Here is a 70,478-nt window from a genome sequence, read left to right as displayed (position 1 = left end):
TGATGGGTCGGAGCTGGTCCAGGATGAGTCTTTCCGGGGTGCTGGTGCATGACATGAGAAGTCAGTGCCACAGGCCATCTGTAGCTCTTTTTCAGCATGAAGTCACACTGCTGCTCACTGATCATCACTTCACTCCTTACCCTAGTTCCAAAAACTCTTTCCCATATCTGCATGGTGTGGCTCATCAGCTTTATTCCTACTGAATCAACAGAAACATTAATAATTTTTTTCAAAAAACATTTCCTTTTTGTGTTTTCTGCAGATTTCACGCTGTGGGACAGAGAAACGATTAAAAAATACAGCACTAGGCAGAATCAGGCCAGCACCACCTATGAAATTACTACATCAGACTCCATTGAGACCAAGTCTTCTCTGCTGGATGTAGATACATATTCTAAAACTAGTTGGTTGTGTGGACTGACTGAAAAGAGTGGGTCTTGCAGCTATCTGAATGATAACAAGAAGTTCAAGAACCAGAGCAGAGTGACACTTCAGTTCAAAGCTACGACTGCATTTGAACGGCTGGCAATGACTCACCTTGAAGCAAAAACCACACAAATACAAGACGTCATTAAGAAAAGCAACGCAACACACGTAGTCACTGGCATCCAATATGGGGCACATGCTTTCTTTGTGTTTGACAGCGAGAAGCTGGAGAGCAGCAGTGTTCAGCAGACAAAGGGCCGCATGCAGGCAGCAGTGAAGATGATCATTGTATATAGTTCTGAGGCAAAAGCTGACGTCAAGCTGAGTGACGAAGAAAAAGCTGTGACTGATAAATTCTCCTGCAAATTCTATGGAGACTTCATTCTCGACAGCAACCCTTCAACATTTGAAGATGCAGTGAAGACCTACTCACAGCTTCCAAAGCTCCTTGGAGGAAATGGAGAGAAAGCAGTTCCTGTCAAAGTGTGGCTGACACCGCTGAAGAAACTGGACCCAACTGCTGAAGAGATGAAGGGAGAGATTTGTGTCGGGTTACTGAGGAAAGCTGAGAATGCTCTAGAAATCATCAAAGAAATGGAAATGAGATGCAATGACTCTCTGGATGAAGACGTGGTTCAGAGTTTTCCACAGATTCGCAACAAGTTGAAGCGTTTCCAAAACCTCTGTCAAGATAGTGGAAAAAAGCTGAGACAGGCTATGATGGAGACATTCCCTTCCATTCTTGAGGGTAAAGAAGACGAGACTTCACTGGAGAAACTCTTAGACAACCAGGAGAAGTCACCATTCAGTCTGGAGAACTTAGACAAGTGGTTAGATAATACAGAGAGAGAAATCAACGTCATCAGGTCCTGTGTGGAAGTAATGAAGGGGATAAAAATCACTAAAGATGAGTCCGAGTTCGACAGAGCGGTTCTTGCTCAGGATGTAGACGATGTCCTGAGCTTTGTTTTCACCTCTGTGGAAACTGACGACCCCTACCTGGACCAGATGTACAAATACTTGCGTTGTCATGACCGTTTCACTCCACCAACTAAAGACCACTGGTTCTTCTCAGGTGAAGTGGTAGCCAACCTGAGACAGAAAGCTGAAGAGTTCTGCAGCATGGCCAAAGGCCTGAAGAGCAGCAGCAGGTTTAGTTTCATTGTGGCATCAGAAACAAATAAGAAATACAAAGGAGCAACCATCTACCACTACAGGAAGGGCCGTCGGGTCACTGAAGACTTTTCAAAGCCTGCTGTTCCTTGTGTCGCTTCTGTGAAAGACAGACAAGAACTCCTCTGGTGTAAGTCCATATTTACCCATTTGTTTTCATGTTCAGCAAAAATATATGCAATGCTACTAACCCGGAGATGAGTGGCAAATGATAAGGTGATTGGCTGGACTTTTTCTAGGAGTTAATTCAATAGATTGTCAATGTTACGAACTTTCATCGGTATATATAAGTTTACAAAAGTGGGAAAATATCAGATACACTCAGTACTTTTCAAAGGTTTAAGCACCAGTGGTGAAGTACTGACACTGTGCTGGAATGCAGTTATCAGTAATATCTTCATCAGTAACAGGATACTACTAAGAGGAGACAAACGTATTCACTGTGAGTGTGCTTTACCTTTAAAACAAAACCTGCTGAGTAGACATCAGAGGAAATGCAGGACTTAACTTTGACACCATGTTTGAAACCTGGTGGCTTCTTGGTTCTCCTGCATGCCTGATACAAAAGGCCAGGGTAAATTTGCAATCCCAAATCTCACCACAAGAGGCCTCTAGACCCCACTCCTTTAAACAATGTGCTGTATGTGAGTGTGCTGTTGTAAAGTGACTGTGTGGTAACGACTGCCAAACGATTGTTTTTTTCCCTCTTGTTCAGACGCCTGTGATCTCACCTTGGACCCAAACACTGCAAACAACTACCTGATTCTGTCTGAGGACAACAAGAAGGCAACGTGTGGAGCATGGCAGACATATTCTGACTGTCCTGAGAGGTTTGATACAAAGACTCAGGTTCTGTGCAGGGAGGGGCTGACTGGGCGCCATTACTGGGAAGTGGAGTGGAGCACTGGTTCTAGTAATAACGTTGGTGTAGCTGTTACGTACCAAAGCATTGTAAGGAAGGGGAAGAGCAGCGAGGCAGGGCTCGGTTCTAATACCAAATCCTGGTATTTTGGTGTGTATGAGCAAGAGCTCAGTGGTTGGCATAAAGATAAAGTGTGGAGCGAAAGTCTTCCCAGTACCGGCTGCAGCAGAGTCGGAGTGTTTCTTGATTGGCCTGCTGGCACTCTGTCTTTCTACAAAGTCTCCCATAACACACTGAGTCACTTCTACACCTTCCGCACCACCTTCACAGAGGCTGTGTACCCAGGCCTCTATGTCTATAACACATCCAACTATGCTGCCCTACGCCCAGTTTAATTAGAGCAGCAGAGTCGGTCACACAGAGTTAAAAACATTTAGTACCATGCTTTCGAAAAGTACCTTTAGCTTCATTCTATCAAGCAAACATTTAAATCTTTGGTGCTGGGATATTATTTCACACACCAGCGAGATAAAACCTGCCTAACATGCTGCCGGTCTGTCCTGTAAGAGCAGCTTCCTCCCATCCCTGGACTCTACCAGACCTCAGAAGGTCCTCTGTGGTACCCGACGGTCTAACCTCAGCAGCTCCTTTCAGCCTGCTGATTGTCTTGTTCTCACAGGGCGTCACTTACAGAAGAAAACCCCAAACATGTACCCTGCTGGTCACGTGATGAAGAAGAAATGTGGATGGTCATTAGTCTGAGTTTTGTCTCACTGCTGCATGTTATTTTATAACTGTTATATTGTTCTTTGTCTTTATCACAGCTTTATGACTCATATAGCATGAAATCATTATTAAGGGCTTTTATGGATAATTCAGTATAATCGCATTATAACAGGTGTTACTGAGGGAATCTTATATTTACTCTAATATGTCATAATACTTGTTTTCTCTTATTAAAACTGCTGTTATCGTTAAGGGGACACTGGGTATGAGTAACCCACTGAGCACGAGCAGTCTTCTTTTTAAAATATTGCTGGGGGTGGATTCCTGATGTGATGGTTTTATTTCAGTTTCTCTTACTTGGTTCAGTGTTTGCTGGGTTCTTATTAACAGTAACATGTATAATGTACATTTAGATGCTAACACTGGCAGATCGAAGTCGATGATGAGGCAACAGGAGTCCGAGTTCTTTCTGTGAGCCATGAAAATATCTCGAATCAAGATGTTGCCTGAGTGCAGACGGCTTATTCAACCGTTGAATCAAATCACTGTCATAATCATTTAAATTAATTATATTTTTCTGATTTCTTTGTCCTAAAATAATCATAATGTGCCGCTCGGGAAAGCTCTGGGTAGTGTGTCAGCACATCTTCCCACCCTGACCCAGAATCCATCCCAGAGTCCCAACATGCTGTTAACATGCTGATGTTTGTGGAGCTGAAGCTCTCCTCTTTGTGCTGGATGTCATCAATAAAGCTGGTCCTGAGCTGAACACTGTGTGCTGCTTCCTGTTTGTCTCAGTCAGGAATTAAACTTTATTTAAAAGCCACAAAGAAGAACAGTTCAAAGCTTTAAAGAGTCTTTTCAAACAGTGGTGACATTACAGAGGTACAAACAGGTACATACTTAATCATAGTTATAAGATTTATTAAACACTACGTGAGGAAATGTTTGTTTTCATTATCAAATTATTTTAGCGACTCAGACTAGCACGGTGGCTAATTTGTACCTGTAGAGAGATGAAGCACAGTGCATCTTTTATGGTGTCTTTGCTCATGTGGTCATTCATTATGTCAGCTTTGAACAATCATTCGTTTTGTTGTGCTTCACTTTACTAATGTTCAGAGACTTCATTGGGCAATAAAGCTGGAACAGGAAGCTGTCCATTAGCAGAGACAGGAAACTATAGTCCAAAAGGAAGAAATGATTACACAAGTTAAAGATTTTCTAATGAGAATCTTTTTGTGTTTCATGTCATTACTTTCTATTCTACTAATGTAAAAATAAAATAAAATGAATAAAAATGAATTGGGGCTGTCATGCAATAAGCAGCGGCTACTGACAGGCATGATGGAATAATTGATAGCTGCATGTCACGCAGGAGGAGAAGGACGGCAGCCCAGTGATGCTGAAGCATACTAACATGTGGACTGTCTAATGGGTGCAGCAGCCCAGCCCAATAGGACTCCTGCCTGCGTCATTGCTCCCTTCACCGCCGGTGTCCTCCATCTGGTTTGCGGGTTACCACCATGACAGGTACCAAGTACCTCACAGCTGCAGCTCAGTGCAGCCGCTTCAACAATGGAGGTGCTGAACATGGTCCATTCAGACTAGTGTCCCCAGTCTTCTTCGGAACGCTGTCCAACCTCTGCCGAGCTGAGACTTGAAGACCTCACAGACCGTCCCCCTGCCAGGCATTCCCACCGCACCCTCTGTCATGGTCCGGGTGAGTGCTGGGTTTTCCTGCACTCACCAGTACACCTGTGTGTAATCAGCTGGCAGGCTTTTAAGACCAGCGTTCTCAAACATTCCTCACCGGAATGTCAGCTAACCCACGTTAGTGAGAGTCATAGTCTAGTAAATCCTGTTTCTTCTCACCCACAGCAGCTTCACAGAGGTTTGGATCTCGCTGTCATTAACCTCTCTACTTCCTGTCGCTGTTTTTTGTTCTCGGCGCTCCACGCCTGCCTGCCTCCCTGCCCAGCACTTCACAGCGAGTGTGCGCGAACTGGTTTAGCCTCACCTGGACCACTATTCCCCCCAAGCCTCGCCTTCCACCCAGACAAGTAAGGCTATGCATTTTATTGCTTTCACTCCCCAGACTGCTGCTCACATTGACTCTGCTCTCCTTTGTTACAGTGACTCTGACAGCGTAACCCTGTAAACCTCTACCTTGTGTGCCTGCTAGAGCCGTGCCCAGGCTGTTTTCTCCAGCCAACTAAAAAGACTTTTTCCTTTGGACTCTGCTGCCGCACGCGCGGTGTGACTCTTGTTTTCATGCTTGACGATTATTGTAGAGATTGTTCTAGTCAAGTCTAATGCTTCATAGCTTTGTTTACATTCACGGCATCCCTAGTAATTGTTTTGTCTTGTAGTACTTGTCAGTCACAGTGTGTATTTAGTTACAGGTTCTTAGTGCCCTAATGTGAAGCTTTGCATTAGTTTAGTAGGTTGAACAAATTCAGAGGTTGAGTGTTTCCCCTCTCGCCCTTAGTTCATGTGTAGTGTGTTGTTTACATTCACCTCTTTCCTGTGTAACACTTTTGAGTGCCAAAATAAATCTTTTTTTTTTTTTCACTATACCTCAGAGCCTCCGTGTGGTGTCTGCATTTGAGTCCACTTCCCTGTGTTTGACCGCCCGGTCGTGACACCCTCACTATATATTTAGGTACGCCAGGTCTGTCAAACATCCTCATCCACGTCCCCAGGTTTCTCTTCAGCACTGTAGCCAGGCTGACGAAAAGTCAGAGCTCTGTTGAGCCAACAATCCCTTTAACGTTAACTAGTAATGACTTCATGAACTTCTTCACAAATAAAATTTTAATCATTAGAGAAAAAATTACTAATAATCATGTCATAGAATCAGAATCAGAATGTCTGTATTGTCGTTGTCACAGGTACAACGAAATTAAAAGTGGTCCCCGATCAGTGCATCATCCCTAAAAATATGAAACTATAAATAAAACAACAAAATTCAATAAAATCAATAAAAAAAATACATAAAATACGTAAAGTGCTGACAAGAATACCAGTGTTGGGACTAACGCGTTATTAAGTAACGCGTTACAGTAACTACGTTATTATTGTGGTAACGAGCACGGTAACTAGTTATTATGCCAAAACCAGGAACGCGTTACTCGTTACTGGGATTTAGATAGGCTCGTTACTCGTTACTTCGTGTGGTGGCTATCGCGGAGCTTCCACAGATTCAATAACATTAGCAAGTGGTGGAGGCCAGCAGGTGGATGAAGGAAAAGGGAGGCAAGAGGAGAGACCCGAAGCGGCCGCCGGTCCGCGTGTCAGGTGAACTGAACTTCAGGTAAGAAGTTATGACCTGCAGTCTATCTGGGTCAGATATAAACCAAGTTTAGGTGGAGTTTATTTTCGGTATGCTGACATTTTCGTACTGCGTGCTAGCTAGCATGACGGAGTTTCTATACAGCTGTGTGGGTGCTATGTTACTGATGTTGAACTTTATTTTGTTCATACGGTTAATTATTAGAGTTTCCAACCGTCCCCTAAAAAACAGAATCGTCTCGTATTCAGAGAAAATATTACGCGTTTCGTATTGAGGTGAAAAGGAACACAGTTTGTCCCGGACTTCAGCTACAATGAAAAAGACACAAAGCTGAAGCTGCACAGCTGCCTCTTCTTCTCTCATTCTCTCCTGTTTCTACTTCAATCACGAAACTGATCAATGATCAGCTGATCGGCTTTTCTCTCTTGTTTATTTATCGCCCACTTTGCGCCAGAAAGAGGAAACCAGCGGATGTCGCGTTAAACAGCAGCAGCACGTTTAAGCTTGATCAGCTGTTGTTAGAATTTATTTAATATTAATTTCTAGTATCAGCTGATGTTTGCTGGAGCCACAGCTGTAAAGCTGCTGGTCATGATATCGGTTTGGTTATCTGGTGAGAGGGAAACATGCAGATGAAACCAGGAGATGTCCTTACTGAATCATCAGAGCTGAACAGGTGATGGAGAAGCAGGTTTACCTTTTAGGTGACATGAATGAGTTGAAGGGAAGTTATGAACTGTTTCTGAGAGACAAATAACACCAGGATCCTTTTCTATGTAGCTGACAGCTCGTAACTGTGCAGGGGCGGGTCTAGCAAAGTGTTGCCAGGGGTCCATGTAGGGCATTAACAGGGAGAGGGGGGCACAAGGAAATACTTTTCTTTATTATTCTCATTTAAAATGTCTCGCTTTTAAAAAAATAATTATCTGAGTCTTACAACAAACGATTGATAGATTGATACATATATACCATCAGAACAGTGTACATCACTGTCACAACAGTGTTTATTTTCATTCAAAGGCTTTATGATTTTTCCTATAATGGTGGGCCGGTCTCTAGTCAAAATGCCCGGGACGATTTTTTTGTCCCAGTCCAGCTCTGTACCCAGATAGCAAGACGACATTGAATCTATGTTGATTTTTCATCCGAACCGTCGTATATGGTCGGGGTTGAAATGCCAATGTTGTAACAACATTGAAATACTGTGGTAAACCGACGGTCTTACTATAGAGACGTTATAACGATGTTGATTCACCGTTGTTTTTTTGTCATTGATATTTGATCTATTTATAGTCGACCAGGTGACAACAACAACGTCGAGAAAACGTCTATTTATAGTTGACGATCATTCGGCTCCGTCACCATCAAAACCATCGATTTGTAGTTGAGCATTAAATTGCATTGCAACTGATCGGGTATAAAGTACCAGAGAAAGTAGATTTATTGTTCACTTGTTATCAATGACTTGGTCTAGTTCACCAGCTTTAAAAATCGTGTCTACGTGCAATTTATGTATAGTTGACCGGGAAATTAAAGCAGCGATCACTTGGACTATTCCGCAGCACCCTCTCACATTGGTACATCCCCCCAGGTATTCATTGTCTTCTACAGTAGAGCGGGACATTTGATTTACTCTCAGCGGAATTGACCGGAGAAGGCATCAGTTCATGCACTGCGCTGGCCTGCACCACGATTAGTATAAGGTAAGAATGAATGATTTTTTTTTCCTACTCGTTATTTCCATGTTTGTATTTGAATAACAGTAAAAAAACTCGGCCTTTTTTTACTGTTATTTACGTTGCGCCCACAAAATGTGGGAGCCCGAAATTGTGTCTTCTTCTTACAATCCGGCAACAAATAAATTGCACTGCGAACAAAGTCTATCAACAAAGAAAACATTTTTGTTTCATAATTTCTTCGTTATATTCCCTTACAAAGCTAGCTTTGACGCTTTGAGGTTTCCTTTGTTCTTGCCGTCGCCTCGGCGCTTGACCCAGACTTTCGCTCTGTAGTTGCTTAGTACTACAAAAAATTCTAAATCTGTGATATATGATTGATAAACGTAAAGTTAACTGTATAAACGTGTTCAATGACATTGTTACTTTTGATGATTGGAGAGCACTCGCTTCAATTCGCACACGAAAACTTTAGACTCAGTTTGAATGCTCACGCAGCATGCCCACGTGACTGTACGTTGCACGCGAACATGACTTTCCGTTTGTGCCTTGAATAATGAATAAGGCTACGTCCACACGTACCAGCGTATTTTTGAAACCGCTGATTTTTCTATGCGTTTGCACCTTTTGTCCACACGTAATGTATGTCTGGCCGTACATTGTGTTTGTATTTCAGGCACATTTCACGAAGCAGAAAGCAGTCTTCAGAGATATCCACGTGAACGCTGTGATACATCTGACCTTCAGTCCGAAGAAGAAACCCAGACCAGTCTTAAAAGAAAGCACAAGTAAAACCTTTTTATTCACAAACATATCTTTGATTGTTAAGAATTTATGATCTTGTCTTTTATACATATCTGTGGTGCATGCATAATGCAATATCACCACATAATATAGTCCAAAAGTGGAAGTTTGTAAACTTTTTAAAATGCAAAGCCGTGTACACTTGTGCACTTCAAAAATTCATTGTATACTGTACCTTCTTGCACGTCTCTGTTTCCTGTGTGTGTTGTTAGAAATCAAACTAACTTTAGGAAACAATATGCCAAAAGCATATTTACAATTACTTAAGACCGTTTTTAATTTCTTTTCTTTAGACCAAATCCCTGTACACATATACGGACTCAGAGGATGAGCAGCCTACAAAAACTGTTTCCCCAGGCCCCTCGAGTGAAAATACCAGGTAATAAAATACTGTCTAGTGTCTGTGTACATATCTGTGTCTGACACGAGGAAACTTTTTGACAAGTTGTCTGTATTCTTAAATACTTAAAAATTATCTTTTTCTAAACAGCCCTCATCACTCCGCAGTCTGCCCCCCAGCCCACTGATAGCAACCATCATAATGCCCCACCCAGCTTCCGGCACAAACCGACACAGCTTTGCGATCTCGCCAGCATGCAGAGTCTGATGTCTTCCCTATAGATGGTATGCTTTTAAAAAAGCTTTAAAGCTGCATCACAATGTCATTGTACTCTTATCTAAAAAAAAAAAACCCAATTTATACTCCTGAATGTCATCTTGTTGTGATTTTTTTTTTTTTTCTGTAGATTCCAGAGACTCTGTGAGGCCACTATTACAAAGGCAAGTTTGAAAATCTTGGAATTTCACAGTTTACATGGTATAACAAATATATGTGACAGGCAAAAACTAGTAAACACTTTTAGCAGTTACAAGAACTAACAAATGAATATCCAACAAAAGGGAATAGAAATACATTGTACTGCCAATACTTTGGTTTATTCTTTGTATGACTTGAAAATCAGGCTTCAGGGAAAACTAAATGACATGTTTCTATCATCAATTACATGAAGTAAACACACAAGCACTTGCATACACATTTAAGACATGAGACACGCTAATTCCATCTCATAAAATGTGTCTATAGGTGAGACGCTTTGCGTTGATTGGTGCTGCTGGACCACACTGGAGGTGCGAGTCCGCGTGTAATGGCTTATGCCATTACAAAGGAGCTGGCCTCTGTACTCAACTGGGCAGGGGAAAAAAAAACCAAGGACCAGACAAAGCAAAAAGGGCATTTAAAGAGACAGCACTGTGCAGATGCATATTTGGTAAGTTTTAACATTTATTGTAGTTTTATGAGCCTAAAGTGAACAATAAAGGGATCGATTGATGTGCTGGGTGCGTTTCACATTTCCTATGTCTGGTTTTTGCTATATTACTTTGTCTTTCTTAATAACAAGACTTTCATGTCCGGTTAATCTGGAGATGGAGTCTTTGGTCTTCGGCTTGTTTTGTCCTCGGGTTGTACACTTTGTACAGCCCGAGGACCCCATGTTTTCTTTTTCTTTTTTTTTAAAGGATACACGGCACACCATGCTAAGACATATCACATTTTCAGCTTATATCTCTTTGGGAATCAAATGCGGCAGTTTGCTGATTTCCGCCTGGTGACTTTCATGTTTATTAGCCTAGGAGTTTACATACTTTCTCCCTGCTGAAGACAATTAACAAGAGCTTATTCATGTGCTCTAATTCCCTTTTTTTTTGTCTTTGTTTTTTTGTGTGTGTGTGTCTATTTTTGTCCTAGATGGCCTTGCGCAGCAGGTAGGGGCGAACTCTGTCTGAGTTGGTCTTTGCTCAAGCAGTCCAGAAATGGCTCAGATATGCTCCAGATCGTGCGGGTGGCGCTTGGGGACGCACATCATCCATCCCCATCCTGGAGTAAATAATAAAAAGTGACGTGAAACATAGAAATGTAAATAGGAAACTTTGTCTTTTAATAAAGTATTTTGCAAATGATACATGTCTATTGACCTTTTTGTTTTTTGTTTTTTTTTTTCAATAAAAAGCAACTGTGCGAAAGAGGTGGAAAATCAATACCATAGCTCAACAGTGTTTCAATATCAGAATCTGACATTGTTTCAATGTCAACAGTGTTAGAAAATATAACGTCGAATCAATGTCAGGTTTCAACATTGATTCAACATCAAAACCTGACGTTGTTTCAACGTTAAAAATGGGTGCAAGAGTGACGTTGGGTCAACGTCACACTTCAACGTTGCTTCAATGACGTCGCCTGATATTGACTCAACATTGTTTCAATGTTTCCTTGCTATCTTATTTATTATTGTGCTATCTACTGTACAATATAAAGCGCCTTGAGGCGACTTTTGTTGTGATTTGGCGCTATATAAATAAAATTGAATTGAATTGAATTGAATTGAATTGAATTGAATCTGGGTATGCAGCTCATCTGCAGTCTGGTGTTACCTACATCTTCCTATTCAGAAGGCAGAATTTCCAAGTTCTGAGTACAATCAAAAGCACCATGACTGCAGTTTTTGTGTTGGATGTTAAAAGCAGGCTAGAATCATGGCGGCGGTCAACGACGGTCCAGGCGTGGGATTTCTCTCGTGGAAATGTGCACATTATTTTTTCCTTTCTGTTGGTAGGTGGCACAGTGCACTTGTGGCAAGTAAGCAAGCTAGAAGACTGGCAGTCTGGCTGGGTATCCAGTTACGGAAGCAACACATTAACAAGAGAATTCTGAGTAAAACCAAAGTTACTTTCCCTAGTAACTAGTTACTTTGAAAGTAACGAGTAACTTGAAGTAACTGAGTTACTTTTTTAGAGAAGTAACTAGTAATGTAACTAAGTTACTAATTTAAAGTAACTTACCCAACACTGAAGAATACTATGAGCACACATTCACATAGATTCCCACACACATGCTTCAGTCAGTGCATAGATCAATTCAAGAGTGGCGTGATGGACATTTTTTAGTAGCAGCATTCAGACGTGTTACTGCAGTTGGGTAAAAGCTGTTTTTGAGTCTATTTGTTCTTACACTGAGTGGTCTGTACTGTCTGCCCGAGGGCAACAGTTCAAGCAGGGAGTGGCCAGGATGTGAGGAATCTTTTATGATGTTTTGAGGTTTTTTAAAACAGCAGCTGTTGTGTAGATCTTCCAGCGTGGGGAGAGGGCAGCCAGTGATCCTTTGGGCGGTGTTAATGATCCCTTGGAGTGCTTTCCTCTGAGCCACTGTGCAGCTAGTGTACCAGATGCATATGCAGTACGTTAGTACACTCTCAATGGAGGCTCTGCAGAAGGACACCAGCAGTCTGTGTGATGTTATTCCTCCTGAGAATTCTCAGGAAGTACAGTCTCTGTTGAGCCCATTTCAGCAGCTCGGAGGTGTTCACACTCCAGGAAAGGTTCTCCTCTATGTTGACTCCCAGAAAGCGGAAGCTTGCCATCCTTCCTACACAGTCCCCGTTAATGAATAGTGGTTGGATCTCTGCCTTTTTCCTCCTGAAGTCTATTATGAGTTCTTTGGTTTTTGAAGTGTTGAGGAGGAGGTTCTTGGCCTTACACCATGACGACAGCTGCTCCACCTCATCTCTGTAAGCAGACTCGTCACCCCTGGAAATGAGCCCCACCACAGTGGTGTCGTCTGCAGACTTCACAAAGATGTTGCTCTGGTGGACAGGAGTGCAGTCGTGTGTGTAGAGAGAGTAGAGCAGTGGACTAAGCACACAGCCCTGGGGTGAGCCCGTGCTGAGGCTCAGGGCTGAGGATGTGTGATGGCCAACTCTCACTCTCTGTCTACAGTCAGAGAGGAAACTGTTGAATCACAAGCATGTGCTGTGTGGAAGCCCCAAGTCCTGTAGCTTGACCAGCAGTTTGTGTGGAAGGATGGTGTTAAATGCTGAGCAGTAATCCACGAAAAGCATCCGCACATAGCTCCCATGCTCTGCCAGGTGTGTTACGGCAGCATGGAGTGCTGTGGCTACAGCATCTTCCATGGACCAGTTTGCTCTGTAGGAAAACTAGTGTGGATCCAGGCTGCGGGGCAGGGCTGCTGTGGTGTGACTACGGATCAACTTCTCAAAGCATTTCATCACCAGTGGGGTAAGTGTCACTGGTCTGTAGTCATTCAGGCTGGTGATGTGGGACTTCTTAGGCAAGGGGACTATGGTGGAGGACTTCATGCAGAGTGGGACAGTCGCCTGTGTGATGGATTTGTTGAAGATCCTGGTGAAGTTCCCAGCCAGGAACTTAGGGATTGCTGTTTTTAAGTACGCGTGATTAAAGTCCCCTGCTACGATATGTGCAGCATCAGGGTAAATGCTCTGTTTATTATTGATGTTTGTATGCAGAGGTGAGATCGCCTTTGCTGTTCATGGTGCCAGCATTTGTTATGGAATATGTTGAGCAAACCTGGAGAAGCGTCAGCTCAAGATATTATTGTTGTCATTGCTGTGGATCTTTACCTGATACACTGACTTGGTGAGTAAATGTTTACTCGTATTCAAACTGATTTTGTGGCTTCTCTTAGTTTAGCACCAGGTTTATAATCTTGCTAGCTAGTTAGTGTTAGCCTAGCGTTGCTGCTGCCGCTGGGCTCATGTTACTTAAAAATTAACACCACAGCCTTAAAAACCTTACATAAAACTATGTGGTGAAATTTTCTGTTGATTGTTTGAAATAAAAAAGTGAGATAAGAGCCCAGACAAAATTCTTCGGGAGGTGCAGCCGTTAGGGGTGGGGTGTGGGGGGTATTTTCAATCCATAGCCATAACTAACTAACTAACTATATATATCATGTTTAACCTGAGTAGCAAAAGACCGCAGGGGGGTTGAAAACGATAAGCCAGGAGTTAGCTGTGCTCGCTGGCTCTATCGAGCCTTGACCTCCCGGTCAGCTATTGTGCTGGTGGATAACAGAGGTGTAACAGGTATTACAATTAAATAATATGAGATAGGTATTAAATTATTGTCTCGACAACTTTGGACCAGTATCAGAAAGTTCTAGGTAAGACTATGGAGCCTTGAAAGGATCAGCAGAGAAGGAACCACACAATGATAGATAAGATATGATTTAAATAGAAACTGTATTGAAAAGTTGTAAAGTGTACAAACCCTGCCTGTCTAAAGTCAAGCTTCCAACAGTGCACAAACGCACATTAAAGGACCCAAAATAAAATCAAAACCAAATATCCTCTTTAAGGAAATTCTCCAAAGAGTTTCAATTAAAGAGCTTCCGCTCCTGTTGCTCAGTCCACTTCTCTTTGGAAAGAGAAATTAGAGTTCCTTGTGTGTGTGTGTTTCTGTCCACTGGTTCTAACACTACCCGGGTAGATTTTTAAAGTGTCAGTCTTATCTGTGTCAAGGGATGTAGTGATAGTCCTGAGGTTCGCTGAAGATGGATCCCACGGCTGGCCACACCGTACTCTGGTCCGTCTACAGTCACTCTCTTGGGATTGGCTCGCCACTGAACCCACAGGGTTCAGATCTCAAATGATCCAGTCCTGGTCAAAAACCAATCTATGCACACAGTGCAGAGTGCATACATTACTATTTTATCTATGCTCCTTCCATCACTCATCTTTCAGTCAAGTATTGCTCAAGTATAACAAATTATTTTAGTTATACAATGTCTCAAGCATCATGAAATAACTTGAGTTACATCACACAAGGTTTTAATGCAACAGAAAATATAACTTGTAGTTACCCTTTCAAGAATAAATAAACTTATAAGATTCACTCTCCCATATTTATCTTTTTTAACAGCTTGCTTTTAACTGTTCTTCTTTTTCAGATATTTCAACCTGAATTATTTCTCAGAAAAATATATCAACTTCTTTAAACATTAATACATTCAACAGAGTAATGAGATCCCTCACATTTTAAGAACCTTTTGCATCTTTATCAAATGAATTAACTTCTAAGTCAACAAAACTAAAAGAGTGCATTTCAGCACTACATGACGACATTACTGCTTCTCCATCGTTTTGGAAAGCTAACTAAATCAACTGAATCACAGTAATGTTAGAACACACAGAAATACACAGAAATCGCTAAGCAGTAGCTTAATACTAGTGGTTAGCTGGGCGCTATAGGCCTTAGCACATTTGAATATATTCTTTAGCACTTAAAATTAAATGTCTGCACCACAGTGATGTTACAGTACTTTGAACATAAATATCACAACTCCGACTGGTTGTTTTAAACAGGAAATATGTTAACAGCAGTCAACTACATGTCTTTATGGCGCTAACATTCATGTAGCATCCTTACCGAGCTCGTGGTGAGATAGCTCGCCTGGCTGACGCAGCTTCCCACGGCCGTATTTCACAGATTTCAGATCCTAATAAATAGCCATCTGTTAACAGCTAGTATGTGAAGATAAATTGCGAGTTTAACTTTTATTTTAGCTTTTCTTACCAGGATCTTTCAGCTAATTTGGCGGTTGCCTCGTGAGTAATGGCTTTCACAACAGGAAATGTTGACTAACAGAAAGTCATCTCAAGGCATACTCGCCTCCTAGTGGCAGGGAGGGAAAATTACACCTCTAACATTATGCAGCAGCACAACCCACAAATCTGATGTGGGTTACAGAGGTCTCCGAAAACGTCGAAGCACTTTTGCAAATATGTGATATTTTGATAAATTAAGTAGATATTTGAGCATTACACAGCTACATTCTCGCCTGAAAATATCTTAAAAGTTTATTTTGTGACCCAGAAAGGGTAGTCTGGGGAAAAGAAGGATCGCATTTGTCAGCTGTGGTTGTCGGAGCCTGTGTATGCGTACTTGTGTGTACTTGTGGTCTCGTGGACTTGTGATACGTCGGAAACCAAGTACTGTTCCAATTCAAAGTACACATGAAGCCGAGAACGCAAAAAATTACAGGATGTGTTTTCGCTCCTCCCGTTTTATCGAGCATGTATCGGTGGTGACTTGAGAGGACTTCGAGGGACTTGGTACAGCTAAATATCCCAGAATGCAATTCGTCCAAAACTCAAGCGCGGCAATGGCGGAGGAGCACAGCTAAAAAACGTTTAAATATTACTTTTTCTGGGTCACAAAATAAACTTTTAAGATATTTTCAGGCGAGAATGTAGCTGTGTAAAGTTCAAATATCTGCTCGATTTATCAAGACATCACATATTTGCAAAAATGCTCCGACGTTTTCGGAGACGTCCATTTTTTTTCATGCTTTGTGGCATCTTTAGAACATCTGTGGCATCTATTAACGTCAAATCTAGCCTTTCGTTAACAACATAAGCAAACTGCTTTTATATTTAACCGACTTTTCTGTTTAATTACATTTTAAGTAATAATAATAAAAATAGTATTTGTTTTCTTAAAAAATGTGTTTAAAAACAAGTTTTGTTGTGAAAGCTATAATCCAGATTAGTGGCCTGTTAAACGGTTAAAGTCTAGGTTGGCCTTATACTTGAGAATAAAGTAATATAGCTTGTCCTTCTAAAGCAGTGATTCCCAACTTTTTTTGTTAGGCCCCCCTTTGTTTTACAAGAGAAATCTTCGCCCCCGCACAAACACATCCTCCAACCACACACACCCATATTTTGTTTTCAAACTCCATTGCGGTTTATTTCACATCTCAAAAATTTAATAAACAATTAAACAAATAAAAGTAAGCTGCGATAAATTACAGGTAGCAATAAAATACACTACTAACTCTTTATGCTACAGAGCCGACAGGGCTCTCGTAGACGGAGGCAAGACCCGAGGTGGCGGGGTCTGTGTTTACATCCGTGACGAATGGTGTCGTGATGCCACTGTAGTACACAAACACTGCTCATCATTGGCGGAGTTCATGATCGTGAAGTGTCGCCCTTTCTACTTGCCCAGGGAGATAAGTTCGATCCTGTTGGTCGCTACTTATATACCTCCATCTAGCAACAACAGCGATAGAAATGCGGCGCTGAACGAACTGTATCAGGCCATCAGTGAGCAACAAACAACACACCCAGACGGTTTCATCATCCTCGCAGGAGACTTTAATCATGCTGATCTTAAAACTGTTCTCCCAAAGTTTCATCAGCATGTACATTTTCCAACAAGGGGAGACAACACATTGGACCTGGTCTACACACAGGAAAAAGGAGCATACAAAGCCACCCCCCTCCCCCACATCGGCACCTCTGATCACCTTACTGCACAGGTGTCGAACTCCAGGCCTCGAGGGCCGGTGTCCTGCAGGTTTTGGACGTATCCTCGATCCAACACAGCTGATTTAAATAGCTAAATTACCTCCAGAGGGCTGGTAATGAACTAATCATTTGTTTCAGGCGTGTTGGCCCAGGGTGATATCTAAAACCTGCAGGACACCGGCCCTCGAGGCCTGGAGTTCGACAACCCTGCCTTACTGTTATGCTAATGCCAGCATACAGACAGAGAGTGAAAGTCACCAAACCTGTTATGAAAGAGGTAAGAGTGTGGCCACAGGAGGCCACCTCTGTTCTTCAAGACTGCTTTGGGTCAACTGATTGGAACATATTCAAGGAAGCAGCCACCTACAATAACATCATAGACATTGAGGAGTACACAGACACGGTGAGCTCATACATCACCAAATGCATTGATGATGTTACACAAATGAAAAGTATCACAACCCGAGCCAACCGGAAGCCATGGCTAACAGGAGATGTCCACAGGCTGCTGAAGGCCAGAGACAAGGCCTTCAGAGCTGGGGATGAAATAGGCCTGAGAACAGCGAGAGCCAACCTGTCCCGTGGCATCAGGAAAGCGAAACAGGACTACACACACAAGATAACCTCCCACTTCAATGATAGCAAGGACGCACGAAGCCTATGGCAAGGCATCCAGGCTATTACAGACTACAAGCCTGCAGCGTGTAGCTGTGAGAGCGACACCACTCTGCTCAACAACCTGAACAGCTTCTTTGCACGATTTGAAGCACAGAACAACACACGCCCACAGAAAACACCACCACCTCCACACGACCAGCCTCTGTGCCTGTCTGCTGCCAGCGTGAAGAGGACACTCATCACCATCAACGCCCGGAAAGCAGCGGGTCCAGATAACATCCCTGGTAGTGTGCTGAAAGACTGCGCAGAGGAGCTGAAGGATGTCTTCACAGACATCTTTAACATCTCCCTGAGGCAAGCCACTGTCCCATCACGCTTCAAGACTGCCACCATCATACCTGTGCCAAAGAAACCATCCCCAGCCTGTTTCAACGACTACCGCCCCGTGGCACTGACACCCATTATTATGAAGTGCTTTGAACGACTAGTCATGTCACACATCAAATCCACCCTGCCTCCCACCCTGGACCCATACCAGTTCGCATACAGAGCGAAACGATCCACAGAAGATGCAATCTGCTCTGCCCTCCACCCAGCCCTAACTCATCTGGACAAGAAAGACTCATATGTGAGAATGCTATTCATAGACTTCAGCTCAGCATTCAACACCATAATACCACAACAACTCATCTGTAAACTGGACAGACTGGGCCTCAGCACCTCCCTCTGCAACTGGCTGCTGGATTTCCTCAGCCAGAGGCCTCAAGCGGTGCGTGTGGGCAACAAGGTCTCAAACAGCATCACCCTGAGCACGGGGGCTCCACAAGGCTGTGTACTCAGTCCTCTGCTCTTCACCCTGCTGACACATGACTGCACAACAACCTACAGCTCTAACCACCTTGTGAAGTTTGCGGACGACACAACGCTGGTGGGGCTCATCACCAAGGGTGATGAGACCCACTACAGGAAAGAGGTTGAGCTCCTGACCACGTGGTGCAGAGACAACAACCTCCTGCTAAATGTTAGCAAGACCAAGGAGGTTATTGTCAACTTCCAGAGAGGCCACACCTGTCACCCCCCATTGACCATCGACGGCGCTGCGGTGGAGAGGGTGAGCAGCACCAAGTTCCTGGGGGTGCACATCAGTGAGGACCTCTCCTGGACCACCAACACAGCATCACTGGCCAAGAAAGCACAACAGCGCCTCTACTTCCTGCGCAAACTCAAGCGGGCAAGTGCTCCACCACCCATCCTGACCACATTCTACAGAGGAACCATTGAAAGCATCCTTTCCAGCTGCATCACTGTGTGGGGCGGTAGCTGCACTGACTATAACAGAAAAGCTCTACAGCGCATTGTGAGAACAGCTGAGAGGATAGTTGGTGTACCACTCCCCTCCCTGCAAGACATCTACACCACCCGCCTTACCCGCAAAGCCATCACAATTGTCAACGATGCAACCCACCCCGCGCACTGTCTGTTCAGCCTCCTGCCCTCCGGAAAAAGATACAGAAGCCTCCGCTCCCGCACTACCAGGCTCACCAACAGCTTCATCCACCAGGCTGTGAGACTGCTGAACTCTCTCCCCTCCCAGCTCCCAGCCAGCAGAACCACCAGACTGGCAGGAGTATAGGAAGACAGACTGGACCCTACGGTGTCACGGTGTGATTATTTTACGTGTAGTTGTTTTTTTTCCTGTGTAATAATATTCAACATTGCTGTCAATACATTTTTCAAAAAATGCCTCTCTGTGCAAAATGGGTTCAAACACATAAACAGCTGTGGGATGCTGTTTGTCCGTGATTTGAACAGGGGCAACAAATCGTGGCAGGATCAGCCTGATATTATTTGTATCCCGCTGTAACTTTACTGCATAAAGAGCTAACATGTCCAAAATGTCAGGAGTAGTTAGTTATTACAAGAAGTGTTTGTCAACTAAAAATCAAGAATGTGGGATCCTGTTTGTCCGTGATTTGGAGAGCCCAGCGCTGCTCCCGACGCAGGGAAACTAATTCTGCAGGGGAGACCTACCTCGGCACTTGTGCAGGTGAAGCCAAAGGGAAGATATGCTTCACCATATTTTCCTGTCTTTGGCTTGGAAGGAAGTTGGTTTGGAAACATATTTGGCGATGCTTCATCTCCTGCTTTGCGTTTGTGTGGGAGCCCCGTCAAAAACCTGTCCATGATGCTAGCAGTGTCCAAGCCTTGTTTTTTTTCTTTTTTTTTCCTTTTCATACCATGCCCCCCTGCAGTGGCTCTGCCCGGGGGGGAGGGAAAGAGAGAGAGGGAGGGAGTGTAGTGGGGGGGGTTCTTGGTTACAACAGTAACCAAGAACGGTAACCAGCCAGAAGGGCTGGCTCCAGACAGCCCAACTCAAAACCAAAAACAGCGTTAAAACAGAAAACAACCTGATCAGGACGGAAGGACAGAGTCCAGAAACAAACCAAAAAAGGTGGGGGCCAACCACGCGTAAGGCAGCGGCAGCGACGCAGGTGAAACCAGTCCGGAGGCCGCACAGAAGGCAGCAGCGGCGACGCAGTTCAGTAGGTCATCCACGACGGCGATCACATCGAGCCAGTGGCCTGGAAGGTGGCCAGCGATGCTGAGGTGGCAAAAGTGGAAAGTTTTTTTTTTGTTTTTTTTTTTGAAATTGTATTTATTTGCATTGTTTGCTATCTTAAATTATTTAATTATTCACTTATTTTGAATTTTTTAGGATTAACATTTCAATTATTATTATTATTATTATTATCATTATTATTATTATTATTATTATTATTATTATTATTATTTTAATACCTGCCATATGTTCATTATATTTTTGTGTTGGATACTGTTGAAAAAAAAACAAAAAAAACCAAAAAAACATGTTTAAAGAAAAAAGAAAAAAAAAAGTGGAAGAGCCAACCATGCTAGGCATGGATGTGCCATCCGAACAAGTCGTGGATCAGATGAAGCAGGCGCTGCAGGCGACGGCGTGGAAGCCGCAGGTGGTGATGCTGCAGGCTGGATGGGCCCCTCGTGCCCCCTAGCAGAGGCAGAAGGCCGGAGCGGTCCCTCGGACCTTCCAGCGGAGACAGGAGACGAAAGCTGGACAGGCCCCTCGGACCCTCCCGCGGTGCAGTCCTGTATGGGCTTTTTAGCCTCCAGGGATCCAGAATCAGCTATGGGCTGAAACCCAGCCTCTGGGGAGGCCCTGGAGAGAGTTACTGTCCCAAAAGCAGCCAGTTCATGAGAAGCACCTATGGTTGGCATGAGATTTTCTCCCTGCATGGAGTGAACGTGTGAGACAGATGGCAGAATGGGTGGCTGAATAGCAGACTGTACTGAGGGCAGCTGAGTAGCTGATAAACAGTTCTTAGAATTCCCAGCCTTTAAATTAGCAGTCATGGTTATTATAACTTTGGACTCGGAAGGAGCAGAGAAAATACAGTCACTTGAATTCTCAGAGCGAGAGTTAACAATCACAGTAACAGGCACAGAGTTAACCGATCTTGAATTTTTGTGTATGGAGTCAATATGTCCTGGCTCAAAAGGAGCAGAATAAACACTGTCCTTTAACTTCACTGTAGCCACAGAAAAGGCAGTATTAGTGCCTTCAGTTATAGGTGGAGCAGAAAACCCACAGGTATTAATATCATCAGCCCCCAGAACAAATAGTTCCGAGTCCGAAACAGGAAAATCGTCCTTTTCACTCACCACAGCCGGGTGCTCTGAAATCCTGGGGTCCAACTGTGGCGAGGGGCGGCGGCGGCATGAGCGCTGCTTTCTTTTTGAAGGCAAAACATCCTCCGGTGGGTCAGGCAGCAAAACAGTAGTGGCTGGGTGAAGGTGTGGTGTTTTACGAATAAAGTCCTGAGCGATCGGGGGAAGCGATCCTAGTAGCCACGGAAGGCTGGAAAAGAGCCGCTGTAGCCGGCTTTCGACTGCATGGCGAAGCTCTTCCGGAGGGTGGTCCAGCCACAGGTTGAGCAGAATCTCCATGGTGTATATAACATTTCCCTGGAACTCGGACGGGTCGAATGCTGCTGGGTCTATGGTGGCGGGTTGAGAGAGGACCCAAGATACAAGCAGCTTCAGATGTGAGTGAGCTTTATTTACCAGTAAAGAAACAAACAGAACTGTAGCGGGCAAGAACAGAAGGAAAGAAACCTATACTGGGAAAAAGTAACCAAACACGGACCTGAAACGGCGACGCAGGGAGACACAGGGAGATAACACGGAGTTATGCAGGGAAAGAACACAGACGAACCGGCGACGAGCACGAGATGACACACTGGGACTGACTGGGAGACAAGACAAGGAAACAAAAGAGAACACACTCACATGAGACACGGATCTTCACAATAAAACAGGAAATGCACAGAGAGCAGACTGGAGGGGGAGAGAGAGCACTGAGGAAAACAAAGGCGTGCGCAGGCATGACACGCTGGGTAAACGTGGAAAACATAACAGGATGAAACACGAAGGAAACCATGGCACAAGAACTCAAACCACCATCTGCTCGCTCAGATTTGAAGTTTAATTTTTCGCTGTAGAAAGAAGTTTTCTTCCCACACAGAGTGAACAGCAGACGCTGTTTTTGTCACTTTTTACCAAATCAAACTCAAAGTAATGTGATTACTTCCACACTATAAATGCTGCATGGTCGTACTCTCTCCAACACGCCATATTATCCATTGTTGATCTGCACACGTCTGTTGCTGCCACGGACGTCGCACGCTCGTACGTCACTGTCATGTGACACTTTCACAAACAACATCACGGTTTAGTAATGCAGTATCGCAGCGTGGTTACGGGGAAGCAACAGTAATCTGATTACTTTTTGCAATAGTAATCCCTTACTTTACTCGTTACTTGAAAAAAGTAATCAGATTACACGTTACTGCCCATGAACATAATACAAGGCAGAAGCAAAATCATCCAACAAAAGAAACCTAACGTGACTTAGAGACAGACAACGAAGTAACACACAGCATGAAGGACAACACAACGAGAGACAGACAGGACACTGACAGGGGGACACATCTGAGGTGAATCATAGGTAATGAGACAAAGAAACAAAAGATTAACAGACAAATCAATCAACTGGTTCTCAGGAGGATACAAAATAAAATACTTTTCACTGAATTATGTTAAAATAACATCTTTGTATTCTGAAGGCTTCATCCAGCAACCCTCTGGTATGCAGCCCGCCAGAAGTCAGATAGCTTATGTCGGAGGGACTCTTTCGCAGAGATGATGAAGATGATGACTCCTAAAGCGATGCACAGAAGTCCTAAAGAAAGACACACCCATGCCGCTGCAGATCTAGCAGGCTTCATGGGCAGTGCTGGTGGAGAAGAAAGAGATCCAGAGATCAAACCTGAGGCACTTTAGTACTCAGTGTTTCATAACCTGAATACTTTGGATGAATATCACTCATCATGTCTTCAATAGGTCCCTGTGGTCGCTGTAATACATGTAATAATACTATAATAATACTGCTATACTTTGAAGAGATGAAACATGAGGTCTGAGAACCCCTGTAAAGCAACTTCTTTTCTACATTCTTTAGTTGTTGAGCAGAAACTCATTTATGATATAAGCTCAACAGTTTGTCCATGAATTTCTCAGTAATGTGAGCTGCATGGACTCCAGCAGTGAATTCTCTCATGGTACAACATGCTATCCCAGGATAATGCTAAACAATCCTTTCTGAAAAACAGCACTAGAAAGGAGTTTTAGGGCTGTTTTAGAGCAACAAGGTCAAAGGATTGGACATTAGAATTCATCTAATGCTAAGAAAGCCTCGCTGTGCTTAGAATAAAGATTTTAGTGTTTGCAAACGTGAGTCTCTAACAGTGTGTTCGACCAACACCAACCAAAGTTTGCATTTAACAAGCTTTATTGGTAACTTCCCCCAGGTGACACAAATGGAGGCAAACAGACGTCTGTGAGAGTAAAAATGTTTTAACTTCTGCTCCCATGAGCTGAAATATTCTACGGAGTCTCCTGGTGCCACCATTTGAGGACAGGCCGAGCTATGTGTTTAAACTTCAGTTTATATAAAGAGATAATACACATGGTCAAGTTTGTGTCCAGAAAACCTCGCGACTGTCTTACTCCATGCAGTGATGAGCGGGCGGCTCAGGGCTTGATGCTGCACACTGCACTCCACCACATCATCAGACTGTGGTTGGAAAGAGAAACTGGCCAGCTGATTGAAGGTCCCATCCGTCTGAGGATACGGGTTGCTCAGATTCACACCCTCGGTCACCCGAATGCCATTTCTGGTCCATGTGACATTGTTGGAGGGGGGGTAGAAGTTCCTGATGTGACAGTAAATTGTGTTGTTCTTTCCCGTCTCTGCCTCGTCCATGGGATAGATGACCACTGCTGGGGCTTTGACAAAATCACACGGTCAGTTAGTGATAATCAGTTAACCTGTTAATACTGTAAAACATCAGCACGCAGAGTTTTCTGGTTCTGTTCTGACTCTTGGTTCAGGTCTGCACTACTACCACACATCTCCACACAATGCCCTGGTGAAATAATCTGGCTTTACCTTTTAATGTCATTGAACTGTTGTCCAGACGCACAGCTCTGTCAAGATAGAATTCACATCTAGTCCTGCTGTCTAAAGCTAGATGGAAAAACCAAGAAAGTATGGCTGTCTCCAGATCTTTTAGCAAGGGGGCTGTCCAAACTGCATGCTGTTTCTTAAAGTCAGCATACGTGATCTGGTCTCCGTCCCAGTGCAGCTGTACCTGACCGTCACCAGACTCAGAGCAGCTGTAGAACAGCGTTTCTTCGTGAACAGCTGGAGGAGTGAAACAAAGCAGCAGTTAAACTGTGTCTGTACAGAAAGCGCCTCGCTGGGATTTCATGGTAACAGTTTCTCTTTTATCTGCAGTCTGACTCTATTTTTATGCTTCTAATGTATTTCAGGTTATCCTGCACAGCTACAGGGACAGTGTGAGCTGAACAGAGGATACCTACAGCTGAACGCCTCCTGTGGAGGCTCAGTGTGTCATACTGCTGCTCTGACACTGTTTACTGTGTTTGCATCTCATGAATCTTCTTTACACACGTAACTTAGAGCTGCTAAGCCTGATCCAGTGTAACTCAAGCTTCAAGTATGTGTAACAGTACTGCACTGTCTGTGGCACATGTTGCAGAACAACATCACAGCTGAGTAGGTGATGGATGGATGCCCAAGGTAAGGATCCAAACGCAGCATATTTGGTGCTGACTGACAACAAATTACAAAGAAGTCATGAAGTAAAATTAATGTTATTTTCACTTTCAGTGTATTAAAGTTTTGTTTTTAAAAATCCTGGCTGTAGAGAGTTCAGAAGACTATTTTACAACAATCTTGTCCATGAACACAAAGAGACATAATGCTGGAGACTCACATCATGACATCATGGGTATAAGACAAACACAATGGAAATACTGGTTTAAGACTCCTCAGAAGAGCAACATGAGTCAAAGGAAGAAGGTTTACCTGCATGAGCTGTGAACACACAGGAAGCCAAAGCCAGTAACATCAGAGAGGAGTCCATACCTTCACTTTGTACTCAGGAACAACACGAAGTGCAAGCTGAAGCTCAGACCTCGTGATGACCGATGACAGTCAACCTGGCAGCAGTCGTCACACTTACAGTGACTTTCAAAGTAAAAGCTTTACCACTAAGGAGAAAATCACAACAATAAACTAGAACTAAATAACCAGAACAGAAGGTTGTGTGGTATTTAAACTTTTACTAAGGGAATATTTTCCCCACCATTTGCCACTATCAGTTAATGGCAAATATCATTATACAAATGAGTTTGTGTGTAGCTTGTACAACTCTGTTCTCTCACACTCACACATTCGTGGGTGTGTTCTTATTAAAACCAAAGTTTGGATCGAAATGCAGACACAATGGACTGCTTTCTTCCATTTGCGCAATATCTCTAAAATTAGAAATATCCTGTCTCAGAGTGATGCTGAAAAACTAGTTCATGCATTCATTACTTCCAGGCTGGACTACTGTAATTCATTATTATCAGGAAGTCCTAAAAACTCACTGAAAAGTCTTCAGCTGATCCAAAATGCTGCAGCAAGAGTCCTGACAGGGACTAGAAAGAGAGAGCAGATTTCTCCTGTTTTGGCTTCCCTTCATTGGCTTCCTGTTAAATCCAGAATTGAATTCAAAATCCTGCTCCTCACATACAAGGTCTTAAATAATCAGGCCCCATCTTATCTTAACGACCTTGTAGTACCATATCACCCTATTAGAGCACTTCGCTCTCGCTCTGCAGGCCTACTTGTTGTTCCTAGAGTATTTAAAAGTAGAATGGGAGGCAGAGCCTTCAGTTTTCAGGCCCCTCTTCTGTGGAACCAGCTTCCAGTTTGGATTCAGGAGACAGACACTATCTCTACTTTCAAGATTAGGCTTCAAACTTTCCTTTTGCTAAAGCAGATATAGTTAGGGCTGGACCAGGTGACCCTGAATCCTCCCTTAGTTATGCTGCAATAGACGTAGGCTGCCGGGGATTCCCATGATGCACTGGGTGTTTCTTCTTCACTCACTATGTGTTAACAGACCTCTCTGCATTGAATCATATCTGTTATTAATCTCTGTCTCTCTTCCACAGCATGTCTTTATCCTCTTCTCAATTTCCATTTTGACTTTTAACGACCCAAACTCTGGCAGAAACACACAAAGGTCTTTTAAGTAGACTGCCTAATAACATAATTTACACTTTGTGTAGCTTCTGTGGGCTCTGAACACATCTGGTTGAATTTCTTCCTTCTTCATTCGAGTGTCCATGTTATGCTACAAATCTCTCACCACAGCAAAGACAAACAGGGTCCATCATTACTTTAACACATGAAGGTCGGTGAGTCCCAGCTGCAGACACAAAGAGCAAAAAGAACCCAGCAGGTCCAAATATCCGTGCATGTGGGAATTCCTTCATAATAAAAGCTTCCAACAAATATTATACAACTGTAATCAGAGTAGAATGAGAGTCTTAAGATCCAAAGAGTTTTGGTTTATTTCATAGCTGAATGAGTTTTGAATGTACAAAATCATTGACTACACAGTGACTGCATGCACCGATTTCCTCTGACATCAGTGTCAGGATGCACATGTTGTTTTCTGCTCACTGAGTCTTTCTGCAATGAAATACTACAGAGGCGAGCAGGACAAACAGCCCCGTTGCGAGGATGGCTCCTTCCCACGCCAGCATCACGCTGTTTGACTGCACTTCAGACCGCTCTGCAGAACAACACACACTTTGTCACATTTTATTGAAAATGTTTATGTAGAGTTTGTTCAGTCACTGTAGCGTCGGGTGAAAAACAGTTCAAAGAAACTGAGCTGATGTCAGCGATGTGGCCTCACCGCCTGCAGGACAGCTGTGTCACTTCTTTTCAGACAGTCAGTTATATATGAGATGTGACGGCACTGATTTAACATGAAAGTGTGCATTCTAATATAACATTTATTTCTAAATGTAACAACAGTGCTTTGGAGATTTGATTTGTCTGCGTCATGAAAAAGCCCCGAGGACGAGGTGGGCATTTAAAGGAATCACACAAATGTGTTTTATGTCTGTAGCAGGAAACTTGCTTTCCTACCTAATTTCAGCAGCTGAGGCTCCTGAAGTCCCCTATGTTCAATCATGCAGGTGATGTTTTGTCCTGAATTCAGTTTGTGTTGCAGGTAGGAGTGAATCTGATAGCGCCATTCTCCCCCAGGCATCTCTGTGATCATCATACCTGGGGGGTCAGGTATGACCACGCCGTCCCTCAGCCAGGACAGCCGGATCTGCTGTGGGTAAAAGTTGTAGGCACTGCAGACCAGAACCTCAGAGTCTTCACTGCTGTTAGACGTCACTGACTTCAGCCTGGAGACAGGAGGCACTGCAGCAGAGAGACGTGTCAGAGCATTTCTAACATTTTAATGAGGCAGCAACTAACAGCTCGTTTTATAATTCAGCGTTCTTCCATTTCATTGTTTTCACAGATGTTGGTTTTCTGGATTAAAACTCAAAGCGCTCAAAGCAACAACCATGCCATGTTCAAACTCGTTTTCTTCATCAATCTGATGCTCACTTTGAATTTCAGCTGGTTGTCATCATCATGTCAACATGTCCTGAAATGCTGCTGTGTAATTGGCTGATGACAGATTTGTGTTAATGAACCATTGAATGTGTGTACCTAATAAAGTGGCTGGTGAGTGAATCTCTTTACGGCTCAAAGTCCCAAACTAAACCTGACCTAACATGATCAGGTATCACACACAGCCCGGGGGGGGATGTATCCATGTATCCACAGGTTTACTTACTTCAGTCTGTTGTTAACAGCTTTGTTAGATCAAATAAAGAGGAGAGTGTAGGCGGCCTGATGTGGCTCCTCCTCTCTGCTGTTACCTGCTTTGACTTGAATATTCTTGTACAGCACAGCACCAAGGACTTTGCAGTAGTAGTTGAGATCATTTCTTCGAACTTTAAGGTAGTCTGGACTTTTATTAACCTCATCTGCAAACACTTTGCCATAGTGCGTGAATCCGACCACCTTCTCTGTAGAGCTGTTGTAAAACGCCTGGAGGAGTCCGTTATACCAGTATTGAACCTGATAGTGAACATCAGACTGTGAGCTTTTCTCTATGAACTGACAGGTCTTCAGAATGTGGAAGTATTTTTCATCTTCAGCCACACCTGCACAACATAATGAATATTTTACTACAGTTTGAGGTAAACACTTACACACTGCCTGAATTATCAGCTCATCATGTTTTCATTCAGTCGTCTTGAGTTCAGGTTTTATTTTCTGAATACAGAAACATTTCTCAGCTTTTCAGGGATTGTAAAGAAATACCTTCAGAAATACCAGCTGAACTTGAAGCTCACCTTAAGGACTTCACTTATAATTGACTCTATAATGCTGCAACACTTCATATCACATACAGCAGCACCTGTAAGTCACACGATTTTTTACCTTTTGAACGCAGGAGTAAAAGCAGCAGAAGCAGGGAGCACACACCATGCTGATCCATGTTTCAAGCAATCAGGACGGAGCTCGGTTGGTGCAAGGAGGAACTTGAACAGCTTCCTGTTCACTAAGGCAGATCCAGAGGCAGGAAACACACTGACAGGTGAAATAACCAAAACAAAAACAGACCAGAGAAAAAGTGCACAGGAAGTCAAGACAAACTGCCGAGGGCTGGACTTTAAATACACAAAGACACAACTAGTTAAAAATACACAGCTGAGGGCAAACAACTGGAAACACCCCGACACAGGAAATTACATAGCCAGAGTCACACAAACGAGATTTCAAAATAAAAAAATAAATGAGGAAATAAGTAGGAAGAGTGACACAATACACAGACGAGCTGAAGGTTTCTTCTCTCACAGGACCAGCGAGTTTCTCTATTACACCACCTGAGTTGACCCCGTGTGACCTCTGTCTGTTGGCATGAGTCAGCAGCAGCCAAGGCCGGGCAGCATTCATATTTCACAATGAGTTTAAAATGATGTAATCACCAACACTGTAAAATCTAATTATTTCCCAGAACTTAATAAAACTATGCAAACCTGTTGCCTCAGAAAACCAAAGTAAAGCTAAAGCTGAGAACTACGTTAGGACAAGTTATTCACTGGGAGCATGCAGTACTAAGAATAACTTGATGTTTCTGACTGTGCAGTACTAACTGTTTACCCACTGACAAACCAGTTCTACTAAATTAAAAAACAATTTGTTGTAACTTACTTTAAAAAAAAAATCACATTATGCTTTTATCCCCACTTCCTTTCAGCACAGTGGCAGTGGATGTGTCTTCACTGACCATCTGTGACGGAGGACTCATCTCTCCTGCTGTCCTGCAAGCAAACAATCAGATTTTTAGATCACCAACTTATTTCCTTCCTTAAACATATTTTTCTGCTTTTACTATAGAACAGACCCTGATTTAGACGATCTCAGGCTCCCTCCCCACCGGAGAGTGTCCCACTTGTCAGTGTGGATCGCCCTGACCACCACCCCACTCACAATAATGTCATGAAAGCATATTTTTAAAAAGGGCTACACAAACATAGACAATAACTTTCACTCTGATGATCTGCAGAATAATGTGGGAACAAAACAAATTTCACTATATACAGTGCAGACAGTGTGGACCCTCTAAGTCTGTGGGATGTGATCTTTGAATAAATGCAGACAAACTGTCGCTGTTTGTATCTACTTACACAGCGTGTCTTGTAGGATTAACTGGAGTCAACAGCAACAGCAGAGAGCAGTCACATCTCAGGTCTGATAACAGAAGACAGGAAAAGATCAGGAAAGAAGCAACTTCCCCAAACCAAAGCACAAATGAAACTAGAAAAATTTGCATTTCCTGCGAAAATGCAGTGTGGATGCTTTAAAGCTGAAGCTGTATGCAAAAACTAGCTGAAAAAGCTGAAAAGTTGCAGAAATTGTAAAAACTTTGCAGAAGCAAAGGAACTTTGCTAAAATGGAATAACTTAGCAGAACTGCAATATCTTAGAGGAAACATAATACTTGGCAGAAATACAATAGCATAGCAGAACTTAGCAGAAATATTGTAACTTACCAGAAACATGATAACTTCTCAAAAATACAAGAATTTAGGAGAAATAGTATAAGATAACAGAAAGAATATATTTAGCCAAAAATACTTAAGCATTACAGAAACACTATGATTTAGAAAAACAGTACAACAGAGCAGAAATACTGTGATTTACCAGAGACACTGTGATGAACTATGAATATTGTAATTTTAAATCAATACTATGTTTTAACACAAATACTATAATTTGACAGAAATACTATCATTTGGCAGAAATACTATGTTTCAGCACAAATACTCTGGTTTAGCACAAATATTATAACATAGCAGAAATATAATTATATAGCAGAAATGCTATATTTAGAAAGAAAAATATAATATAGTAGAAATAGTATGATTTAGCAGAAATACTACAATATAGCATAATAACAATGATTTAGAACAAATACTATGATTGAGCAGAATAGTAATAACTTAAGTGAAAATACTGGAAAATTAAGATGACAAGCTGAAAAAAAACGGAACATGGTTAAGTTCCCTCAAAACTAATTGTTGTTCACCTGTGAAAAAAAATAAAGAAATAAAAATAAATTTAAAAAACAAGAAGGAACAGCCAACAGATACACACAAAATCAAATATGTATACACAAATGCACAGAGAGAGAGACACACGGAGGGTCTATGCCAGTCAACCAGTCTGAATATATTATATTTTTTTCCAACAATGAGATGCTGCCCTAAAGAGGGTCTCTCTCTCTCTCTCTCTCTCTCTCTCTCATGCATGCACACACACACACACACACACACACACACACAGGAGAGAGAAGCATGTTTTCAGTCAAGCAGCCTGGGAGCTGCTAAATTTGAATCCACAGAGGCTGTGTACTTTTTCCCGCCAAAACAGGTGCACACACGCACCACAGAGACAGGATTTTTGTAGTCTATTTCTCATAGTGAGGATTCCCCTCAAACAAATGACCATAATTTCCTAACTGTATTGGCCAGAACGGTCATTCTTACACCGTTTTGTTCAGAAGAGATGGGGGAATCGTCAAGTGTTGACAATTTATCATTAAAATATGAATTTTTAGAGATATATGACATCGATGACTTGTTGGCTTAGAAGCCACGAAGGCCCCAATATGCAAATTTGAATGCCTCAGCCCACATATATGATTGGCTGGCTGGGAAGCCGTCCAGACCCTGATTTGTAAATTTGAATGTCTCATCCCTCAGATATGATTGGCTGGCTGGGAAGCCGTGCAGGCCCTGATATGTAAATTTGAATGCCTCAGTCCTCACAGAGGATTGGCTTCCTGGGGACCTGGCAGAAATATATAGAAATACTATGATTAAGCATAAATACTACATTTAGCAGAAATACTATATTAAGCATAAATCCTATAAAAAGCAGAAATACTATATTAAGCAATATAAATATCCTATAAAAATCCTATAAAAAGCAAAAATACTGTACTATGATTTGGTAGAAAAACTATAATTAATCAGAAATACTATATTTAGCACAAATCTTATAAAACAGCAGAAATGCTATGATTTAGCACAATAGTAATAACTTAAACAGAAAAATTGGAAAAGCAAAATGGACAGCTGAAAAAATGCTGAACATGCTGAGGGTCCCTCAAATATACTTGTTAAATGAAAAAAATCGGCAAAAAAAAAAATATAACAGCCACACAATCACAAATATGGACACATAAGGAAACACACATGCACAGAGAGAGACACACACAAGATCCAATTCAGTCAACCAGTCTAAATATATTGAATTTGAATCTTACAATGGGATGATCCCATAAAAAGGCTTTCTCTCTCTCTCTCTCGCTCTCTGTCACACACACACACAAACACACACACACACACACACACACACACACACACACACACACACGGAGAGAGAAGTCAGTTTCTAGCTAAGTCAAGCAGCCTGTGAGCTGCTGAATTTGAATCCACCAATCAGAGAGCCTGTGCACTTTTTCCCGCCAAAACAGGTGCACGCAGCACAGAGAGACACAGGATTTTTGCAGTCTATTTCTCATAATGACGACTCCCCTCAAACAAATGGCCATAATTTCCTAACCGTAGGGGCTAGAACGGTCATTCTTACACCGTTTTGTTCAGAAGAGATGGGGGAATCTTAAAGTGTTGACAATTTATCATTAAAATATGAATTATTAAAGATATTTCACTTCTAATGCACCATAACTGAGTAGAGCAAAGCAAAAACTGCCTTGACTTGCCCTCAAACAACGCTTTCTAACTCTAAATCTATTTGGAGTATCAATATCATTCTTTCACCATAAGAGACAGCAGGCTTTGGTGAACAATCATGGAAATTTTCAGGTCTCTGTGGAAATCCATTAAGAAGATATGACGAGAGAAAAAAGTGGTTCATTTCCAGAGTTTGAAATCTGAAGAAATCTGAGCGAAGGACGAATTTCCTACCCTCAAACAAGTCTAACTCATTTCAGAACGGTAATAGGTGAGAAAATAATTCTTGAATTGTGAGCGTCAGGAGTGTCTGAAGATATACTGGGACAAGCCTTATGTCTTAACTTTGCTTCGTTAAGGAGATATGACGATTCGAATATGCCTCTCATTACAGAAATCAAGCAGTGATTTTGAACAAGCTCTCCATTGACATTGTATGGAGAGTTTTGCGACTTTGTGTTGGTCTGAGGAGATTTGCCAAAATTCTGTAAATCCCACAACAATGATAGTGACATTTTCGGAAAGCCAGCAAAAATACCTACGTTTTGATGTATAATTTGTGGAATTTGAGTGAAAATTGAGCAAGTAGCAAGAAGTTGTTCGGACATGAAGAGAAGACTGCAAAACCTTCAGTGGCACACTGGAAGCCAAGTGCATAGCAACCATAACAACGCATGTATTTTGTGAAAAATCACAATTTTGCAACTGAAAACTTTAAGAGGCATAAAAGTAAAACGGTAAAAGATTTGAAAAAGCTGATTTATACCTGAATAGCCCAATAATTTGAGAACATTTTAAAGTTTGAATGGTTGTTCTACGTGAAAATATGAGGAAGTAGTTAAGTTTCAAAAACAAGCAAATTTTTGCAGAATTGCAGAAGTTTCCCATTCATTTCAATGGGACAAATTAAGATTAATATTTTAAAAAGTATAATAGTGAAAAATACCAAAAGACATAGCACACATTAGCAGAAATAGCAGAATAGTTTAAATTTTGAACGGTGAAAATCGGCTGAAAATTGTGGAAGTAGTTAAGTGCCAAAAAGTGTACGGAAGTCCCAAGAGGAACTCAATAGTGTGAATGCTTAAAGCATCCACACAACAAGCAGTAAAACAGGCGGATCTAAAGTATGATTCAAGTTCAGCCTGATTAATATAAATGTCACTGACAAAAAACAAAATCCTTCCCACTCACCTGATGTCTTTCTGTCCAACAGCTCCTGGGAGTGCTGGTCCAGAGCCTCAAAGACAGGAAGAAACAAGCAGAGGGAGAAAAAACAGGAAATTATTTAATGGCTGTGCAGCCGTTATAACTACAACACAGTAGGTCAATGTAGTCACGGATTGGGAGCACAAGAGGGAAGTGTGTGTATTTGAACCACGGGTCGGAGCACGGATTATTTGGAACTGTTTTTGCATTTTTTCACAGACACTGGCTCTGTGTGGGATTCAGAGGAGAATCTCCACAGGAGCCACAGTGGTGGAGGACTGTATATATTTGTATTTTTCACTGTAAATAAACTCACTGTCTGTTGCTTGAAAGAGTCCTGCGCTTGGGTCTGCTTTCTACCCACCACCTTGACTCAAACCCGGTACAGCAGGAGCTATCGATACAGGCAGACATGTGCCAGGAAAAAATGCTCCAGCATATCACCAAGGAACAGAGTCCACTACTGCAGGTAGTAACGGAGCTAAAAGGTATGCTGCTAACCACTCATTGGGCCCTGCTGTCACCACTAAGCATGGCTGCCGCCTGTCCTCTTCCCCACTCTCCTCCACCTCCACTTCAGGAGCACCTGTTACTGGTTCCAGAAAAGTTTTCTGGTGAGTTAGACAAGAGTGGGGGATTTTTGACACAATGTGCACTAGTTTTTAGACAGCAGAACCAAACCTGTGCCACTTATTCTGCCAAAATCAAAACTTCTGTGTTCTGGACAAAGGTTCCAGCCAGGGCTGGACTGGGACAAAAAATGGGCCCGGGCATTTTGACTAGACACCGGCCCACCAGGTATTATAGGAAAAGCCATTAAACCTTTGAATGAAAACAAACGCTGCTGTGACAGTGATGTACACTGTTTTGTTGGTATATGTGTGATTTCTATACATTTCACATCAGATGATGATGATGTTGTAAGATTCAAATAATTTTTGTTAAAAGCGAGACATTTTAAATGAGAATAAGAAAGAAAAGTACTTTGTGCCCCCCTCTCCCTGATAATGCCCTACCTGGCCCCCTGGCAAAACTGTGCTAGACCCGCCCCTGCACAGTTACCAGCTGTCAGCTACATAAAAAAAGGATCCTGGTGTTATTTGTCTCTCAGAAACAGTTCATATGTCACGCCCAGTGTGGCGGGCGTGTGGAGTTTATAAAGAGGACCCAAAAGGCGGCAGCTCTGGTGCAGGTGAGTCTTTATTACACGCGTGGTACAAACAACAAAGGCAGGTGAGCGAGAACTGAAAAACCTAAACTGGGTGAAACTAACAAAGCAAACCAGAAACACAGATGCAGGGAGGTCCGGGAAATCACACATGGCGAGGCCGCAGGGAGAACGAGGGGAACAACACAGACGAACCAGCGGCGAGGGCGAGGTAACACACACTATAAATACACACGCCAGGAATCAGGGAAGGAAACAGGAGGGGAACACACCTGGAAGACATCACAGCTGACGAGGTGGAGGAACGTAAACAGGACACACTGACATAAGGCACAGACCGTCACAATAAAACAGGAAACACATACACACAAAGACACAGACTAGCAAACGCGGACTTAACACAAGGGTGAGCGGCAGAACAGAACAACACTAAACCGGAGGAAGAACAGAACCAAAATGACACTAGTAGAAAACACAAAGCGCTGGGTCAAAGGACCCAGGATCATGACAGTACCCCCTCAAAGGCTGGCCCCAGACAGCCCAAAACAAGAAAACCAAGAAACGCCCAAAAACAGAAAACAACCCGACCAGGGCGGGCGGTGGGGGTCCAGGAAGGAGGCTCAAGCCAAAACCAAAACAGGAGCACCAGAAAACACAACACGAGTCCAAAACCAAAAGAAGACAGAAAGGAAACACATCAGAACACAGGAAAACAGTCCAAAACAGAACACCTCAGGGGCCGGCAGTGAGGGCGGCAACGTGGACACAGTTCAGGGGGGCGGCCAGGGGCCGACCGCACGGAGCCCAGACAGTTCAGGGGCCGGCCGTGCGGAAGGCAGCGGCGGCCACGTGGAAGCAGTTCAGGGGCGGCCGTGCGGAAGGCAGCGGCGGCCACGTGGAAGCAGTTCAGGGGTCGGCCAGGGGCCGACAGCACCGGAGCCCAGGAAACAGTTCAGGAGGCCGGCCGTGTGGACGGCAGCGGCGCCGGCGTGGGCACAGTTCAGGGGCGGCCGTGAGGGCGGCAGCGGCGGCGACTCAGGCGAAAGGCGGTCGGGGCCGCCCACGGCGGCGATGTCGCCTGGCCAGTGGCCTGGAAAGTGGCCAGTCAGCAGCAGACCCCGACGGGATAGGACCAGGCGGCGCCAAGACTCGGAGGCTGGACCAGGCGGCGCTGATGAGGCCGCAGGGTGACGGCGTGGAAGCCGGAGGCGATGAGGCCGCAGGTGACGGCGAGGAAGCCGGAGACGATGAGGCCGCAGGGTGACGGCGAGGAAGCCGGAGGCGATGAGGCCGCAGGTGACGGCGAGGACCGGAGACGATGAGGCCGCAGGTGACGGCGAGGAAGCCGGAGACGATGAGGCCGCAGGTGACGGCGAGGCAGCCGGAGACGAAGAGGCCGCAGGTGAAAAGGCCGCAGGTGACGAACCGCAGGTGACGGCGAGGAAGCCGGAGACGAAGAGGCCGCAGGTGACGGCGAGGAAGCGGAGACGAAGGCACTGCAGCTGGCGGCGTAGATGGTGAGGCTGCAGCTGGCGTGAATGAAGAGGCGGCAGCTGGCATGGAAGCCAGAGACGGAAGCGCTGCAAGCGGCGGCGTGGAAGCCGGAGGCGGCGGCGCTGCAGGCGGCGGCGTGGAAGCCGGAGGCGGCGGCGCTGCAGCTGGCGGCGTGGATGGTGAGGCTGCCGCTGGCGTGGATGGTGAAGCTGCAGCTGGCGGCGGCGTGGAAGCGGAGACGCAGGCGCTGCAGCTGGCGTGAATGAAGAGGCGGCAGCTGGTGTGGAAGCCAGAGACGGAAGCGCTGCAGGCGGCGGCGGCGTGGAAGCCGGAGGCGGCGGCGCTGCAGCTGGCGGCGTGATGGTGAGGCTGCGCTGGCGTGGATGGTGAAGCTGCAGCTGGCGGCGGCGTGGAAGCGGAGACGGGCGCTGCAGCTGGCGTGAATGAAGAGGCGGCAGCTGGTGGAAGCCAGAGACGGAGGCGCTGCAGCTGGCGGCGGCGTGGAAGCCGGAGACGGAGGCGCTGCAGCTGGCGGCGGCGTGAAGCCGGAGGCGGAGGCGCTTCAGCTGGCGGCGGCGTGGAAGCAGGCGGAGGCGCTACAGCTGGCGGCGGCGTGGAAGCCGGAGGCGGGCGCTGCAGCTGGCGGCGGCGTGGAAGCAGGCGGAGGCGCTGCTGGCTGGCGGCGCGCGTGGAAGCCGGAGGCGGAGCGCTACAGCTGGCGGCGGCGCTGCAGCTGGCGGCGGCGTGGAAGCCGGAGGCGGAGGCGCTGCAGCTGGCGGCGGCGCTGCAGCTGGCGGCGGCGTGGAAGCTAGACGGAGGCGCTGCAGCTGGCGGCGGCGTGAAGCGGAGACAGGCGCTGCAGCTGGTGGAGGCGCTGCAGCTGGCGGCGGCGTGGAAGCCGAGACGGAGGCGCTGCAGCTGGCGGCGGCGTGGAAGCGGAGAGGAGGCGCTGCAGCTGGCGGCGGCGTGGAAGCCGGAGACGGAGGCGCTGCAGGCTGGACGGATCGCTTGGACCCTCCAGCGGCGACAGGAGGCAAAGGCGGACGGATCCCTTGGACCCTCCAGCGGCGACAGGAAGCAAAGGCGGGCGCGTCCCTGGACCCTCCAGCGACGACAGGAAGCAAAGGCGGAGCGGTCCCTTGGACCCTCCAGCGGCGACAGGAGACAAAGGCGGGACGGATCCCTTGGACCCTCCAGCGGCGACAGGAAGCAAAGGCGGGCGGTCCCGGACCCTCCAGCGGCGACAGGAAGCGAAGGCGGAGCGGTCCCTCGGACCCTCCAGCGGAAGCCATGACTGAGCCAGCGGTCAAGGAGGCCACTAGCTGACACAGAGGTGACCGGCAATGCACCGAGCACTGGTTTTGCCCAGGCAACACTGACACGGAGGAGTTCTCTGAGAGCTGCTTAATCTTCAGGGGTCCAGAAACAGCTGGGGGTGAAACCTAGCTTCTGGGAGGCCCTGGGTGCATTACTTACTTGAAGCAGCTAAAGCGCAGGAATCTCCCTGGGAGGAACTTAGACCTTCTCCTGCATGAAGTGAGTGTGTGAGACTGGTGACGGAATGAGCGGCGGAGCTGCGGGGGACACTGGAGCTGCGGGGACACTGGAGCTGCGGGGACACTGGAGCTGCGGGGACACTGGAGCTGCGGGGGACACTGGAGCTGCGGGGGACACTGGAGCTGCGGGGGACACTGGGCTGCGGGGACACTGGAGCTGCGGGGACACTGGAGCTGCGGGGACACTGGAGCTGCACACTGGAGCTGCGGGGGGACACTGGAGCTGCGGGGACACTGGAGCTACGGGGGACACTGGAGCTACGGGGGACACTGGGGACACTGGAGCTACGGGGGACACGGGGGCCAGAACTACAGGGGACACGGGGGCCTGAGCTACAGGCGGCACAGGGGCCTGAGCTACAGGCGGCACAGGGGCCTGAGCTACAGGCGGCACAGGGGCCTGAGCTACAGGCGGCACAGGGGCCTGAGCTACAGGCGGCACAGGGGCCTGAGCTACAGGCGGCACAGGGGCCTGAGCTACAGGCGGCACAGGGGCCTGGGCTGCAGGTGAAACGGGGAGCACTGGAGACTGAGCAGCTAAGTGAGCTACTGGAGGCTGGGCAGCTAAGTGAGCTACTGGAGGCTGGGCAGCTAAGTGAGCTACTGGAGGCTGGGCAGCTAAGTGAGCTACTGGAGGCTGGGCAGCTAAGTGAGCTACTGGAGGCTGGGCAGCTAAGTGAGCTACTGGAGGCTGGGCAGCTAAGTGAGCTACTGGAGGCTGGGCAGCTAAGTGAGCTACTGGAGGCTGGGCAGCAAGGTGAGCTACTGGAGGCTGGGTAGCTAAGTGAGCTACTGGAGGCTGGGCAGCTAAGTGAGGCACTGGAGACTGAGCAGCTAAGTGAGGCACTGGAGACTGAGCAGCGTGTGGCACTGGAGACTGAGCAGCTAAGTGAGGCACTGGAGACTGAGCAGAGTGTGGCACTGGAGACTGAGCAGAGCGTGGCACTGGAGACAGAGCTGAGAATGGCTGCGAGGCAGCTAACTGAGCTGAGAATGGCTGCGAGGCTGCTAACTGAGCTGAGAATGGCTGCGGGGCAGCTAACTGAGCCGAGAATGGCTGCGGGGCAGCTAACTGAGCTGAGAATGGCTGCGGGGCAGCTAACTGAGCTGAGACCTGCAGAGCAGGCGATAAGCTGTTCCTATCATTATCTGCTGCACAGAACACAGCCCCAGAATGAACAGTCAAACAGTCCGAAAACGGAAAAGAGTCCTCACTCACCACAGCCGGCGAATTAGAAGTCCGAGCGTCCGGCTGTGGGGTGGCAGGCGCGATCGGCGTTTTCTCCCGCAGATGGCTCCGACGGGCGGGCAAGTTCACCTCCGACAAGTCGGGCAGCGAGGCAGGGGTGGCTGAGAGAAGGTGAGGTGTGCGCCCGGAGAAAAGCCTGCATGGTCGGGAGGAAGAGATCCCAAAAAGCCATGGCAGGCCAGAAAAGAGCCGTTGAAGCCGACTTTCAACAACACGGCGAAGCTCATCACGGAGGGTTCTCCAGCCACTTCCCGAGGAGAATCTCCACATTATAGCGATGTCATCTTGGAGCTCCTCGGATGGATTGAATGCCGCAGGGTCCATGGTGGCTGGTTCGTGCTGTCACGCCCAGTGTGGCGGGCGTGTGGAGTTTATAAAGAGGACCCAAAAGGCGGCAGCTCTGGTGCAGGTGAGTCTTTATTACACGCGTGGGTACAAACAACAAAAAGGCAGGTGAACGAGAACTGAAAAACCTAAACTGGGTGAAACTAACAAAGCAAACCAGAAACACAGATGCAGGGAGGTCCGGAAATCACACATGGCGAGGCGCAGGGAGAACGAGGGAAACAACACAGGCAGACCAGCGACGAGGACGAGGTAACACACACTATAAATACACACGCCAGGAATCAGGGAAGGGAAACAGGAGGGGAACACACCTGGAAGACATCACAGCTGACGAGGTGGAGGAGCGTAAACAGGACACACTGACATAAGGCACAGACCGTCACAATAAAACAGGAAACACATACACACAAAGACACAGACTAGCAAACGCGGACTTAACACAAGGGTAGACGGCAGAACAGAACAACACTAAACCGGAGGAAGAACAGAACCAAAATGACACTAGTAGAAAACACAAAACGCTGGGTCAAAAGGACCCAGGATCATGACATCATAACTTCCCTTCAACTCATTCATGTCACCTAAAAGGTAAACCTGTTTCTCCATCACCTGTTCAGCTCTGATGATTCAGTAAGGACATCTCCTGGTTTCCTCTTCATGTTTCCCTCTCACCACATATCCAAACCGACATCATGACCAGCAGCTTTACAGCTGTGGCTCCAGCAAACATCAGCTGATACTAGAAATTAATATTAAATAAATTCTAACAACAGCTGATCAAGCTTAAACGTGCTGCTGTTGTTTAGCGCGACATCCTCTTTCTGGCGCAAAGTGGGCGATAAACAAACAAAAGAGAAAAGCTGATCAGCTGATCATTGATCAGTTTCATGATTGAAGTAGCAACAGGAGAGGGAGGGGGAGAGAATGAGAGAAGAGGAGGCAGCTGACAGCATAACGACAGAATGACTCCAGCTTGTGTGTCTTTTTTCATTCTAGCTGAAGTCCGGGACAAACTGTGTTCCTTTTCACCTCAATACGAAACGCGTAATATTTTCTCTGAATACCAGATGATTCCATTTTTTACGGGACGGTTGGCAACTCTACTAACTAACTGTATGAATAAAATAATTCACTATCAGTAACATCACAGCACCCACCCAGCTGTATAGAAACTCCGTCATGCTAGCTAGCACGCAGTACGAGTTATTGTAACTGACGGTAAAAAGTCAGCATAACGAAAATAAACTCCACCTAAACTTAAGATAAGATAAGATGGCCTTTATTAGTCCCACAGGTGGGAAATTTGTTTTGTTACAGCAAAAGTGCAAAGTTATGTAGCAGAAATTAGAAAACACTGGAATGCAATAAAATAAAATAAAATAAAATAAAATAAAATACTATGTACAATAGAATAAAATAGAATAGAATAATATATACAATAGAATAAAATAGAAATACAAATACTATATACAACTGAGTAGGAAAATACAAAAACACAACTTCGTCAGAAGAAGAATTGCACATATAGCAGTCTTATTGCACATGTGTGGGTTTGTGTGTTTGATCAGCTGCAAAAGTCTTTGTTGTAGAGTCTGACAGCAGTGGGGAGGAAAGACCTGCGAAATCTCTCCGTCCCACACTGTGGGTGCCGCAGTCTCCCACTGAAGGAGCTGCTCAGAGCCTTCACAGTCTCATGCATGGGGTGGGAGATGTTGTCCATCAGGGATGACAGCTTAGCCACCATTCTCCTGTCACTCACCACCTCCACTGGGTCCAGAGGGCCTCCCAGAACAGAGCTGGCCCTTCGGATCAGCCTGTTCAGTCTCTTCCTGTCCCCAGCAGAGATGCTGCCTCCCCAGCAGACCACACCATAAAAAATGGCTGAGGCCACCACAGAGTCATAGAAGGTCTTCAGGAGTGGGCCCTCCACTCCAAACGACCTGAGTCTCCGCAGCAGGTACAGCCTGCTCTGCCCTTTCCTGTAGAGGGCGTCTGAGTTATGAGTCCAGTCCAGTTTGTTGTTCAGATGAACACCAAGGTACCTGTAGCTGTCCACAGCCTCAATGTCCATACCTTGGATGTTCAGTGGTTGCAGTGGAGGATGTTTGTGCCTCGGAAGTCTACCACCAGCTCCTTGGTTTTACTGGCATTGATCTGGAGGTAGTTCAGCTGGCACCAGTCCACAAAGTCCTGAGTCAGTCCTCTGTACTCCTTGTCGTCCCCATCAGTGATGAGGCCGACTATTGCAGAGTCATCAGAGAACTTCTGCAGGAAGCACTGGGTGGAGTTGTTGGAGAAGTCTGCAGTGTAGATGGTGAAGAGGAACGGCGCCAGAACCGTTCCCTGTGGGGCCCCCGTACTGCAGACGACCCTGTCCGACACACAGCCCTGAGTCCTCACATACTGTGGTCGGTCAGTGAGGTAGTCCAGTATCTATGCTGTGAGGTGATGGTCCACTCCAGAGTTCTCCAGCTTGTCCTTCAGAACCGAGGGAAGAATGGTGTTAAAGGCACTGGAGAAATCAAAGAACGTGATTCTCACAGTGCTCCCAGCGGTCTCCAGGTGAGCGAGGGAACGATGTAGGAGATGAATGACGGCATCATCCGCTCCAATGCCAGGCTGGTAGGCAAACTGAAGTGGGTCCAGTGATGAGCTCACAAGGCGCCGAAGCTGAGCCAGGACCAGCCGCTCCAGGGTCTTCATCAGGTGGGATGTCAGAGCCACCGGCCTGTAGCTGTTGAGGTCCTTGGGGCGTGAAGTCTTTGGCACTGGAACAACACAGGAAGTTTTCCAGAGCTGTGGGACTCTTCCCAGCCTCAGGCTCAGGTTGAAGAGGTGCTCCATCACCCCACACAGTTGGTCCGCGCAGGACCTGACGACCCTCGAGCTGATGCCATCTGGACCCGCTGCCTTCTTGGCTTTAATCCTCCTCAGTTCCCTCCGAACCTGGGTGGTTGAGAGGGACAGGCTGGAGCCTTGTGTTGAGTGTGTATTGGATGCTGTTGTTGGGGGTGGGAGGAGTGAGCAGGGTGAATAGAGGAGGTGTGAAGTGTCTGAGGTGTCAGAGGTGGAACAGCAGCAGTGGGGGTGGGTAAGTCTGCAGCCGATGTTGGAGACTGCCTCATGGCTGAATCAAATCTGTTGAAGAAATGATTCAGTTCATTTGCCCACCTCACATCCCCCCAGGCAGAGAGTTCTGATGTTTGTGGCCTGAGATCGTTCTGAGGCCTCTCCAGACTTCACCAACGTTATTTTGCTGAAGCTGGTTCTCCATCTTCTGCCTGTAGCTGTCCTTCCCATTTCTTATCAGTCCCCTCAGCTCTCTGCACCCTTTTCAACTCCTCTTTGTCTCTGGATTTGAAGGCCCTCCTCTTCTGCTTGAGGACGGCTTTAATTTCTGGGGTAATCCAAGGTTTGTTGTTGGAGAAACACCGCACAGTCCTGGTAGGTGCGGTGTTATCCACACAGAAATTAATATAGTCAGTAATGCATGTAGTAAGGCTGTCGATGTCCTCTCCGTGGTCGTCACAGATCACCTCCCACACAGTGGACTCAAAACAATCCTTAAGAGCCTCCTCGCTCTCCTCCGACCATCTCTGCACTGTGCGGGTGGCTGGTGGCTCCCTGCGCACTAAGGGCTCATACACAGGGACAAGGTGCACCAGATTGTGATCAGATCTGCCCAGGGGAGGGAGAGGTGATGAACTGTATGCCTCTTCAGCATTGGCATACAGTAAGTCCAGTGTTTTATTGTCTCTGGTTGGGCAGGTCACATACTGGGTGAAGGTGGGCAGTGTGGAGTCCAGTGAGGCATGATTGAAGTCCCCTGATATTATGAAGAGGGCTCTCGGAGATTGTGTTTGCAGTCTGCTGACCACAGAGTGGAGAGTGTCACAGGCTGCATCCGCGTTGGCCGAGGGGGGGACATACGCTGTTATCGCGATAACATGCGAGAATTCCAGGGGCAGGTAGTATGGACGCATGCTAACGGCTAACAGCTCAATGTCTCTGCTGCAGAGTTGTTCTTTCACAGTGATGTGCCCAGGGTTACACCATCTGTCATTCACAAACACTGCCAGTCCCCTGCCTTTCCTCTTACCGCTGTCTCTCGTCCTGTCCGCTCGCAGCAGCTGGAATCCCGGTAGTGTCACGCTCGTGTCCGGAGTTAGCGGTGTTAGCCACGACTCCGTTAGCATCATGATGCTACATTGCCGGTACTCCCTCTGTGACCACGTTAGCGACGTTAGCTCATCCATCTTATTGAGCAGAGATCGTACGTTTCCAATAATTACAGAAGGAAGAGATGGTCGATAACGTCTCCTTCTCGGGCGACGGCGCTCCTTCCCAGCACGACACCCCCGTCTTTTCTTCCTCAGTTCACTGGGAATGTCGAGTCTGTCCGCCGGCAGTACCGCTGCTGGACGCAGCGCTAACAGCTGATCCCTACTGTAAACAAAGGATCCCTGCTCTGGGTCCCCAGACACGGGTGAAAAAAGTAGAAAAAAACTAAGAAAAACAACCAGAACTAGCACAAAACGGTAGAACATGGTTGCAGAGTCTAATTACTAATACGTTAGTTATAAAAATTACGAGAACAAAAAAGATAAGAAAGAAAGAAACTCAGAATGAGCAGAGCTGCTGTAACAGGCTGCCGCACACGGGGGGCGCCGGAAGTGTAAACTTGGTTTATATCTGACCCGGATAGACGGCAGGTCATAACTTCTTACCTGAAGTTCAGTTCACCTGACACTTGGACCGGCGGCCACCTCGGGTCTCTGCTCCTCCTGCCTCCCCTTTCCCACATCCACCTGCTGGCCTCTGTGGAAGCTCCGCCATAGCCACCACCAAACAACAGAGTTATTTTTACACATCGGCCAGCATCTGGCCAATCCACCACCTCTCATTGTTTATACCGTTACAAAAGAAAAAAGAAAAAACCATCGGCCCATTGTTACGAAAAGCAGTTTCACCCCAGTTCTTTTTTATTCCTCGGGCATCCAGAGATGGCACCGGACTCAGTAGTCATTTTACAAAACCTTTATTCATCTTCAGTTAAGCATGCACCTTCTAGAAGGGGAGATGTGCCAGGCCGGTGTCCCTCTGCAGATCTCCACTTCTTTGTTCGTTACAACCAGCTTTATAGAAGCGACCCCATCGTAAAACCCACATGGTGTGTTGCAAACTCTGTGTTTGTGTATATATGTGCGAGCACGTGAGTGACTGTGCATGTGTGTGTGTGTGTGCGTCGTAACAGTTAAAGCACTGTGTGTGTGTGTGTCTCTGTGTATGTGACTTCCTGCCAGTCATAAAAGTAATCTCCTCACCCAAGCTACACCAAATTCCTCTACACAACATACAAAACAGAGTTAACATATTACAAACACTGAGACCCCCACTCTGCATCCACTGGGCCATTGGCCTCTTGTTGTCTTACATTTACAGATAAGGTGGAGAGTCTCCTGCAAACCTCCTTCTAAGTTATAACAATTATGAGCTTTTATTACATTCAGGTAAAAACATCAGCTTCAGCATCCCCCACTGTAGCTTACTGTCTCCTTTAATGAGAGCTGACCCCCAGTGTCAATAAATTCCTTTCCCTCTACACAATTACACACACTCTCAGGCCTACAGCTAAGCCAAACTAAAACACAGACAAATCCTTCCCTATTCCTCTGATCTACTGCTGGACCCTCTTATCTAAGCAAATGTAACACATTATATTGTAATAATTGTTTTCTTGTACTCACACCATAAAAACAAAAAATCACCATCGACCCATCGGGCAAATCCAGCTATGGTTCCAGCCAAGACTCGGCGGCTCACCATATGTTCACCCTGAAGCAGGGACGGAGGAGTGGGGCAGATTTCTCTGACAGACGTGACTAAAAATGTGTTTCCCCACCATCCTGCTCTCATTGTGTCACGATCCTGGGTCATTTAACCCAGCATTTTGAGTTTTAATATATTTTGATGTTTATGGTTTATGTTTAAGTTCTTTAGGTTATCTAAGTTCATTTCTACTCTGCCTAGGTTGTTGTTGTAGTTATTGTTTATTAGATTTCCCTGTCTTCAGCAAGTCTCCCTCGCCCTTCATGTGTTTCATGTCTGCGTGTTGTAACAGTTGCTGTTGTAATGCAGTGTATCGCTGCATGGTGGCGCCTCCTGTCTCATGACTGGTGTGTCACACCCTTTTTTGTTCTTCTTCATACCACCTCTGTAATGGAGTCTCCTGTGTGTACGCGGACTAGTGTGGTCTGAAGTAATGTGTGGTAGAGGCAACGCTTTTGTTTTTGATATTTTAAATAAATGAGTACTTGTGGAACGTTAGAAGCTGTTGGTCATTCGCCATCCACACCTCCGCGGCTGGCTTCATCTCCATCGCACTTACAGTCTCATCATGTTTCCTGTTTTATTTTGAAGAGGCCTTCAAACACATCCCCTGTGTTTTCACTTCCTCTGATCACCTCCTGTGTTTATTTAGTCAGTGTGCTTTCATTCCTACCATACCATCATTTATTTATATAGCACTTTATAAAACAACACATGCAGACCAAAGGGCTGTACAGCAGAAATATAAGAAAATACAATGAGAATACAATAAATAAATAACAATAAAATAACAGTGTCAGTTACTCACTGAGTCAAAGGCCAGCGAATATTGAATGTTGACGGCCTAATTGTGAAGAGGAAGATCGTTCCAAAGCTTCGGGGCCACAATAGAGTACACTCGGTCTCCTCTTAGTTTCAAAGGTGATTTAGGGACTGAGAGCAACAGCTGCTATGCTGACCGGAGTGAGCGAGGGGGGACATACGGCTTCAGCAAATATACTGGTGCAAGACAATTTAAGGATTTAAAAAGCTGTAAAAGGATTTTAAAATTGATCTTAAATTCAATTGGAAGCCAATGTAAGAAGGCCAGAACCAGAGTAACATGCTCAAATTTTCTTTTACCAGTTAAAAACCGTGCTGTAGCATTCTGCACCAGTTGCAAGCTTGACAGAGTGCCCTGGCCAACCCCTAATAAAAAGGAGTTGCAGTAATCCAAGCATGAGGTTATAAAAGCGTGGATGACAGTTTCCAAATCACACCTGGAAAGAAAAGGCTTAACCTTCGACAGACGTCTGAGATGATAGGATGAAGATTTCACCACCCCATATACGTGGCCTTAGTGTAGTGTCGATTTTTACCCCAAGATTAGTAACAGAGCTCTTCAGTTGAGGAGTCAGAGCAGCAAAGTCAACATCAGGGGTACCAGAGGAACGACTGGGAGCGGATAAAATTACTTCCATTTTACGTTCATTAAAATTTAAAAAATTTAGGGCAATCCATGACTTAACTTCGCTAAGACAATCAAGCAGGAGTCCAATCGGGGAGCAATCAGAGTGACTGAAAGGTATATAAAGCTGGCTATCATTAGCATATAAATGAAATGAAATTTTTCTGAATGTTTTCTGAAGATCGCACCCAGTGGCAGGAGATGAATTGAAAACAGTAATGGCCCAATAATAGATCCCTGTGGTACACCCCATAGCAGAGGGACCACAGAGGATGAAGCTGAACCCAACTTAACACAAAAGCTCCTGTTAGAGAGATTTGATTTTATCCATGAAAGTGCCAAGCTGGAAATTCCTACACAATGCTGTAGTCGAGAGAACAGCAGGTCACGATCCACTGTGTCAAATGCAGCAGTCATATCCAACAAAACAAGCACTACATGTTTACCACAGTCCGTCGCTAACAAAATGTCATTCATAACCTTTATGAGAGCTGTCTATGTGCTGTGAAACGGCTCAAAGCCGGACTGAAGAGCTTCTGGAATTTGAAAACCATTTAGATCAGGGGTCTCAAACTCGCGGCCCGCGGGCCAATTGCGGCCCGCAGGACGATAGTTTTTGGCCCCCACCTTAATATGACAATTTAATATTAGTGCGGCCCGCGAGTTTGATAATGTATGACACTTTACAGTGTTGTGTGCAGAGCTGAACTAACCTACCAATCGGGGTGGGATATGGATCTCAGGTGACTATCAGCCGGGCTTGATGCAAGCAGGGAAACATTTCTCAATGAGTAAAAGTTACAGCAGCATTGCCCTGGAGTGTTTCTTTCTTTTCTGTGCCTGGCTGGCTGCCTCCTTTCTATTGGGCAAACGCAGACATTCGCCCCAGCGCGCTGCGTTCACAACACTTCAAAAAAAGTTGGGTTTTTTTTAAGTTGCTGCACAGCGGGACATTACACGTATATAGATTTATACACACGTCAGTGGGATTTTTAGTTATTTTTTCACAGAGAGAGGCCGTATATTAACTCTGTGATGCATAGGCAGCGGGGTAAAAGAAAAGTAATGAACTCAATGCAGCCCAATTTAGTCTGCAGTCACATAGCGACACCTGTTCATCGGCAACAACAGTCCCCGGTAACCTGACTAATTATAGGGTCGCACCGTAATTTGTGGGTCGATGTTTTTTATTTGCATCACTCCGTTTGCATTGCAGCAAACATGAACATTACATATATTTCAATATAATATAAAAGCAGTCAAAACAACTAACATCAGAAACGGGTGATGTTATTTGTTATGTGTCACGGTGTCATTTCCGCTTCTTTCTCCTGTAACAACAGCCCGGCGCCGTGAGCAGTCGCCTTTTTTGCGCTCGCTATCCCTGTACTTTCTACCATCTGCAAATGCCATGGTGTTCGTGTCATCATGAAAGACATGAACATCGAGCGTAAAAACAAAGGAGACTGCTACCGGCTTCTTATCTGCCGATCGCCGTGCTACGGTTGCAAGAAAAAGAAGGGGAAATGGCGTTCTCTACGCGTTGAGACGTCCGTCGGCTAAATGCTTGATTGAAACTTCAATGCGACAGTGACACCAAGTAGAATTATAAATGTTACATAGCCCCAAACATGTCTTTTTCAAAGCCTGCAGTGAAGAGAAAGGTTGGTGATGAGCACCGACACTTTCAGGAAAAGTGGGAAATGCAATATTTCTTTGTTGAGCACAGGGGCACCCCGACGTGTCTCATTTGCACAGAGAAAGTTGCGGTGCACAAGGAATACAATTTGAAACGTCATTACACAACTAGACATGCTGAGGTGGATGCAAAGTACCAGGAGATGAGAGAGCGAACCGGGTTGCCAGTCTTAAAGCAGATCTACTGAGGCAGCAAGATTTCTTCAAGAAAGCAACCAAAGAGAATAATGCAGCAGTGGAAGCCACGTGGTTAGTGAGATGATTGCTAAAGCAGGGAAGCCATTCACAGAAGGTGAATTTGTCAAAAGGTGCATATTGCAGGCTGCAAATATAGTCTGTCCGGGAAAGAAAGGTCAGTTTAGCAACATCAGCCTTTCTGCCAACACCGCAGCAGATCGCATTTCTGACCTGTGACATTTATGACCAACTGTGTGAGAAAGCCAAATGTTTCAGCGTACACTCAGTCGCTCTTGATGAGACCACAGACATCACCGACACTGCCCAGATCCCAATGTATGTCCGTGGTGTTGATGACAGTTTTGAAGTGATGGAGGAGCTGCTCACAGTGATTCCAATGCATGGCCAGACCACCGCTCAGGAGATATTTCACAAGCTGTGTGATGTCATTGAGAATGTTGGTTTGCCATGGAAGAGGTTTGTTGGAATAACAACAGATGGAGCGCCATCAATGACAGGGAGGACAAATGGACTGGTGGCACTTGCTCGACTTCACTGAGGTACGTTGGCTCAGCAGGGGAAATGTATTAAAGAGATTTTTTGAGTTGAGAGCAGAAGTGAAGCCTTCATGGAGAAGGATGGAGTTAGTGTTCCTGTGCTAACTGATCCCAAATGGCTCATGGACTTAGCTTTTCTTGTTGATAGAACACATGAGCTTAATGTACTAAACAAGAAGTTACAAGGCCAGGGGCAACTTGTCAGTGCTGCCTATGACAGCGTGAGAGCATTCTCCACAAAACTTGCGCTCTGGAAAGCTCAGCTCTCTCAGACAAACCTTTGCCATTTCCCAGCATGCAAGGCACTCGTGGATGCAGGCACACCATTCAGTGCTGACAAGTATGTTGATGTCATTTTGAGGCTACAGGAGGAATTTGATCACAGATTTGCTGACTTCAAGACACACAGAGCCACCTTTCACATTTTTGCGGACCCCTTCTCCTCTGATGTGCAAGATGCCCCTTCTGTGCTTCAAATGGAGCTCATTGAGCTGCAGTGCAACTCTGAACTCAAAGCGAAGTTCAGGGAGGTGAGTGGAAAAGCAGACAAGCTTGGACAATTTTTGAGAGAATTGAGCCCTAGTTTCCCTCGGCTTTCCCGAACCTTCAAGCGGACCATGTGCCTTTTTGGTAGCACATACTTGTGCGAAAAGCTCTTCTCCACTTTGAACTTCAATAAGTCCAAGTACAGGTCCAGACTTACGGATGATCATCTTCAAGACATACTGAGGGTCGCAACTGCTTCCTCCCTCAGACCAAATCTGGCTCGGCTATGCGAGAGGAAACACTGCCAGGTCTCTAGCAGCAAGGAGGAGGCAAGAGAAGCCATGTTCAGAAGAACAGTTCATTTTCTACAGTGTTCCCTTCATGTTCAGAAGAAGGTTATAGAACTGTTAATACAGACATTTGAATCTAAATACAGCAGATATAGAAGACTGAAAAAAACATAAGTTCACTGACTAAAAATATCTTATTATTATTTTATTTATGTATTACAGATTGATTTATTTTCTTATTAATTCTTAATTTGTTTATTTATTTTTCATCTTATTTTGTGTTAAAAAAAAATAAAAATAAAGAGATTTGAGAAGATTGGAATTTTTTAACCATGCCTTTCTTGTGGAAAACCTAATGCGGCCCAGCCTGACCCAGACTCTGCCTCCAGCGGCCCCCAGCTAAATTGAGTTTGAGACCCCTGATTTAGATAGTCCATCAGCTGAGTGTGAACAATCTTTTCCAGGATCTTACTCAGAAAAGGAAGCTTAGAAATGGGTCTGAAGTTTGTCATAATTGAAGTGTCTGAGCCTGGTTTCTTAAGTAAGGGATGAATAACTGCATGCTTGAACTCACTTGGTACTTGACCTGACAAGAGGCTGGTATTGATTAAGTTCAGAATATGTGGTCCAACAGTAGGAAACACTTCTTTTAGAAAACAGGGAGGAATTACGTCGTTTGGGGAACAACACATTTTAACGTTTGACACGAGCTTCTCTAGTTCAGGTAGAGCAACTGGTTGGAAAGAAATAAGCAAACTTGAACAAGGAACATGCACAGCTGAATCAACAGAAGATAATGTAGAAGGTCAAACTGGGTCGTCTGCTATGTTCATGTCATCTTTCCAGGTTCTTCTATGTATCCAAAAATCTCCATGGTCAGCTTCATAGCCAGATTGTGACACATTGGCTCCGGAGCGGAGCTGAGTTTTCTGGATGAGACCCTTGCTCAAAAGCTGGGGGTCCTACTGGTTCCCCTCACCCAACTGCTGCTGCTCTGAATGGCACATGACTCAACAACATCACACATTGCACTCAGGAGATCTAACTCACTCTGCTGGGTAACTATGTTGAAAAGATCAGTTTATTTCTGTTTAAGGCGCCTGGTACTCCCCTGGTGCTGGAGTAGCTGTGGCTCACCCAGCAGAACACTGAGGGCAGGGTTTCTAGCTGGAGTACGTGGAGCCACGAGCATTGTGTATATTCATCTCATTAATACTACAGTGAAATTATGAGAAGTCATGTGATTGATTATTGATAATAGATATTAAATTAATCTGGAAACGTAATATTTGCATTTTTGCCCCTGAAGAAGGTGGAGGTGTAGTTTGTCGCTGTGACCACGAGAGGGCAGCAAAGAATGACACAGGAGACAACAAGAGACGTTTGTTTCTCATTTATTATCAGCATGCATCTGATAATGATTCATATCAGGTATCAGAGCTTCACAAATTTAGTGAGACTTTTCTACACACTCACAGTCTGACTGCTGCTCTCAAATATTCATGTCATCTACTGATTCTGAAGGTTAAAGATTCTCTGAGATCCTCGACAAAACAGTGAAAAACTGACATTACTGCTGGTTTATGTTTCAGTAGAGCAGTGATGTCAGCTCAGTTCTTTACCTGCTGTCACTGCAGTGAAATCAGACATTTTATTTTGAAAGGTTACTGGTGGATCCTGGCAACCATCTACAATCTGTTATAAGGCCTCCATTGGAAAATTGTGTATTTGATACTGGAATATAATGCCAACATGTAATATGAAGATAACATGGAGTATTTCAGTGACCAAGTAGTGTTGGGGTAAAAGTTATTGAACAGTGTTGGAACAAAGTGAAAAAATTGTGATAGATTCAAATATTCCAAGAGCTCAAATGACTTCATCAAAACATGTTTCAGTCACATTTAATCAACACTAAATGCTCAGGTTTATTGGATATGAATCACTTGTGTTAATTTAACTCGACTGTTTAAGTTGCTGCCAAAGAAAAACATCTGTGTGCAACCAATGTCCACTGTTGAATGAAGTAAATCCAACATGTACACAGTATGTCATGTATGGATAAACAGGTAGAAAGTCTTTGATTACACTGTTAAACTGTGAAAACACACATTAAAAATCTGCAACAGTCTCACTTTTTACTGTAACTGCTTCATATTGATGTTTGCTGCTGTAGTACAGTTTGAACAGCCTTCATATAGATTTATTTGGTTTAAGTTTCATACAAAACACTCAATTCATAATCATAATGCGGTTAATGCATCAAATGAACAAAGTAAAAATTTGAAAAGTCATGTGTAAAAGATTTATAGTTATATATTTATTAGTGTTGTCAAAATTAATGCGTTAACGCAAATTAATACACCATCACGGTCAACGAGATTAAAAATTTTTTAACACAGTTAATGCATCTGAATGACTCAAAATCCCTGAAATGTTTCTGTCATCACATTTTGAGCAGTTTGTCCAAGTAGAGTTACCTTCGCACATGCGCAAATGGGCAGTAGATCTGGTAGTGACGGGCAGCTGCACCAATCAACTCAATATGGAAGATGATAAACGCAGATCGGCCCTCTCGATGGGAAATCTGGGTATAGAGATTGAAAATGTGACGTCATTCCGGGGTAAAACCGCAAAGGATTCTGGGTATGAGTGGCAAGCGGTACTAGCGCACGCAGGCTTTCACATGAAAACAGTCACACAGCGATAAAAAGAAACACAAAAATGGCAAGAAGCTGTTGTATTATTAACTGCAATAGCCGGTCGCATGACAGCCACGGGAAGCCGACGGGTAAAGAGATCGGTTTTTATCGGATTACGTCGTGGAAGAGAAATTGTTTAAGCCATGTTTCCGAAGTAACAAAGAGCCGACGGATGGCCTGGATTGCAGCCATTCGAAGACCAAATATAACGTCCCAGAACACTCCAGCTCACATGTTAGTCTGCTCCAAGCATTTCCACAAAGGTACGTCTTCTGTTGTAGTTATTATGTAATTTATCATAACATAATTGTTGATGTACGTTACAAATAAGTCTTATATTGATTTGAATTGAATTCGTTGCGCTATGCTGCTTTGTTCACTGTGGCTTTGCGGGTTAATGTTTGTTGTGTTTTGTAGGAAAACCAGCCTACAAAATGCTGGAATGCGATGCAGACTGGGCACCTCTATCAGCCTGGGTCATACTGAGTTTAAAGCTGCTACCACAGCCAGATTTGATCGGTTAAGAGAGAGAGCGATATCAAAACAGCCACGAAACGTCCCGCATATATGTGCCCAAGGGTTGTATTGAAGCAATCAAGTGATGAATAACTGTTTTCCAGTATGTTGTTTTGCAATGTTTTTTTTTTTTTTTGCATTGTTGATTTGTTTTTCACCGAAGCAGCTAATAAAGCATGATGGATTTTTACAATGTTGCCTCTTTCTTGTAAGATTCTATAATAGAATGAAACAATAATGCCAGTTATAAATAAAGAAAATAAACTGAATGAATTACGAAACACTCATTTTATTTCTATTAGATCTGAAAATCTAACCTGAAATGACAAATAGATGCGTTTGCCTGTACAGGAGATAAAGGAAAAAAAATGTAACAACAGCTGTGAAATGGAATAGTCCAAATCACCAAAGTAAACTGGACCTGGGCTTGTTGCAGGGATCTGAAGTTAATAAACATCTTGTGAGTGTATGCACTCACACTTAGGACCATATAATAATAAATATGTGCGTGATGAAAGTTGGGCAGCACGCTGACGTCCTTACTCCACTCTGTATGCTCGTATGGGTCTGACCCTTTCACTCCTTGGTTTTTTTCCTCGTCCTTTTTTTTTTTTGCCTTTTCATCAAGTCTGTCTTTGTACGGACCTGCCGTGTTCTCCGTCGTTTTGTACATAACTGTTTTTGGGGCAAATAAAATGCAAATAGGGATTAAAACCGCAGAATTAATGATTACCGGTGCTGGAAATGCTAGCGCTTGATGCAGTGTTTTGATTTTGTTGCCATTCATACCCACAATGCAATGCGCGAAAGTCACGTGGTCTGTCAATCTCTATTAAAAAAATATAAGTTGGAACAGTCGACCGACAGAAAGTATTATGCACATTGTGCAAGATGGAATTTTGTTTTCATCAAAGCACGTCCAGCTTAAAATATCACATTGACGTGAAGCATACGTTACTCTGGGATGCTGCTAGCACTTTGGCTAACGCGTCACCCACTCACGGAGCATCGGGAACTCAGTAAGTCGACCTCGGACATACTGACTGACACAATTGCCAAGTGGATGGCAACAAACTGCAGACCTGTTAATATCGTTAAGAACACGCGCTTTACATAACTTTGGTTCCTCGTGTCAAGGACTTGAAGCCTCCCCAAGAGTGACAGAGGGAGTGGATAAATGTTTACAGAGTTTTTTGTTAACATGAATGTTCAAGATGGTCAATAAACATGTTTTTCTCGAGTCTGTTTGCTCACGCAAAATGAAATGCAATTAATATAGAATAAAAATGAATGATATTTAATTGTGATTAATCAAAATTAATCCACAGTAACCCTGTTTGACAGCACTAATATATATTATATATTAGCGTATATTTACCTATTAGTATATAAGGTTTTTTAAAAAGTTGTATTTCACAGGAGAGAACCTGTGTTAAAAGACTAAAGAAAACTATTCAAATTCTATTTGAATTTAAGCATTTAACATTCTTTGTGTTTATTCTGCATTTACTTCATTATATTGCAATGTCAGTTACAAGCTTAAATATAAAGTTGAAAAAACTTAATTGCAGCCAGGCTATTGATCAGTAATTGCAATTAAACACAATTAATTACAGAAAATTGTGCTATTAATTAGTTAATTTTTTTTAAACAGCACTAATATTTATTAAATGTCTCTGTGTTTGTTCTGCAGATTTACTGCACAGGACGGATCTTCATGCTGATGGTCTTCAGGGAGTAGTCATGACCCTTCCAGTGGTACCACTCCACGCCAACAGCAAAGATAGTACCATCAGCCCCCCAACGATAAACCCCGTTAGGGTTTGCTTCATGACAGTTGTTGTACCAGAACGCACCCTGGAAACTTTTGGCACAGTTTGCGTCTGAGCTGTCCTGGTCTTTGTCAAATGTGGAGAACTTCTGTCCGTTGTGAGCACTCAGACTGTCTCCTGCAGAAACACAGTTGAATAATCCCAACATTACCGCTAATCCCAGTCAGACTGGTCAGCAGGTGTACTGGGAGTTTTCTCAGTGGACCACGACACAGACTGGACTCAAAGAAGCAGCAGGTTCAGCTACCTGCTGAATCCTCCACACCACCTGATCTGTGGTGGGATACAGCTCCAACCTTTTTATCTGTTTCCATGGAAACAGTCAGCAGAGCCCTCGGTGAGCGACTCCTGTTTGAACAGCATGAAGATCACATGATGCTGTAATGACATCATCAGTAAATGGAACAGCTGGAACGTCTCTGGAACTAAACTTGTTGGAGGTTTCAAACTAAGTTTAAACAGGGAACCAGATTTAAGACCTGACACTTATTCATCTCTCAGAGTCAGAGCAGAATATTTCCCCACCTGCCCCTCCGTTAATGAATCCAGACACGTGCAGTCTGTATCCGTAGGACTCTGGATCGATGGAGAACGAGGAGTAACGAGCAAACGCCTTGTTTCCACTGAAGTCCTCCATGTCGACCAGCAGCTCGTACCTTTTCCTCAGAGTGAGGTGGAAGAGCCTCTCGAGGCCTAAAAACAACCAGAAACATGCACAAGTCTCTGATATGTGAAGCTTCTCTGGTTCCACATGTGTCCACAAACTCACATCAGAGTTTCAGCTTTGCACTTTGCTCACCGAGCCAGTACTCTCTGGCAGGGTTACCGAAGCCCATCTTGTATTGACTCCAGGGTCTGTAGAAGTTCACCGAGCCGTCCGTCCTCCTCTGGAACACCTGGGGACGAGAAGGTGGATAACCAGCTGGACATACACGGCATTCAAGACTAGTCAGAACCACAGACAGGTACCACCAACGCCCTGCGACTTTAGTTTGGACATCGTGCAGACAGCTGGGCTGATTCCTTGAAGCCTCCAACAGTGAGTACCTGGAAGCCTGCAGCAGTGCAGCCAGACTCCTGTTTGCAGGTTTTCCCCACACCGCTGCTCCTCTCTACTTATTACAGAGAAACACTGGTTTTCTCTCACATGACAGGAAACAGTACATTTACAGTCTTTTACACACTTTAACTGTTTCTACAGCACTGTATCCTTTCTCCACACACGACCACCTCATGTTCTCCACCATCAGGTCATCATGAGCTTGTTCTGATCAACACCAGGGTCAGTGCTGTTCCTGTTACTGAGCTGGTTGACCCCATTCTCCAGCCTCCTCTGAGAGCTATCTACACCTTTGCTGCTCCACCATCAGACTCAAAATCCAGAGCTGATGCTGGTCACCGCCCATCCTGTTCCGGCACCACCTGACCTCCTCGTTCCTCAGGAGGACACACTCTGTGAGACTGCTGTTCACCTCTGTCGCCTCAGCTTGTCCTAGTAGGGTTTCCACCTCATTCACCTGCTACCGTAATCATCTGCCTTCCTGTGTACGACCACTGTGATCACCAAAGATGTGGGCTTCATAGATAATTAGGAAACTTTCTGGAGGAAACCTGGTCTTGTTAGGAGAGACTGCACGTGTCCATCAAAACAGTGGTTTGCTGCATGTATATTTTAACTTTGCTTTTATTTCGTTTGAAAGAGACCTTCAACTCAGTGAAGGTCACAAGCAACACACTAGCCTAGTATATGCAGTGTTATCATCATTTTACATGTCAACAAGGATTTGTGGCTCACGGTGCTCTCTCTTTTGTGGAAACTGGGTCCAAGTGGCTCTTTGAGTGTTAAAGGTTGCCGACCCTGCCTTAGGCAGCATCATTAGAAGACATAGCATACATTTTCACTGCTATGCAGATGACACGCAGCTCTATCTATCCATGAAGCCAGGTAACACACACCAATTAGTTAAACTGCAGGAATGTCTTAAAGACATAAAGACCTGGATGGCCGCTAACTTTCTGCTTCTTAATTCAGATCAAACTGAGGTTATTGTACTCGGCCCTGAAAATCTTAGAAATATGGTATCTAAGCAGATTCTTACTCTGGATGGCATTACCTTGGCCTCCAGTAACACTGTGAGGAACCTTGAGTCATTTTCATTTCATTTCAAGTCATTCCTGTTAAAGGGAGTTTTTCCTTCCCACTGTCGCCAAAGTGCTGCTCATAGGGGTCATATGATTGTTGGGTTTTTCTCTGTATGTATTATTGTAGGGTCTACCTTACAATACAAAGCACATTGAAGTGACTGTTGTTGTGATTTGGTGTATAAATAAAACTGAATTTTACACACAAAATGAAAATAAGCTGGAGTTCAAATACTCACCGTCCAGCGTCCATTTAGTGAGTCCATGTCACAGTACACCTGCACACACACACACACACACATTAATTAAAGATCTCAGTGTGTAATACTGATATCAGTTTGATTAGAAGTATCAGCAGGAACTGGTTGTAACTGGTCCCAGTTTAACCTCCTACTGAGTGCTCAGCTCAGACCTTATGAATTGGACATTATAAATAAATTAGTATCATTAAACTGTAAAACTATTTTTAATTTAACTGAATATTTCATATACATTTCACAGAATATTAAAATATTATTTTAAATATGTTCAATATCAACAACATTACAAAAATAAAAAATAAAAAGCATTAACTGTACCTGTGAGTAAACATGATTTTCTTTCTTTGGAACAGTTGAAAATAATGTCACAAATATTTGTTGTTTGTTTAGAAGATAAAACTGTTACATTTTAATTTTGTGTTGTAAAACAAATCCAACATTTGATGCATTCGGTTTAAAATGACAGTAAAAGAAGTAAATGAATGTGTTCAGTAATTAAACCATATGTTGTGTAATCATGCGAGTACACAATATACTGTCAAATTAACCAGATGGGATATTTTCTGTGTATTTTCTGGTTAAAAACAGTAAAAGTATAAATGCATAATCTATATTATTCTTAGGATATCCAAACATTTAATGATTGTGAACAAAAACTGTTAAATGCCTAAAATAACAATCTTCAACATTAAAACAGATTAGTGTCATTTTATATGATTTTACTTGTAACTGTTTTTATTAGGAAAGAAAGTTTGTCACACTGAAATATTTTCATATTGCTCAGTTTTTGTATATATAAAAATATGAGTAAGAAGTGAAAGGAATCATTCTGCAGGTTTCACATTTTAGGTTTGACTGTTGAACGTCTGTGAAAGGGACACTCCAAATCCACCCACTGTGCCATCAATAAGCGTCCAACCTGCAGGCTTTATTTATTTAGTGAGTTATGTGCTGACAGGCAGGAGACAATTAACAGTTATTAGTGCTCGACCTTAATGAGCAACTATTCAGAAACTATTATGTTATAATAATTATAATAACAGTGTAACAGTCACATGTGTGTTGAACCTGATTGGACAGTTTGGACGTCTCGTGTTACCAGGAGAAGAAAACTGTGCATGTGGGTGAAGCTGAACGTACCTGGGCTGAACGTACTCTGCGTCCGTGTGTCCAAACATCTTCAGCTGCTTTAGTGTGACTCTACATTTAGGCTAACCTTGACTTTAAAGTTACAGTTAAGCTCTTATTTATTAAATCCAGTTTCACTGACAGAGTTAAATCTGCGTCATTCTTTGGGACTCCACAGAGTAAATTAGCCTTTCTTCATGTCAGCTTTAATTGTTGGATGTTCTTCATTTTATTCCTGTTTTGTAGCCATTTGAAGAGAAAACTGTTGTTTTGGTTTCCTTACATTTTCTGTTGCGTTGTTCCAGGACAGGAAGTAAGTGTGTCGTTCTTATTTTAAGAGTTCTGGCTGTAAAACAAACCTCGTCCTGATTATGAGTATTTGGCCATATTATTAGGCACATGTGAATGCGTTTTGTTTCATATAAAAAACAAGATTTCACGTACATTTAAAACTAAAACAAGCATATTTTACTCTATTGTCTCATTAAAATGTAGTTTAATTATGAAAATTCCCATATTTTGACAAACTGGTGAATTTGTGGTGTGGCTGTAGCTCAGGAGGTGCAGCAGGTCAGTTCCAGTGAGCTCCAGTTTACCTGGACAGCAGACGTGGCTCCGATGGGACAGATGGTGTACACGCCGCTGGGTCGGCTGCTGTCTTGGTTGTAGACATCGCTGCAGTCCAGCGGGAGCACGAGAGGAGCACAGCTGCTCAGCAGAGAGACCAGGAGGAGGAGGAGGACTGACAGCAGCTGGAACAGACATTCTCATTTTATTTCAGCATCATGTAGAGCTGCTGCATTTCTGACTGTCACTCAGCAGCAGTGCAAACTCAACCTCAGAGCCAACGTTCTCTGATTTCATGAAACCATCACAGTGCAGCTCTGAGTCTCAGCACAGTAGTTGTGTGCAGCACAGGCAATAAGTTAGTTTGTGAATATCAACATTTAAACATTTACTGGATTTATTAAGAAAAACAGAAAAAAAGCCTGTAAAAAACTATCAGCTCAGATTCTTTCAGAGAAATGTCTGAAATCTGTTGATGAACAAAGTTAAACTTTCTAAACTTACCTTCATCGTCATTGTTCTAATAAAATGATATGAAGGAGATCTGATGTCTGAGCTGTTTTATAGCAAAGGATTAATGATTTATTGACACGTGAATAACCTAAACATGGCAATCAAAGTGTTTATCTGTATGTTTCCTGCTGCCTTACTGGCAACCATCAATAACAGGCACACAGTATACTCATAAACAGTCAGAACAAAGATCATCAGGGCTGCAAACAGCTCAGATGTGCCAACAAGTTAACAGAGTTCTTTAAAGTCTGTGTGGGTGGATGAGTGTGCACGCTGCAGGTGATCACTGCAGCTGTCAGATGCTTTTATTTCTTCTTGTTTGGATTATTGTAACAGTCATTTTACTTGTTCCAATAAATCAGCATAACCATTCAGTGTGGTCCTTGTTTGGGATTTGCTCTTGAGTCTGTTCAGTCTCCGGTTAAGCCCCTTCATGAGACCCTGAGTACGAGTTCTTACCTTCTCGTCCCAAAATGCAGCTGAATTCATTTAAAAGTTTATTTGTTCCCACATCAATCCACCTTTTAAATAAATATGACATTTTTAAAGTTCTGTATGGAAGGTCAAAGTTTTGTGGTGTTTGTTGCTACTAAGTTCACCGGCCTGTGCTTCTGCTCTTTACCTCTTTATTTATTTATTTACTTATTTATTTATTTCCATTTGACTTTGATGTCACTGACTCGTTGCAAAGGCAGCTTCCCTGAAAGCACGGGTCTACAAGGGGACAAAAAAGTATATTTCATATATTATATGTGATTGTTTGATGTTTGTGGTCCCAGCTCTGAACATACAAAGTTTTCAGACTGGAGAGGAACAAACTTTCAGACACGTGCAGCTCATAAAATCAAGGCCATCCACGGTGACTGTTATCATTCCACTGAAGCATCGTTATCACTGTTATCACTGCCATTAAGTTTCCTGGGAAATGCCTTCATCTACCTGCTGGAACCAACGTATCAGTTTAATGAATGATAAACAAAAGAGCCCAGATAAGGAGACTTCAGCAGAAACATGACATTTTAGGCCAACACATTTATGTCACAAAGATCCAAAGTGATGGGAAAAGGTGGAGAGAGGAGGGAATCATGAATAAACACTGAGATTTGGGAAGAAAAACAGAAAATTCTGAAATTCTCTCCTGATAAAGAGTCAGGGATGAGACTGTGGACCAACAGAAAAACTACAAAACCTTCACAAACCTAAACTGGAACCATCATGGAACAGGTGACAACACAGACAGGTAACTAAGACACAGGACTATAAAAACACAAGGAGCAGGTTCAGCCAATGAGAGCAAAGCAGGAAAACCCAAAGACGGGAAGTAAAACCAACCAAAACACACAAAGCTGTCAAAGGGCTACAGCGGCTGCAGAACTTGTATTTATTAAACGCAGACGCTCGAGGCAGCTGAAGGGTTCAACAAAAAACAAGTTGTGTGTTTTGGCTGTTTCCCAATTCAGGGGCTGCATCCTTCGGAGGACCTGGCCTTCGCGGTCTACGTGGGCCGCGTCCTCCAAAGACCGAGAAGGCTGGAAGTGCGAGGCTTGTGAAATAGGACGGTCTAAACTTCAGATTTGCATCACCAGCTGTACACGCCCTTACCACTTCTCCCAATCAGTGAAATGGATGTGGAAAACATACCCACTACTCTCGTCTTGCTTCTACTTGAAGAGCTACAACAAAATCACTCGTCACAGATGAGTAATTTTCCTGCCACTAAGATATAACAACGTTCAGGTACAGTGAAAAATACATGTATTCATTTTTTCCCCCTTGATATTTGACGTGTGTATTTAAAAACAGTTAACTAGCTTAAAACTGCGATATTTACCACTGTAGACGTGATTTTCACGTAGTATTTGCTCCATCATCCTTTACAGTGAACCAGTACGTTTTAGTGCATTTCCCTCAAGTACAATTTCTTTAATTTTCATATTTTCCTTCACCAGACCAGACCCCTGTACTGCAGGAGTAACCTGAGTGTCCCAGTCCTGGACAGGTTTTTAATAATGAGGCCTGATTTTCGCCTGAGCAGGGAATCTCTGAAAGTGCTGCTGAATCTACTTAATCAGGATCGGAGACATGGTTGGGATGCCACAAATGAGGTCCTTGTGTTTCTTTTCTGGATGGCAAGTGGAGCATCCTACAGAGTGGTCTCCAGGGTGTTTGCAATACCTCGTTCCACTGTTCACCGCATCGTCCACAGGGCCACAGAGGAGGTGGTGGCCATTCGCCATCAGGTCATCCACCTCCCTCGGACCCCTGAAGATCTACACATCGTGTCTTATGGGTTTGCAGAGCTGGCAAGACGCAGAGCCTTTTTGAAAGCTATTGGTGCAACTGACTGCTGCCATGTCTGCATCAAGCGTCCCAGCAGCCCTGATGGTCAGTGCTACAGAAGCAGGAAATTGTTCCCCTCCATAATCCTGCAGGCGGTTTGTGACCATCAGGGCTTCTTCACTGATACATGCGTGGGCTGGCCGGGGTCATCCACTCCCCCTCATCACTCCCTACAAGAGGCCAGTCCGTGGTGGGGGAGCCCAGCGGTTTAACCCTCAACATTGCAAAAGCACACTCTATTACAGAGCATGCTTTTGGAATGATGAAGACGGCGGTCTTTTCCTGTTTCATATGTTAGGCTATGCCCTCTCTATTTTTGGTTGCCGGTGGAAACCCAAACAAAGCACGCATTAAGAGGCTCTAATGCCTGTGTCTCAATGTCACGGCTCATGTCACCTCTACTTGCGGCCCGCATAATGACGTGAAGAAATATTTTTAAAAATTATTATTCAAAAAATGATTTAATATGAAGGCAATAGGCAGAGTGTTACAGGCATAGCCCTAAAGACTGTGGCCTCACGGGCAGTGTAGCCCATGCTGCAGGGAGAATGGACTCTTCTTTTGGCTCTTGGCGAAGGTGGTCGCACTTTTCTCCTCTCCCTTCCCTTATCTTCCCTGCTTAGCTTCTTGTGTCCTTGTCTAGTCTCGTCTATTTTTACCCTTTCCCTGGAACACTCTCTCACAGTCTGTTCTCTAAAACCTAAAAGAGGAATTATGGATTTGATCAACTGGTCCCTGAATGCAATTGACACCCTCTTCTCAACGAGAAGCCTGGGCTCGGGTGAGCCTGAGTGTCCTGGAGGTACTTTCCCTGCCGGATACACGATGGACGGGTGGCATAACTGGAGGGTCGTGTGCCTGGCGGGACTGTCGATAGAGGACATTGAAGATATCTACCTGTTCGGAACCATTATAACAGGGTTCTTGCTGATCGGAGCTGGCTTGGCCCTGGCTTATCGAAGATTAAAGAAAGCGGAATCGGCTGTTCAAACCCCCACAAGGCTGCCCGCTGGGATTGAAACGATGGGACGAGTGGTGAGCTCTCAAAATGGGCTCATGGAGCGCAGCACGGATAAGATCTTGGAGAAGCTTACGGCTGCCGTGAACACTCAGAGTAAGACCCCTGAGCAAAAATTGGATTACATCTTGTAGAAGCTCACTGCGGTCGCGAGTTCTCAGAACCTGCTCTTTGAGCGCAAGAATGATAACATCATGGAGAAGCTCACGGCTCTCCAACGGGAGATTGAGAGACCGGTGTCGGACTGTTAGAACAGCTTTGAAATTTATGTGAGTTGTTCGCACTAAAGTAAAAACCACCATCATTTCACGCGGCTACCACTTCGGCGCCAGCTGTGATCTCAAGGCTGGAGCCGAACAAAAACACCCTGATAACAGACTGTGCATAAACTGTTCTTCCTATCCTATGCAAGGCCACCTGGGTTGGCTGGAGGACTGTTTACTTAGCCTGGCAGGGCGAAGGACACTGTCTCAGCTGAACTCGGGACACACACACACGCACACACACATATACTGATACACACTGATCCCGCCTCCCTTTCCAAACGCCTTCGATGCTTGTCCCCTCCCGGGGAAGATGGCGGGTCGACTGGACCAGCGCAGACATGCTGCAGGACCGGATGCGCTGTCTACACCGGCTCTCTCTCACCCTTACCCACCCCTGTTGCTTGTCGTGTGTTTCTATGGTGTGTTGACAGTCATGTGCTTTTTGTGCTGGGGTGTTTTTTTCTCTTCTCAAACTGTTCTCCCATTAGGAGCTAAGTCTGAGTGGAGTTTTTTTTCTCCTCCTCCTGCCTGCTGTAACCCATAATTTCCTTCGGGATTAATAAAGTATATCTGATTCTCATTCTGATTCATACCCGTTATGTGTCTGTGAGCGAGGGAGGGAGAGAAAGGAAAAGTACGAGTTGTCACTGAGCAGAAACGGGAGCTGGAAGCATGTAAATATAATAATAACCACTGCAGCCAAACAGAGTGCCTGACGAGCCCAGCTGTAAGTAAGCTATTTAGACTCGACTGTACACTGTGTTTGTGTTTTCCTCCCAAACAATAAGTTCCATTGGAGCCTTTCAACGCCTCTCTCTGTCTCTCGCTAGCAAAGTTGACCCAGACAACAAAGTAAAGCTAGTTTTCGGCTACGAGCCCAACATGAACCCGACGTATCAGCCAGAGGTCCCTTTACTACGGTTCGGAGCCACGGACCTGTTTTATATACACGCGGAATAGTTTTCTATACGAGATCGCTGCAAAAAGTGTAGCCTTACCTAATGTCCACCTACTGTTACTCATTTATATTAAGATTTAAACATCTAGTTGGTATTGGTATGGCGAGTAACCTTCAGTAAAAGTAATACATCACACAGCAATAGTACATTCATGTTGTAAAAAGCTTGATAATATATTAAGTAATCCAAAGTATTCAGAATACGTTACTCTCATTGAGTAACGTATTCTATATGTTATTTCTGCAGCTCTTGAATAAAGGTTTTGACATCAAAGTCGTCATTGTTTTAGTAATTGGGGTAAAATGGGTAATGTTAACAGGAAAGTGTTTGCCAATCCAATAATTTATTTTAATGTTAATGGAAACTAACATTATGTCAATTTGGTGACAATTATAATTGTTGTTTAGCGGAATCTTGACATCAGAGGCCTTAAGCAAATGTTTTCTATTGTTCTCTTCAAAGATGGTTACCTCCAACATTTTTCAAAAGAAAAGCTCTAATTTCTATTGATTCAACAAAACAGTGAAAAACTGACATTACTGCTGGATTATGTTTCAGTAGAGCAGTGATGTCAGGTCAGTTCTTTACCTGTTGTCACTGAAGTGAAATCAGACATTTTATTTTGAAAGGTTACTGGTGGATACTGGCAACCATCTACAATCTGTTATAAGGCCTCCATTGGAAAATTGTGTATTTGATACTGGGATATAATACCAACATGTAATATGAAGAAAACATGGAGCATTTCAGTGACCAAGTAGTGTTGGGGTAAAAGTTATTGAACAGTGTTGGAACAAAGTGAGAAAATTGTGATAGATTCAAATTTTCCAAGAGCTCAAATGAGTTCATCAAAACACGTTTCAGTCACATTTAATCAACACTAAATGCTCAGGTTTATTGGATATGAATCACTTGTGTTAATTTAACTCAACTGTTTACGTTGCTGCCAAAGCAAAACATCTATGTGCAACCAATGTCCACTGTTGAATGAAGTAAATCCAACATGTACACAGTATGTCATGTATGGATAAACAGGTAGAGAGTCTTTGATTACACTGTTAAACTGTGAAAACACACATTAAAAATCTGCAACAGTCTCACTTTTTACTGTAACTGCTTCATATTGATGTTTGCTGCTGTAGTACAGTTTGAACAGCCTTCATATAGATTTATTTGGTTTAAGTTTCATACAAAACACTCAATTCATAATCATAATGCAGTTAATGCGTCAAATGAACAAAGTAAAAATGTGAAAAGTCATGTGTAAAAGATTTATAGTTATATATTTATTAAATGTCTCTGTGTTTATTCTGCAGATTTACTGCACAGGACGGATCTTCATGCTGATGGTCTTCAGGGAGTAGTCATGACCTTTCCACAGTGCCCACTCCACTCCCACAGCATATAAAGTGCTGTCAGCTCCCCAGCGATAAGCTCCATTGGGGTTTGCTAGGTGACAGTTGTTGTACCAGAACGCTCCCTGGAAACTTTTGGCACAGTTTCCTGACGAGCTGTCCTGGTCTTTGTCAAATGTGGAGAACTTCTGTCCGTTGTGAGCACTCAGACTGTCTCCTGCAGAAACACAGATGAATAATCCCAACATTACCACTAATCCCAGTCAAACTGGTCAGCAGGTGTACTGGGAGTGTTCTCAGTGGACCACGACACAGACTGGACTCAAAGACGCAGCAGGTTCAGCTACCTGCTGAATCCTCCACACCACCTGATCTGTGGTGGGATACAGCTCCAACCTTTTTATCTGTTTCCATGGAAACAGTCAGCAGAGCCCTCGGTGAGCGACTCCTGTTTGAACAGCATGAAGATCACATGATGCTGTAATGACATCATCAGTAAATGGAACAGCTGGAACGTCTCTGGAACTAAACTTGTTGGAGGTTTCAAACTAAGTTTAAACAGGGAACCAGATTTAAGACCTGACACTTATTCATCTCTCAGAGTCAGAGCAGAATATTTCCCCACCTGCCCCTCCGTTAATGAATCCAGACACGTGCAGTCTGTATCCGTAGGACTCTGGATCGATGGAGAACGAGGAGTAACGAGCAAACGCCTTGTTTCCACTGAAGTCCTCCATGTCGACCAGCAGCTCGTACCTTTTCCTCAGAGTGAGGTGGAAGAGCCTCTCGAGGCCTAAAAACAACCAGAAACATGCACAAGTCTCTGATATGTGAAGCTTCTCTGGTTCCACATGTGTCCACAAAGTCACATCAGAGTTTCAGCTTTGCACTTTGCTCACCGAGCCAGTACTCTCTGGCAGGGTTACCGAAGCCCATCTTGTATTGACTCCAGGGTCTGTAGAAGTTCACCGAGCCGTCCGTCCTCCTCTGGAACACCTGGGGACGAGAAAGTGGATAACCAGCTGGACATACACGGCATTCAAGACTAGTCAGAACCACAGACAGGTACCACCAACGCCCTGCGACTTTAGTTTGGAGATCGTGCACACAGCTGGGCTGATTCCTTGAAGCCTCCAACAGTGAGTACCTGGAAGCCTGCAGCAGTGCAGCCAGACTCCTGTTTGCAGGTTTTCCCCACACCGCTGCTCCTCTCTGCTTATTACAGAGAAACACTGGTTTTCTCTCACATGACAGGAAACAGTACATTTACAGTCTTTTACACACTTTAACTGTTTCTACAGCACTGTGTCCTTTCTCCACACACGACCACCTCATGTTCTCCACCATCAGGTCATCATGAGCTTGTTCTGATCAACACCAGGGTCAGTGCTGTTCCTGTTACTGAGCTGGTTGACCCCATTCTCCAGCCTCCTCTGAGAGCTATCTACACCTTTGCTGCTCCACCATCAGACTCAAAATCCAGAGCTGATGCTGGTCACCGCCCCTCCTGTTCCTGCACCACCTGACCTCCTCGTTCCTCAGGAGGACACACTCTGTGAGACTGCTGTTCACCTCTGTCGCCTCAGCTTGTCCTAGTAGGGTTTCCACCTCATTCACCTGCTACCGTAATCATCTGCCTTCCTGTGTACGACCACTGTGATCACCAAAGATGTGGGCTTCATAGATAATTAGGAAACTTTCTGGAGGAAACCTGGTCTTGTTAGGAGAGACTGCACGTGTCCATCAAAACAGTGGTTTGCTGCACGTATATTTTAACTTTGCTTTTTATTTCGTTTGAAAGAGACCTTCAACTCAGTGAAGGTCACAAGCAACACACTAGCCTAGTATATGCAGTGTTATCATCATTTTACATGTCAACAAGGATTTGTGGCTCACGGTGCTCTCTCTTTTGTGGAAACTGGGTCCAAGTGGCTCTTTGAGTGTTAAAGGTTGCCGACCCCTGCCTTAAGCAGCATCATTAGAAGACATAGCATACATTTTCACTGCTATGCTGATGACACGCAGCTCTATCTATCCATGAAGCCAGATAACACACACCAATTAGTTAAACTGCAGGAATGTCTTAAAGACATAAAGACCTGGATGGCCGCTAACTTTCTGCTTCTTAATTCAGATCAAACTGAGGTTATTGTACTCGGCCCTGAAAATCTTAGAAATATGGTATCTAAGCAGATTCTTACTCTGGATGGCATTACCTTGGCCTCCAGTAACACTGTGAGGAACCTTGGAGTCATTTTCATTTCATTTCAAGTCATTCCTGTTAAAAGGGAGTTTTTCCTTCCCACTGTCGCCAAAGTGCTGCTCATAGGGGGTCATATGATTGTTGGGTTTTTCTCTGTATGTATTATTGTAGGGTCTACCTTACAATACAAAGCACATTGAAGTGACTGTTGTTGTGATTTGGTGTATAAATAAAACTGAATTTTACACACAAAATGAAAATAAGCTGGAGTTCAAATACTCACCGTCCAGCGTCCATTTAGTGAGTCCATGTCACAGTACACCTGCACACACACACACACACACATTAATTAAAGATCTCAGTGTGTAATACTGATATCAGTTTGATTAGAAGTATCAGCAGGAACTGGTTGTAACTGGTCCCAGTTTAACCTCCTACTGAGTGCTCAGCTCAGACCTTATGAATTGGACATTATAAATAAATTAGTATCATTAAACTGTAAAACTATTTTTAATTTAACTGAATATTTCATATACATTTCACAGAATATTAAAATATTATTTTAAATATGTTCAATATCAACAACATTACAAAAAATAAAAAATAAAAAAGCATTAACTGTACCTGTGAGTAAACATGATTTTCTTTCTTTGGAACAGTTGAAAATAATGTCACAAATATTTGTTGTTTGTTTAGAAGATAAAACTGTTACATTTTAATTTTGTGTTGTAAAAACAAATCCAACATTTGATGCATTCGGTTTAAAATGACAGTAAAAGAAGTAAATGAATGTGTTCAGTAATTAAACCATATGTTGTGTAATCATGCGAGTACACAATATACTGTCAAATTAACCAGATGGGATATTTTCTGTGTATTTTCTGGTTAAAAAACAGTAAAAGTATAAATGCATAATCTATATTATTCTTAGGATATCCAAACATTTAATGATTGTGAACAAAAACTGTTAAATGCCTAAAATAACAATCTTCAACATTAAAACAGATTAGTGTCATTTTATATGATTTTACTTGTAACTGTTTTTATTAGGAAAGAAAGTTTGTCACACTGAAATATTTTCATATTGCTCAGTTTTTGTATATATAAAAATATGAGTAAGAAGTGAAAGGAATCATTCTGCAGGTTTCACATTTTAGGTTTGACTGTTGAACGTCTGTGAAAGGGACACTCCAAATCCACCCACTGTGCCATCAATAAGCGTCCAACCTGCAGGCTTTATTTATTTAGTGAGTTATGTGCTGACAGGCATGAGACAATTAACAGTTATTAGTGCTCGACCTTAATGAGCAACTATTCAGAAACTATTATGTTATAATAATTATAATAACAGTGTAACAGTCACATGTGTGTTGAACCTGATTGGACAGTTTGGACGTCTCGTGTTACCAGGAGAAGAAAACTGTGCATGTGGGTGAAGCTGAACGTACCTGGGCTGAACGTACCTGCGTCCGTGTGTCCAAACATCTTCAGCTGCTTTAGTGTGACTCTACATTTAGGCTAACCTTGACTTTAAAGTTACAGTTAAGCTCTTATTTATTAAATCCAGTTTCACTGACAGAGTTAAATCTGCGTCATTCTTTGGGACTCCACAGAGTAAATTAGCCTTTCTTCATGTCAGCTTTAATTGTTGGATGTTCTTCATTTTATTCCTGTTTTGTAGCCATTTGAAGAAAAACTGTTGTTTTGGTTTCCTTACATTTTCTGTTGCGTTGTTCCAGGACAGGAAGTAAGTGTGTCGTTCTTATTTTAAGAGTTCTGGCTGTAAAACAAACCTCGTCCTGATTATGAGTATTTGGCCATATTATTAGGCACATGTGAATGCGTTTTGTTTCATATAAAAAACAAGATTTCACGTACATTTAAAACTAAAACAAGCATATTTTACTTTATTGTCTCATTAAAATGTAGTTTAATTATGAAAATTCCCATATTTTGACAAACTGGTGAATTTGTGGTGTGGCTGTAGCTCAGGAGGTGCAGCAGGTCAGTTCCAGTGAGCTCCAGTTTACCTGGACAGCAGACGTGGCTCCGATGGGATAGATGGTGTACACGCCGCTGGGTCGGCTGCTGTCTTGGTTGTAGACATCGCTGCAGTCCAGCGGGAGCACGAGAGGAGCACAGCTGCTCAGCAGAGAGACCAGGAGGAGGAGGAGGACTGACAGCAGCTGGAACAGACATTCTCATTTTATTTCAGCATCATGTAGAGCTGCTGCATTTCTGACTGTCACTCAGCAGCAGTGCAAACTCAACCTCAGAGCCAACGTTCTCTGATTTCATGAAACCATCGTGAAGATCAACAATTTAAAGAAAAGAATAAAAAAAGACGATTTTGATTTTTAATCTAATCAAATATCAAATTACTGGTGAATATTTCAGATGTTTGAAGTTCTGAGCTCACCTTCATCGTCACAGTTCTGCTGAAACAATCTGATGAAAAACCTCAAGTCTGGGCTTTTTATGTGGAAAGATTAATAATTAACTGATCCGCTTTGTGTGGTTCAATCTGGGTAAGATGACTGTATGTGATTTATAACCTTTATTAGCTCTGACATAGTCCTTGAGGACTTTGACTTATTGTCAAACTTGAGCTTTGAGTTAGAGTCATTATTCTGCCACATTAGCACAGCCTCTGGATATCCACTGTCCT

At 44.2% G+C, this 70,478-nt stretch overlaps 5 protein-coding genes across 13 annotated transcripts in view; 1 reads left to right on the top strand and 4 right to left on the bottom strand.

Moving 5' to 3' along the window:
• LOC116324412 (stonustoxin subunit beta-like) overlaps positions 1-3,956 on the top strand; it is a 10,757-nt gene extending 6,801 nt beyond the window's left edge. The window contains exons 3-4 of the mRNA XM_031744994.2: positions 263-1,729; positions 2,315-3,956. Coding sequence (XP_031600854.2) covers positions 263-1,729; positions 2,315-2,856 — 2,009 coding nt within the window. The 3' untranslated portion in view covers positions 2,857-3,956. The remainder of the gene's footprint in view (positions 1-262; positions 1,730-2,314) is intronic.
• Positions 3,957-22,357: 18,401 nt separating this feature from the next.
• On the bottom strand, positions 22,358-25,326 carry LOC116324420 (RLA class II histocompatibility antigen, DP alpha-1 chain-like). The gene is made up of 4 exons (XM_031745005.2): positions 25,193-25,326; positions 24,251-24,505; positions 23,809-24,087; positions 22,358-23,035 (listed from the first exon to the last, which is right to left on the bottom strand). Exons 1-4 carry the CDS (start codon positions 25,248-25,250, stop codon positions 22,869-22,871), a joined length of 759 nt encoding a protein of 252 aa, XP_031600865.1. The 5' UTR covers positions 25,251-25,326; the 3' UTR covers positions 22,358-22,868.
• Positions 25,327-26,712: 1,386 nt separating this feature from the next.
• LOC116324415 (H-2 class II histocompatibility antigen, E-S beta chain-like) lies at positions 26,713-30,005 on the bottom strand. Of its 3 annotated transcripts, none has more exons than XM_039616203.1 (6): positions 29,929-30,005; positions 29,453-29,562; positions 28,679-28,828; positions 28,111-28,398; positions 27,317-27,601; positions 26,713-26,954 (listed from the first exon to the last, which is right to left on the bottom strand). In XM_039616203.1, the coding sequence occupies exons 3-6, from the start codon at positions 28,734-28,736 to the stop codon at positions 26,839-26,841; spliced, it is 747 nt and encodes a 248-aa protein (XP_039472137.1). In that variant the 5' UTR covers positions 28,737-28,828; positions 29,453-29,562; positions 29,929-30,005; the 3' UTR covers positions 26,713-26,838. The 3 variants fall into 3 exon arrangements, with proteins under 3 accessions (XP_039472137.1, XP_031600859.1, XP_031600858.1); XM_031744999.2 differs by having other exon boundaries at positions 29,453-29,557; positions 29,929-29,979; XM_031744998.2 differs by lacking the exons at positions 29,453-29,562; positions 29,929-30,005 and having other exon boundaries at positions 28,679-29,123.
• Positions 30,006-54,871: 24,866 nt separating this feature from the next.
• LOC116324399 (microfibril-associated glycoprotein 4-like) lies at positions 54,872-59,451 on the bottom strand. Of its 2 annotated transcripts, XM_031744978.2 has the most exons (5): positions 59,186-59,451; positions 57,441-57,479; positions 55,859-55,955; positions 55,585-55,752; positions 54,873-55,176 (listed from the first exon to the last, which is right to left on the bottom strand). In XM_031744978.2, exons 2-5 carry the CDS (start codon positions 57,465-57,467, stop codon positions 54,923-54,925), a joined length of 546 nt encoding a protein of 181 aa, XP_031600838.2. In that variant the 5' UTR covers positions 57,468-57,479; positions 59,186-59,451; the 3' UTR covers positions 54,873-54,922. The 2 variants fall into 2 exon arrangements, with proteins under 2 accessions (XP_039472346.1, XP_031600838.2); XM_039616412.1 differs by lacking the exon at positions 59,186-59,451 and having other exon boundaries at positions 54,872-55,176; positions 57,441-57,652.
• A 5,530-nt stretch (positions 59,452-64,981) lies between these two features.
• Positions 64,982-70,478, bottom strand: part of LOC116324400 (microfibril-associated glycoprotein 4-like) — a 7,825-nt gene continuing 2,328 nt past the window's right edge. For 2 of the 6 annotated variants that reach the window (XM_039616406.1, XM_039616407.1), the window contains exons 2-7: positions 70,230-70,478; positions 69,841-69,996; positions 68,094-68,132; positions 66,507-66,819; positions 66,233-66,400; positions 64,982-65,824 (exon numbers count right to left, since the gene is read on the bottom strand). The exon at positions 70,230-70,478 is cut by the window's right edge. In XM_039616406.1, coding sequence (XP_039472340.1) covers positions 65,571-65,824; positions 66,233-66,400; positions 66,507-66,819; positions 68,094-68,132; positions 69,841-69,996; positions 70,230-70,235 — 936 coding nt within the window. In that variant the 5' untranslated portion in view covers positions 70,236-70,478 and the 3' untranslated portion in view covers positions 64,982-65,570. Of the gene's footprint in view, positions 65,825-66,232; positions 66,401-66,506; positions 67,630-68,093; positions 68,133-69,840; positions 69,997-70,229 lie in introns of those variants that run through there. The other 4 variants (XM_039616409.1, XM_039616410.1, XM_039616411.1 and 1 more) reach the window with 3 other exon arrangements.

This window comes from Oreochromis aureus, linkage group 8, assembly GCF_013358895.1.
Source record: "Oreochromis aureus strain Israel breed Guangdong linkage group 8, ZZ_aureus, whole genome shotgun sequence".
In the NCBI taxonomy this organism is placed as follows: domain Eukaryota; kingdom Metazoa; phylum Chordata; class Actinopteri; order Cichliformes; family Cichlidae; genus Oreochromis; species Oreochromis aureus.
This window is presented reverse-complemented; position numbering and strand designations above follow the sequence as displayed.

Coding starts and splice junctions, on each gene's coding strand:
- LOC116324415 (XM_039616203.1), bottom strand. CDS start 28,736: ATGGATCAGCATGGTGTGTGCTCCCTGCTTCTGCTGCTTTTACTCCTG. Junction 28,399..28,678: donor TTTACTCCTGCGTTCAAAAG/GTAAAAAATCGT, acceptor TATGTTGTGCAG/GTGTGGCTGAAGATGAAAAA. Junction 27,602..28,110: donor GAATATTCAAGTCAAAGCAG/GTAACAGCAGAG, acceptor TCTCTGCTGCAG/TGCCTCCTGTCTCCAGGCTG.
- LOC116324420 (XM_031745005.2), bottom strand. CDS start 25,250: ATGGACTCCTCTCTGATGTTACTGGCTTTGGCTTCCTGTGTGTTCACA. Junction 24,088..24,250: donor CAGTTCAATGACATTAAAAG/GTAAAGCCAGAT, acceptor ATTTTGTCAAAG/CCCCAGCAGTGGTCATCTAT. Junction 23,036..23,808: donor CCCGCTCATCACTGCATGGA/GTAAGACAGTCG, acceptor CTTCTCCACCAG/CACTGCCCATGAAGCCTGCT.
- LOC116324399 (XM_039616412.1), bottom strand. CDS start 57,503: ATGTGTGTGTGTGTGTGTGTGCAGGTGTACTGTGACATGGACTCACTA. Junction 55,753..55,858: donor TGCCAGAGAGTACTGGCTCG/GTGAGCAAAGTG, acceptor GGTTGTTTTTAG/GCCTCGAGAGGCTCTTCCAC. Junction 55,177..55,584: donor ATTCATTAACGGAGGGGCAG/GTGGGGAAATAT, acceptor GTGTTTCTGCAG/GAGACAGTCTGAGTGCTCAC.